Genomic DNA, 72,089 nt, shown 5'->3' with positions numbered 1-72,089 from the left:
GAGACCCTGCACACAGCACACACAGATAGTATAGACAGGCAGTGTGATGTTACATCTCATAGGATACACTGGAGACTCTGCACACAGCACACAGATAGTATAGACAGGCAGTGTGATGTTACATCTCATAGGATACACTGGAGGAGCTGCACACAGCACACAGATAGTATAGACAGGCAGTGTGATGTTACATCTCATAGGATACACTGGAGACCCTGCACACAGCACACACAGATAGTATAGACAGGCAGTGTGATGTCACATCTCATAGGATACACTGGAGACTCTGCACACAGCACACAGATAGTATAGACAGGCAGTGTGATGTCACATCTCATAGGATACACTGGAGACTCTGCACACAGCACACAGATAGTATAGACAGGCAGTGTGATGTCACATCTCATAGGATACACTGGAGACTCTGCACACAGCACACACAGATAGTATAGACAGGCAGTGTGATGTTACATCTCATAGGATACACTGGAGACCATGCACACAGCACACAGATAGTATAGACAGGCAGTGTGATGTCACATCTCATAGGATACACTGGAGGCTCTGCACACAGCACACAGATAGTATAGACAGGCAGTGTGATGTCACATCTCATAGGATACACTGGAGACTCTGCACACAGCACACAGATAGTATAGACAGGCAGTGTGATGTTACATCTCATAGGATACACTGGAGACCCTGCACACAGCACACAGATAGTATAGACAGGCAGTGTGATGTCACATCTCATAGGATACACTGGAGGCTCTGCACACAGCACACACATATAGTATAGACAGGCAGTGTGATGTCACATCTCATAGGATACACTGGAGACTCTGCACACAGCACACACAGATAGTATAGACAGGCAGTGTGATGTCAAATCTCATAGGATACACTGGAGACTCTGCACACAGCACACAGATAGTATATACAGGCAGTGTGATGTCACATCTCATAGGATACACTGGAGACCCTGCACACAGCACACAGATAGTATAGACAGGCAGTGTGATGTTACATGTCATAGGATACACTGGAGACCCTGCACACAGCACACACAGATAGTATAGACAGGCAGTGTGATGTCACATCTCATAGGATACACTGGAGACTCTGCACACAGCACACACAGATAGTATAGACAGGCAGTGTGATGTTACATCTCATAGGATACACTGGAGACCCTGCACACAGCACACAGATAGTATAGACAGGCAGTGTGATGTCACATCTCATAGGATACACTGGAGACTCTGCACACAGCACACAGATAGTATAGACAGGCAGTGTGATGTTACATCTCATAGGATACACTGGAGACTCTGCACACAGCACACAGATAGTATAGACAGGCAGTGTGATGTTACATCTCATAGGATACACTGGAGACTCTGCACACAGCACACAGATAGTATAGACAGGCAGTGTGATGTTACATCTCATAGGATACACTGGAGACTCTGCACACAGCACACAGATAGTATAGACAGGCAGTGTGATGTTACATCTCATAGGATACACTGGAGACCCTGCACACAGCACACAGATAGTATAGACAGGCAGTGTGATGTCACATCTCATAGGATACACTGGAGACTCTGCACACAGCACACAGATAGTATAGACAGGCAGTGTGATGTTACATCTCATAGGATACACTGGAGACCCTGCACACAGCACACAGATAGTATAGACAGGCAGTGTGATGTCACATCTCATAGGATACACTGGAGACTCTGCACACAGCACACAGATAGTATAGACAGGCAGTGTGATGTTACATCTCATAGGATACACTGGAGACTCTGCACACAGCACACAGATAGTATAGACAGGCAGTGTGATGTCACATCTCATAGGATACACTGGAGACTCTGCACACAGCACACACAGATAGTATAGACAGGCAGTGTGATGTCACATCTCATAGGATACACTGGAGACTCTGCACACAGCACACAGATAGTATATACAGGCAGTGTGATGTCACATCTCATAGGATACACTGGAGACTCTGCACACAGCACACAGATAGTATAGACAGGCAGTGTGATGTTACCTCTCATAGGATACACTGGAGGCTCTGCACACAGCACACAGATAGTATAGACAGGCAGTCTGATGTCACATCTCATAGGATACACTGGAGACCCTGCACACAGCACACAGATAGTATAGACAGGCAGTGTGATGTCACATCTCATAGGATACACTGGAGACCCTGCACACAGCACACAGATAGTATAGACAGGCAGTGTGATGTCACATCTCATAGGTTACACTGGAGACCCTGCACACAGCACACACAGATAGTATAGACAGGCAGTGTGATGTTACATCTCATAGGATACACTGGAGGAGCTGCACACAGCACACAGATAGTATAGACAGGCAGTGTGATGTTACATCTCATAGGATACACTGGAGACTCTGCACACAGCACACAGATAGTATAGACAGGCAGTGTGATGTCACATCTCATAGGATACACTGGAGACTCTGCACACAGCACACACAGATAGTATAGACAGGCCGTGTGATGTTACATCTCATAGGATACACTGGAGGCTCTGCACACAGCACACAGATAGTATAGACAGGCAGTGTGATGTTACATCTCATAGGATACACTGGAGACTCTGCACACAGCACACAGATAGTATAGACAGGCAGTGTGATGTTACATCTCATAGGATACACTGGAGACCCTGCACACAGCACACAGATAGTATAGACAGACAGTGTGATGTCACATCTCATAGGATACACTGGAGACTGCACACAGCACACAGATAGTATAGACAGGCAGTGTGATGTTACATCTCATAGGATACACTGGAGACTCTGCACACAGCACACAGATAGTATAGACAGGCAGTGTGATGTCACATCTCATAGGATACACTGGAGGCCCTGCACACAGCACACAGAGAGTATAGACAGGTAGTGTGATGTTACATCTCATAGGATACACTGGAGACCCTGCACACAGCACACAGATAGTATAGACAGACAGTGTGATGTCACATCTCATAGGATACACTGGAGACTGCACACAGCACACAGATAGTATAGACAGGCAGTGTGATGTTACATCTCATAGGATACACTGGAGACTCTGCACACAGCACACAGATAGTATAGACAGGCAGTGTGATGTCACATCTCATAGGATACACTGGAGACTCTGCACACAGCACACACAGATAGTATATACAGGCAGTGTGATGTTACATCTCATAGGATACACTGGAGACCCTGCACACAGCACACACAGATAGTATAGACAGGCAGTGTGATGTTACATCTCATAGGATACACTGGAGACTCTGCACACAGCACACAGATAGTATAGACAGGCAGTGTGATGTTACATCTCATAGGATACACTGGAGACTCTGCACACAGCACACAGATAGTATAGACAGGCAGTGTGATGTCACATCTCATAGGATACACTGGAGACTCTGCACACAGCACACAGATAGTATAGACAGGCAGTGTGATGTCACATCTCATAGGATACACTGGAGACTCTGCACACAGCACACAGATAGTATAGACAGGCAGTGTGATGTCACATCTCATAGGATACACTGGAGACTCTGCACACAGCACACAGATAGTATAGACAGGCAGTGTGATGTCACATCTCATAGGATACACTGGAGACCCTGCACACAGCACACAGATAGTATAGACAGGCAGTGTGATGTCACATCTCATAGGATACACTGGAGACCCTGCACACAGCACACAGATAGTATAGACAGGCAGTGTGATGTTACATCTCATAGGATACACTGGAGACCCTGCACACAGCACACAGATAGTATAGACAGGCAGTGTGATGTTACATCTCATAGGATACACTGGAGACTCTGCACACAGCACACAGATAGTATAGACAGGCAGTGTGATGTCACATCTCATAGGATACACTGGAGACTCTGCACACAGCACACAGATAGTATAGACAGGCAGTGTGATGTTACATCTCATAGGATACACTGGAGACCCTGCACACAGCACACACAGATAGTATAGACAGGCAGTGTGATGTTACATCTCATAGGATACACTGGAGACCCTGCACACAGCACACACAGATAGTATAGACAGGCAGTGTGATGTTACATCTCATAGGATACACTGGAGGCTCTGCACACAGCACACAGATAGTATAGACAGGCAGTGTGATGTCACATCTCATAGGATACACTGGAGGCTCTGCACACAGCACACACATATAGTATAGACAGGCAGTGTGATGTCACATCTCATAGGATACACTGGAGACTCTGCACACAGCACACACAGATAGTATAGACAGGCAGTGTGATGTCACATCTCATAGGATACACTGGAGACTCTGCACACAGCACACAGATAGTATAGACAGGCAGTGTGATGTCACATCTCATAGGATACACTGGAGACTCTGCACACAGCACACAGATAGTATAGACAGGCAGTGTGATGTCACATCTCATAGGATACACTGGAGACTCTGCACACAGCACACAGATAGTATATACAGGCAGTGTGATGTCACATCTCATAGAATACACTGGAGACTCTGCACACAGCACACAGATAGTATATACAGGCAGTGTGATGTCACATCTCATAGGATACACTGGAGACTCTGCACACAGCACACAGATAGTATAGACAGGCAGTGTGATGTCACATCTCATAGGATACACTGGAGACCCTGCACACAGATAGTATAGACAGGCAGTGTGATGTCACATCTCATAGGATACACTGGAGACTGTGCACACAGCACACAGATAGTATAGGCAGGCAGTGTGATGTTACATCTCATAGGATACACTGGAGACCCTGCACACAGCACACAGATAGTATAGACAGGCAGTGTGATGTTACATCTCATAGGATACACTGGAGACTCTGCACACAGCACACAGATAGTATAGACAGGCAGTGTGATGTTACATCTCATAGGATACACTGGAGACTCTGCACACAGCACACAGATAGTATAGACAGGCAGTGTGATGTCACATCTCATAGGATACACTGGAGACTCTGCACACAGCATACAGATAGTATAGACAGGCAGTGTGATGTCACATCTCATAGGATACACTGGAGACTCTGCACACAGCACACACAGATAGTATAGACAGGCAGTGTGATGTCACATCTCATAGGATATACTGGAGACCCTGCACACAGCACACACAGATAGTATAGACAGGCAGTGTGGTGTCACATCTCATAGGATACACTGGAGACTCTGCACACAGCACACACAGATAGTATAGACAGGCAGTGTGATGTTACATCTCATAGGATACACTGGAGACCCTGCACACAGCACACAGATAGTATAGACAGGCAGTGTGATGTCACATCTCATAGGATACACTGGAGACCCTGCACACAGCACACAGATAGTATAGACAGGCAGTGTGATGTTACATCTCATAGGATACACTGGAGTCTCTGCACACAGCACACAGATAGTATAGACAGGCAGTGTGATGTTACATCTCATAGGATACACTGGAGTCTCTGCACACAGCACACAGATAGTATAGACAGGCAGTGTGATGTTACATCTCATAGGATACACTGGAGACCCTGCACACAGCACACAGATAGTATAGACAGGCAGTGTGATGTCACATCTCATAGGATACACTGGAGACTCTGCACACAGCACACAGATAGTATAGACAGGCAGTGTGATGTTACATCTCATAGGATACACTGGAGACTCTGCACACAGCACACACAGATAGTATAGACAGGCAGTGTGATGTCACATCTCATAGGATACACTGGAGACTCTGCACACAGCACACAGATAGTATAGACAGGCAGTGTGATGTTACATCTCATAGGATACACTGGAGACCCTGCACACAGCACACAGATAGTATAGACAGGCAGTGTGATGTTACATCTCATAGGATACACTGGAGGCTCTGCACACAGCACACAGATAGTATATACAGGCAGTGTGATGTTACATCTCATAGGATACACTGGAGACTCTGCACACAGCACACAGATAGTATAGACAGGCAGTGTGATGTTACATCTCATAAGATACACTGGAGACTCTGCACACAGCACACACAGATAGTATAGAGAGGCAGTGTGATGTTACCTCTCATAGGATACACCGGAGACTCTGCACACAGCACACACAGATAGTATAGAGAGGCAGTGTGATGTTACATCTCATAGGATACACTGGAGACCCTGCACACAGCACACAGATAGTATAGACAGGCAGTGTGATGTCACATCTCATAGGATACACTGGAGACCCAGCACACAGCACACAGATAGTATAGACAGGCAGTGTGATGTTACATCTCATAGGATACACTGGAGACCCTGCACACAGCACACAGATAGTATAGACAGGCAGTGTGATGTTACATCTCATAGGATACACTGGAGACTCTGCACACAGCACACAGATAGTATAGACAGGCAGTGTGATGTTACATCTCATAGGATACACTGGAGGCCCTGCACACAGCACACAGATAGTATAGACAGGCAGTGTAATGTCACATCTCATAGGATACACTGGAGACTCTGCACACAGCACACAGATAGTATAGACAGGCAGTGTGATGTCACATCTCATAGGATACACTGGAGACTCTGCACACAGCACACACAGATAGTATAGACAGGCAGTGTGATGTCACATCTCATAGGATACACTGGAGACTCTGCACACAGCACACAGATAGTATATACAGGCAGTGTGATGTCACATCTCATAGGATACACTGGAGACTCTGCACACAGCACACAGATAGTATAGACAGGCAGTGTGATGTTACCTCTCATAGGATACACTGGAGGCTCTGCACACAGCACACAGATAGTATAGACAGGCAGTCTGATGTCACATCTCATAGGATACACTGGAGACCCTGCACACAGCACACAGATAGTATAGACAGGCAGTGTGATGTCACATCTCATAGGATACACTGGAGACCCTGCACACAGCACACAGATAGTATAGACAGGCAGTGTGATGTCACATCTCATAGGTTACACTGGAGACCCTGCACACAGCACACACAGATAGTATAGACAGGCAGTGTGATGTTACATCTCATAGGATACACTGGAGGAGCTGCACACAGCACACAGATAGTATAGACAGGCAGTGTGATGTTACATCTCATAGGATACACTGGAGACTCTGCACACAGCACACAGATAGTATAGACAGGCAGTGTGATGTCACATCTCATAGGATACACTGGAGACTCTGCACACAGCACACACAGATAGTATAGACAGGCCGTGTGATGTTACATCTCATAGGATACACTGGAGGCTCTGCACACAGCACACAGATAGTATAGACAGGCAGTGTGATGTTACATCTCATAGGATACACTGGAGACTCTGCACACAGCACACAGATAGTATAGACAGGCAGTGTGATGTTACATCTCATAGGATACACTGGAGACCCTGCACACAGCACACAGATAGTATAGACAGACAGTGTGATGTCACATCTCATAGGATACACTGGAGACTGCACACAGCACACAGATAGTATAGACAGGCAGTGTGATGTTACATCTCATAGGATACACTGGAGACTCTGCACACAGCACACAGATAGTATAGACAGGCAGTGTGATGTCACATCTCATAGGATACACTGGAGGCCCTGCACACAGCACACAGAGAGTATAGACAGGTAGTGTGATGTTACATCTCATAGGATACACTGGAGACCCTGCACACAGCACACAGATAGTATAGACAGACAGTGTGATGTCACATCTCATAGGATACACTGGAGACTGCACACAGCACACAGATAGTATAGACAGGCAGTGTGATGTTACATCTCATAGGATACACTGGAGACTCTGCACACAGCACACAGATAGTATAGACAGGCAGTGTGATGTCACATCTCATAGGATACACTGGAGACTCTGCACACAGCACACACAGATAGTATATACAGGCAGTGTGATGTTACATCTCATAGGATACACTGGAGACCCTGCACACAGCACACACAGATAGTATAGACAGGCAGTGTGATGTTACATCTCATAGGATACACTGGAGACTCTGCACACAGCACACAGATAGTATAGACAGGCAGTGTGATGTTACATCTCATAGGATACACTGGAGACTCTGCACACAGCACACAGATAGTATAGACAGGCAGTGTGATGTCACATCTCATAGGATACACTGGAGACTCTGCACACAGCACACAGATAGTATAGACAGGCAGTGTGATGTCACATCTCATAGGATACACTGGAGACTCTGCACACAGCACACAGATAGTATAGACAGGCAGTGTGATGTCACATCTCATAGGATACACTGGAGACTCTGCACACAGCACACAGATAGTATAGACAGGCAGTGTGATGTCACATCTCATAGGATACACTGGAGACCCTGCACACAGCACACAGATAGTATAGACAGGCAGTGTGATGTCACATCTCATAGGATACACTGGAGACCCTGCACACAGCACACAGATAGTATAGACAGGCAGTGTGATGTTACATCTCATAGGATACACTGGAGACCCTGCACACAGCACACAGATAGTATAGACAGGCAGTGTGATGTTACATCTCATAGGATACACTGGAGACTCTGCACACAGCACACAGATAGTATAGACAGGCAGTGTGATGTCACATCTCATAGGATACACTGGAGACTCTGCACACAGCACACAGATAGTATAGACAGGCAGTGTGATGTTACATCTCATAGGATACACTGGAGACCCTGCACACAGCACACACAGATAGTATAGACAGGCAGTGTGATGTTACATCTCATAGGATACACTGGAGACCCTGCACACAGCACACACAGATAGTATAGACAGGCAGTGTGATGTTACATCTCATAGGATACACTGGAGGCTCTGCACACAGCACACAGATAGTATAGACAGGCAGTGTGATGTCACATCTCATAGGATACACTGGAGGCTCTGCACACAGCACACACATATAGTATAGACAGGCAGTGTGATGTCACATCTCATAGGATACACTGGAGACTCTGCACACAGCACACACAGATAGTATAGACAGGCAGTGTGATGTCACATCTCATAGGATACACTGGAGACTCTGCACACAGCACACAGATAGTATAGACAGGCAGTGTGATGTCACATCTCATAGGATACACTGGAGACTCTGCACACAGCACACAGATAGTATAGACAGGCAGTGTGATGTCACATCTCATAGGATACACTGGAGACTCTGCACACAGCACACAGATAGTATATACAGGCAGTGTGATGTCACATCTCATAGAATACACTGGAGACTCTGCACACAGCACACAGATAGTATATACAGGCAGTGTGATGTCACATCTCATAGGATACACTGGAGACTCTGCACACAGCACACAGATAGTATAGACAGGCAGTGTGATGTCACATCTCATAGGATACACTGGAGACCCTGCACACAGATAGTATAGACAGGCAGTGTGATGTCACATCTCATAGGATACACTGGAGACTGTGCACACAGCACACAGATAGTATAGGCAGGCAGTGTGATGTTACATCTCATAGGATACACTGGAGACCCTGCACACAGCACACAGATAGTATAGACAGGCAGTGTGATGTTACATCTCATAGGATACACTGGAGACTCTGCACACAGCACACAGATAGTATAGACAGGCAGTGTGATGTTACATCTCATAGGATACACTGGAGACTCTGCACACAGCACACAGATAGTATAGACAGGCAGTGTGATGTCACATCTCATAGGATACACTGGAGACTCTGCACACAGCATACAGATAGTATAGACAGGCAGTGTGATGTCACATCTCATAGGATACACTGGAGACTCTGCACACAGCACACACAGATAGTATAGACAGGCAGTGTGATGTCACATCTCATAGGATATACTGGAGACCCTGCACACAGCACACACAGATAGTATAGACAGGCAGTGTGGTGTCACATCTCATAGGATACACTGGAGACTCTGCACACAGCACACACAGATAGTATAGACAGGCAGTGTGATGTTACATCTCATAGGATACACTGGAGACCCTGCACACAGCACACAGATAGTATAGACAGGCAGTGTGATGTCACATCTCATAGGATACACTGGAGACCCTGCACACAGCACACAGATAGTATAGACAGGCAGTGTGATGTTACATCTCATAGGATACACTGGAGTCTCTGCACACAGCACACAGATAGTATAGACAGGCAGTGTGATGTTACATCTCATAGGATACACTGGAGTCTCTGCACACAGCACACAGATAGTATAGACAGGCAGTGTGATGTTACATCTCATAGGATACACTGGAGACCCTGCACACAGCACACAGATAGTATAGACAGGCAGTGTGATGTCACATCTCATAGGATACACTGGAGACTCTGCACACAGCACACAGATAGTATAGACAGGCAGTGTGATGTTACATCTCATAGGATACACTGGAGACTCTGCACACAGCACACACAGATAGTATAGACAGGCAGTGTGATGTCACATCTCATAGGATACACTGGAGACTCTGCACACAGCACACAGATAGTATAGACAGGCAGTGTGATGTTACATCTCATAGGATACACTGGAGACCCTGCACACAGCACACAGATAGTATAGACAGGCAGTGTGATGTTACATCTCATAGGATACACTGGAGGCTCTGCACACAGCACACAGATAGTATATACAGGCAGTGTGATGTTACATCTCATAGGATACACTGGAGACTCTGCACACAGCACACAGATAGTATAGACAGGCAGTGTGATGTTACATCTCATAAGATACACTGGAGACTCTGCACACAGCACACACAGATAGTATAGAGAGGCAGTGTGATGTTACCTCTCATAGGATACACCGGAGACTCTGCACACAGCACACACAGATAGTATAGAGAGGCAGTGTGATGTTACATCTCATAGGATACACTGGAGACCCTGCACACAGCACACAGATAGTATAGACAGGCAGTGTGATGTCACATCTCATAGGATACACTGGAGACTCTGCACACAGCACACAGATAGTATAGACAGGCAGTGTGATGTCACATCTCATAGGATACACTGGAGACCCAGCACACAGCACACAGATAGTATAGACAGGCAGTGTGATGTTACATCTCATAGGATACACTGGAGACCCTGCACACAGCACACAGATAGTATAGACAGGCAGTGTGATGTTACATCTCATAGGATACACTGGAGACTCTGCACACAGCACACAGATAGTATAGACAGGCAGTGTGATGTTACATCTCATAGGATACACTGGAGGCTCTGCACACAGCACGCACAGATAGTATAGACAGGCAGTGTGATGTTACATCTCATAGGATACACTGGAGGCCCTGCACACAGCACACAGATAGTATAGACAGGCAGTGTAATGTCACATCTCATAGGATACACTGGAGGCCCTGCACACAGCACACAGATAGTATAGACAGGCAGTGTGATGTCACATCTCATAGGATACACTGGAGACTGTGCACACAGCACACAGATAGTATAGGCAGGCAGTGTGATGTCACATCTCATAGGATACACTGGAGACCCTGCACACAGCACACAGATAGTATAGACAGGCAGTGTGATGTCACATCTCATAGGATACACTGGAGGCTCTGCACACAGCACACACAGATAGTATATACAGGCAGTGTGATGTTACATGTCATAGGATACACTGGAGACCCTGCACACAGCACACAGATAGTATAGACAGGCAGTGTGATGTTACATCTCATAGGATACACTGGAGACCCTGCACACAGCACACACAGATAGTATAGACAGGCAGTGTGATGTCACATCTCATAGGATACACTGGAGACCCTGCACACAGCACACACAGATAGTATAGACAGGCAGTGTGATGTCACATCTCATAGGATACACTGGAGACTCTGCACACAGCACACACAGATAGTATAGACAGGCAGTGTGATGTTACATCTCATAGGATACACTGGAGACTTTGCACACAGCACACAGATAGTATAGACAGGCAGTGTGATGTTACATCTCATAGGATACACTGGAGACCCTGCACACAGCACACACAGATAGTATAGACAGGCAGTGTGATGTCACATCTCATAGGATACACTGGAGACCCTGCACACAGCACACAGATAGTAAAGACAGGCAGTGTGATGTCACATCTCATAGGATACACTGGAGACCCTGCACATAGCACACACAGATAGTATAGACAGACAGTGTGATGTCACATCTCATAGGATACACTGGAGACCCTGCACACAGCACACAGATAGTATAGACAGGCAGTGTGATGTCACATCTCATAGGATACACTGGAGACCCTGCACACAGCACACAGATAGTATATACAGGCAGTGTGATGTTACATCTCATAGGATACACTGGAGACTCTGCACACAGCACACAGATAGTATAGGCAGGCAGTGTGATGTCACATCTCATAGGATACACTGGAGACTGTGCACACAGCACACAGATAGTATATACAGGCAGTGTGATGTTACATCTCATAGGATACACTGGAGACTCTGCACACAGCACACACAGATAGTATAGACAGGCAGTGTGATGTTACATCTCATAGGATACACTGGAGACCCTGCACACAGCACACAGATAGTATAGACAGGCAGTGTGAGGTTACATCTCATAGGATACACTGGAGACTCTGCACACAGCACACAGATAGTATAGACAGGCAGTGTGATGTCACATCTCATAGGATACACTGGAGACCCTGCACACAGCACACAGATAGTATAGACAGGCGGTGTGATGTCACATCTCATAGTATACACTGGAGACCCTGCACACAGCACACACAGATAGTATAGACAGGCAGTGTGATGTCACATCTCATAGGATACACTGGAGACCCTGCATACAGCACACAGATAGTATAGACAGGCAGTGTGATGTCACATCTCATAGGATACACCGGAGACTCTGCACACAGCACACACAGATAGTATAGACAGGCAGTGTGATGTCACATCTCATAGGATACACTGGAGACCCTGCACACAGCACACAGATAGTATAGACAGGCAGTGTGATGTTACATCTCATAGGATACACTGGAGACCCTGCACACAGCACACAGATAGTATAGACAGGCAGTGTGATGTCACATCTCATAGGATACACCGGAGACTCTGCACACAGCACACAGATAGTATAGACAGGCAGTGTGATGTTACATCTCATAGGATACACTGGAGGCTCTGCACACAGCACACAGATAGTATAGACGGGCAGTGTGATGTTACATCTCATAGGATACACTGGAGACTCTGCACACAGCACACACATAGTATAGACAGGCAGTGTGATGTCACATCTCATAGGATACACTGGAGACCCTGCACACAGCACACAGATAGTATAGACAGGCAGTGTGATGTTACATCTCATAGGATACACTGGAGACTCTGCACACAGCACACACAGATAGTATAGACAGGCAGTGTGATGTTACATCTCATAGGATACACTGGAGACTCTGCACACAGCACACACAGATAGTATAGACAGGCAGTGTGATGTTACATCTCATAGGATACACTAGAGACCCTGCACACAGCACACAGATAGTATAGACAGGCAGTGTGATGTTACATCTCATAGGATACACCGGAGACTCTGCACACAGCACACAGATAGTATAGACAGGCAGTGTGATGTTACATCTCATAGGATACACTGGAGACCCTGCACACAGCACACAGATAGTATAGACAGGCAGTGTGATGTCATATCTCATAGGATACACTGGAGACCCTGCACACAGCACACACAAATAGTATAGACAGGCAGTGTGATGTCACATCTCATAGGATACACTGGAGACCCTGCACACAGCACACAGATAGTATATACAGGCAGTGTGATGTTACATCTCATAGGATACACTGGAGGCTCTGCACACAGCACACACAGATAGTATAGACAGGCAGTGTGATGTCACATCTCATAGGATACACTGGAGACCCTGCACACAGCACACACAGATAGTATAGACAGGCAGTGTGATGTCACATCTCATAGGATACACTGGAGACCCTGCACACAGCACACACAGATAGTATAGACAGGCAGTGTGATGTCACATCTCATAGGATACACTGGAGACCCTGCACACAGCACACAGATAGTATAGACAGGCAGTGTGATGTTACATCTCATAGGATACACTGGAGACTCTGCACACAGCACACAGATAGTATAGACAGGCAGTGTGATGTTACATCTCATAGGATACACTGGAGACCCTGCACACAGCACACAGATAGTATAGACAGGCAGTGTGATGTCACATCTCATAGTATACACTGGAGACCCTGCACACAGCACACAGATAGTATAGACAGGCAGTGTGATGTCACATCTCATAGGATACACTGGAGACTCTGCACACAGCACACAGATAGTATAGACAGGCAGTGTGATGTTACATCTCATAGGATACACTGGAGACCCTGCACACAGCACACAGATAGTATAGACAGGCAGTGTGATGTCACATCTCATAGTATACACTGGAGACCCTGCACACAGCACACAGATAGTATAGACAGGCAGTGTGATGTCACATCTCATAGGATACACTGGAGGCTCTGCACACAGCACACACAGATAGTATAGACAGGCATTGTGGTGTCACATCTCATAGGATACACTGGAGACCCTGCACACAGCACACAGATAGTATAGACAGGCAGTGTGATGTCACATCTCATAGGATACACTGGAGACCCTGCACACAGCACACAGATAGTATAGACAGGCAGTGTGATGTTACATCTCATAGGATACACTGGAGACCCTGCACACAGCACACAGATAGTATAGACAGGCAGTGTGATGTTACATCTCATAGTATACACTGATGACTCTGCACACAGCACACACAGATAGTATATACAGGCAGTGTGATGTCACATCTCATAGGATACACTGGAGACCCTGCACACAGCACACAGATAGTATATACAGGCAGTGTGATGTTACATCTCATAGGATACACTGGAGACCCTGCACACAGCACACAGATAGTATAGACAGGCAGTGTGATGTTACATCTCATAGGATACACTGGAGACTCTGCACACAGCACACAGATAGTATAGACAGGCAGTGTGATGTTACATCTCATAGGATACACTGGAGACCCTGCACACAGCACACAGATAGTATAGACAGGCAGTGTGATGTCACATCTCATAGGATACACTGGAGACTCTGCACACAGCACACACAGATAGTATAGACATGCAGTGTGATGTTACATCTCATAGGATACACTGGAGGCTCTGCACACAGCACACACAGATAGTATAGACAGGCAGTGTGATGTCACATCTCATAGGATACACTGGAGACCCTGCACACAGCACACACAGATAGTATAGACAGGCAGTGTGATGTCACATCTCATAGGATACACTGGAGACCCTGCACACAGCACACACAGATAGTATAGACAGGCAGTGTGATGTCACATCTCATAGGATACACTGGAGACCCTGCACACAGCACACAGATAGTATAGACAGGCAGTGTGATGTTACATCTCATAGGATACACTGGAGACTCTGCACACAGCACACAGATAGTATAGACAGGCAGTGTGATGTTACATCTCATAGGATACACTGGAGACCCTGCACACAGCACACAGATAGTATAGACAGGCAGTGTGATGTCACATCTCATAGGATACACTGGAGACTCTGCACACAGCACACACAGATAGTATAGACAGGCAGTGTGATATTACATCTCATAGTATACACTGGAGACCCTGCACACAGCACACAGATAGTATAGACAGGCAGTGTGATGTCACATCTCATAGGATACACTGGAGACCCTGCACACAGCACAGAGATAGTATAGACAGGCAGTGTGATATTACATCTCATAGGATACACTGGAGACCCTGCACACAGCACACAGATAGTATAGACAGGCAGTGTGGTGTCACATCTCATAGGATACACTGGAGACTCTGCACACAGCACACACAGATAGTATAGACAGGCAGTGTGATGTCACATCTCATAGGATACACTGGAGACTCTGCACACAGCACACAGATAGTATAGACAGGCAGTGTGATGTTACATCTCATAGGATACACTGGAGACCCTGCACACAGCACACAGATAGTATAGACAGGCAGTGTGATGTTACATCTCATAGGATACACTGGAGACTCTGCACACAGCACACACGGATAGTATAGACAGGCAGTGTGATGTTACATCTCATAGGATACACTGGAGACCCTGCACACAGCACACAGATAGTATAGACAGGCAGTGTGATGTTACATCTCATAGGATACACCGGAGACTCTGCACACAGCACACAGATAGTATAGACAGGCAGTGTGATGTCACATCTCATAGGATACACTGGAGACCCTGCACACAGCACAGAGATAGTATAGACAGGCAGTGTGATGTTACATCTCATAGGATACACTGGAGACTCTGCACACAGCACACAGATAGTATAGACAGGCAGTGTGATGTTACATCTCATAGGATACACTGGAGACTCTGCACACAGCACACAGATAGTATAGACAGGCAGTGTGATGTTACATCTCATAGGATACACTGGAGACCCTGCACACAGCACACAGATTGTATAGACAGGCAGTGTGATGTCACATCTCATAGGATACACTGGAGACCCTGCACACAGCACACAGATAGTATAGACAGGCAGTGTGATGTCACATCTCATAGGATACACTGGAGACCCTGCACACAGCACACAGATAGTATAGACAGGCAGTGTGATTTCACATCTCATAGGATACACTGGAGACCCTGCACACAGCACACACAGATAGTATAGACAGGCAGTGTGATGTCACATCTCATAGGATACACTGGAGACCCTGCACACAGCACACAGATAGTATAGACAGGCAGTGTGATGTTACATCTCATAGGATACACTGGAGACTCTGCACACAGATAGTATAGACAGGCAGTGTGATGTTACATCTCATAGGATACACTGGAGACTCTGCACACAGCACACAGATAGTATAGACAGGCAGTGTGATGTTACATCTCATAGGATACACTGGAGACTCTGCACACAGCACACAGATAGTATAGACAGGCAGTGTGATGTTACATGTCATAGGATACACTGGAGACCCTGCACACAGCACACAGATAGTATAGACAGGCAGTGTGATGTTACATCTCATAGGATACACTGGAGACCCTGCACACAGCACACAGATAGTATAGACAGGCAGTGTGATGTCACATCTCATAGGATACACTGGAGACCCTGCACACAGCACACAGATAGTATAGACAGGCAGTGTGATGTCACATCTCATAGGATACACTGGAGACCCTGCACACAGCACACACAGATAGTATAGACAGGCAGTGTGATGTCACATCTCATAGGATACACTGGAGACCCTGCACACAGCACACAGATAGTATAGACGGGCAGTGTGATGTCACATCTTATAGGATACACTGGAGACCCTGCACACAGCACACAGATAGTATAGACAGGCAGTGTGATGTTACATCTCATAGGATACACTGGAGACTCTGCACACAGCACACAGATAGTATAGACAGGCAGTGTGATGTTACATCTCATAGGATACACTGGAGGCTCTGCACACAGCACACACAGATAGTATAGACAGGCAGTGTGATGTCACATCTCATAGGATACACTGGAGACTCTGCACACAGCACACAGATAGTATAGACAGGCAGTGTGATGTTACATCTCATAGGATACACTGGAGACCCTGCACACAGCACACAGATAGTATAGACAGGCAGTGTGATGTCACATCTCATAGGATACACTGGAGACCCTGCACACAGCACACACAGATAGTATAGACAGGCAGTGTGATGTCACATCTCATAGGATACACTGGAGACCCTGCACACAGCACACAGATAGTATAGACAGGCAGTGTGATGTTACATCTCATAGGATACACTGGAGACTCTGCACACAGCACACAGATAGTATAGACAGGCAGTGTGATGTCACATCTCATAGGATACACTGGAGACTCTGCACACAGCACACAGATAGTATATACAGGCAGTGTGATGTTACATCTCATAGGATACACTGGAGACTCTGCACACAGCACACAGATAGTATAGACAGGCAGTGTGATGTCACATCTCATAGGATACACTGGAGACTCTGCACACAGCACACAGATAGTATAGACAGGCAGTGTGATGTTACATCTCATAGGATACACTGGAGACTCTGCACACAGCACACACAGATAGTATAGACAGGCAGTGTGATGTCACATCTCATAGGATACACTGGAGACTCTGCACACAGCACACAGATAGTATAGACAGGCAGTGTGATGTTACATCTCATAGGATACATTGGAGGCTCTGCACACAGCACACACAGATAGTATAGACAGGCAGCGTGATGTTACATCTCATAGGATACACTGGAGACCCTGCACACAGCACACAGATAGTATAGACAGGCAGTGTGATGCTACATCTCATAGGATACACTGGAGACCCTGCACACAGCACACAGATAGTATAGACAGGCAGTGTGATGTCACATCTCATAGGATACACTGGAGACTCTGCACACAGCACACAGATAGTATAGACAGGTAGTGTGATGTTACATCTCATAGGATACACTGGAGACCCTGCACACAGCACACAGATAGTATAGACAGGCAGTGTGATGTCACATCTTATAGGATACACTGGAGACTCTGCACACAGCACACAGATAGTATAGACAGGCAGTGTGATGTCACATCTCATAGGATACACTGGAGACTCTGCACACAGCACACAGATAGTATAGACAGGCAGTGTGATGTCACATCTCATAGGATACACTGGAGACCCTGCACACAGCACACAGATAGTATAGACAGGCAGTGTGATGTCACATCTCATAGGATACACTGGAGACTCTGCACACAGCACACAGATAGTATAGACAGGCAGTGTGATGTTACATCTCATAGTATACACTGGAGGCTCTGCACACAGCACACAGATAGTATAGACAGGCAGTGTGATGTTACATCTCATAGGATACACTGGAGACCCTGCACACAGCACACAGATAGTATAGACAGGCAGTGTGATGTTACATCTCATAGGATACACTGGAGACCCTGCACACAGCACACAGATAGTATAGACAGGCAGTGTGATGTTACATCTCATAGGATACACTGGAGACTCTGCACACAGCACACACAGATAGTATAGACAGGCAGTGTGATGTTACATCTCATAGGATACACTGGAGACTCTGCACACAGCACACAGATAGTATAGACAGGCAGTGTGATGTTACATCTCATAGGATACACTGGAGACCCTGCACACAGCACACAGATAGTATAGACAGGCAGTGTGATGTTACATCTCATAGGATACACTGGAGACTCTGCACACAGCACACAGATAGTATAGACAGGCAGTGTGATGTTACATCTCATAGGATACACTGGAGACCCTGCACACAGCACACACAGATAGTATAGACAGGCAGTGTGATGTTACATGTCATAGGATACACTGGAGACTCTGCACACAGCACACAGATAGTATAGACAGGCAGTGTGATGTCACATCTCATAGGATACACTGGAGACCCTGCACACAGCACACAGATAGTATAGACAGGCAGTGTGATGTTACATCTCATAGGATACACTGGAGACTGCACACAGCACACAGATAGTATAGACAGGCAGTGTGATGTCACATCTCATAGGATACACTGGAGACTCTGCACACAGCACACACAGATAGTATAGACAGGCAGTGTGATGTCACATCTCATAGGATACACTGGAGACTCTGCACACAGCACACATATAGTATAGACAGGCAGTGTGATGTTACATCTCATAGGATACACTGGAGACTCTGCACACAGCACACACAGATAGTATAGACAGGCAGTGTGATGTCACATCTCATAGGATACACTGGAGACTCTGCACACAGCACACAGATAGAATAGACAGGCAGTGTGATGTCACATCTCATAGGATACACTGGAGACTCTGCATACAGCACACAGATAGTATAGACAGGCAGTGTGATGTCACATCTCATAGGATACACTGGAGACCCTGCACACAGCACACAGATAGTATAGACAGGCAGTGTGATGTTACATCTCATAGGATACACTGGAGACCCTGCACACAGCACACAGATAGTATAGACAGGCAGTGTGATGTCACATCTCATAGGATACACTGGAGACTCTGCACACAGCACACAGATAGTATAGACAGGCAGTGTGATGTTACATCTCATAGGATACACTGGAGACTCTGCACACAGCACACAGATAGTATAGACAGGCAGTGTGATGTTACATCTCATAGGATACACTGGAGACTCTGCACACAGCACACACAGATAGTATAGACAGGCAGTGTGATGTTACATCTCATAGGATACACTGGAGACTCTGCACACAGCACACACAGATAGTATAGACAGGCAGTGTGATGTCACATCTCATAGGATACACTGGAGACTCTGCACACAGCACACAGATAGAATAGACAGGCAGTGTGATGTCACATCTCATAGGATACACTGGAGACCCTGCACACAGCACACAGATAGTATAGACAGGCAGTGTGATGTCACATCTCATAGGATACACTGGAGACCCTGCACACAGCACACAGATAGTATAGACAGGCAGTGTGATGTTACATCTCATAGGATACACTGGAGACTCTGCACACAGCACACACAGATAGTATAGACAGGCAGTGTGATGTTACATCTCATAGGATACACTGGAGACTCTGCACACAGCACACACAGATAGTATAGACAGGCAGTGTGATGTCACATCTCATAGGATACACTGGAGACTCTGCACACAGCACACAGATAGAATAGACAGGCAGTGTGATGTCACATCTCATAGGATACACTGGAGACCCTGCACACAGCACACACAGATAGTATAGACAGGCAGTGTGATGTCACATCTCATAGGATACACTGGAGACCCTGCACACAGCACACACAGATAGTATAGACAGGCAGTGTGATGTCACATCTCATAGGATACACTGGAGACTCTGCACACAGCACACAGATAGTATAGACAGGCAGTGTGATGTTACATCTCATAGGATACACTGGAGACTCTGCACACAGCACAAAGATAGTATAGACAGGCAGTGTGATGTCACATCTCATAGGATACACTGGAGGCTCTGCACACAGCACACAGATAGTATAGACAGGCAGTGTGATGTCACATCTCATAGGATACACTGGAGACTCTGCACACAGCACAAAGATAGTATAGACAGGCAGTGTGATGTCACATCTCATAGGATACACTGGAGGCTCTGCACACAGCACACAGATAGTATAGACAGGCAGTGTGATGTTACATCTCATAGGATACACTGGAGACTCTGCATACAGCACACAGATAGTATAGACAGGCAGTGTGATGTTACATCTCATAGGATACACTGGAGACCCTGCACACAGCACACAGATAGTATAGACAGGCAGTGTGATGTTACATCTCATAGGATACACTGGAGACTCTGCACACAGCACACAGATAGTGTAGACAGGCAGTGTGATGTTACATCTCATAGGATACACTGGAGGCTCTGCACACAGCACACAGATAGTATAGACAGGCAGTGTGATGTTACATCTCATAGGATACACTGGAGGCTCTGCACACAGCACACAGATAGTATAGACAGGCAGTGTGATGTTACATCTCATAGGATACACTGGAGACTCTGCACACAGCACACAGATAGTGTAGACAGGCAGTGTGATGTCACATCTCATAGGATACACTGGAGACCCTGCACACAGCACACACAGATAGTATAGACAGGCAGTGTGATGTCACATCTCATAGGATACACTGGAGACCCTGCACACAGCACACAGATAGTATAGACAGGCAGTGTGATGTTACATCTCATAGGATACACTGGAGACTCTGCACACAGCACACAGATAGTATAGACAGGCAGTGTGATGTTACATCTCATAGGATACACTGGAGACCCTGCACACAGCACACAGATAGTATAGACAGGCAGTGTGATGTTACATCTCATAGGATACACTGGAGACTCTGCACACAGCACACAGATAGTATAGACAGGCAGTGTGATGTTACATCTCATAGGATACACTGGAGGCTCTGCACACAGCACACAGATAGTATAGACAGGCAGTGTGATGTTACATCTCATAGGATACACTGGAGGCTCTGCACACAGCACACAGATAGTATAGACAGGCAGTGTGATGTTACATCTCATAGGATACACTGGAGACTCTGCACACAGCACACAGATAGTGTAGACAGGCAGTGTGATGTCACATCTCATAGGATACACTGGAGACCCTGCACACAGCACACACAGATAGTATAGACAGGCAGTGTGATGTCACATCTCATAGGATACACTGGAGACCCTGCACACAGCACACAGATAGTATAGACAGGCAGTGTGATGTTACATCTCATAGGATACACTGGAGACTCTGCACACAGCACACAGATAGTATAGACAGGCAGTGTGATGTTACATCTCATAGGATACACTGGAGACCCTGCACACAGCACACAGATAGTATAGACAGGCAGTGTGATGTTACATCTCATAGGATACACTGGAGACTCTGCACACAGCACACAGATAGTATAGACAGGCAGTGTGATGTCACATCTCATAGGATACACTGGAGACTCTGCACACAGCACACAGATAGTATAGACAGGCAGTGTGATGTCACATCTCATAGGATACACTGGAGACTCTGCACACAGCACACAGATAGTATAGACAGGCAGTGTGATGTCACATCTCATAGGATACACTGGAGACTCTGCACACAGCACACAGATAGTATAGACAGGCAGTGTGATGTCACATCTCATAGGATACACTGGAGACTCTGCACACAGCACACACAGATAGTATAGACAGGCAGTGTGATGTTACATCTCATAGGATACACTGGAGACCCTGCACACAGCACACACAGATAGTATAGACAGGCAGTGTGATGTCACATCTCATAGGATACACTGGAGACCCTGCACACAGCACACAGATAGTATAGACAGGCAGTGTGATGTCACATCTCATAGGATACACTGGAGACTCTGCACACAGCACACACAGATAGTATAGACAGGCAGTGTGATGTTACATCTCATAGGATACACTGGAGACCCTGCACACAGCACACACAGATAGTATATACAGGCAGTGTGATGTTACATCTCATAGGATACACTGGAGACCCTGCACACAGCACACAGATAGTATAGACAGGCAGTGTGATGTCACATCTCATAGGATACACTGGAGACTCTGCACACAGCACACAGATAGTATAGACAGGCAGTGTGATGTCACATCTCATAGGATACACTGGAGACTCTGCACACAGCACACAGATAGTATAGACAGGCAGTGTGATGTCACATCTCATAGGATACACTGGAGACTCTGCACACAGCACACAGATAGTATAGACAGGCAGTGTGATGTCACATCTCATAGGATACACTGGAGACTCTGCACACAGCACACAGATAGTATAGACAGGCAGTGTGATGTCACATCTCATAGGATACACTGGAGACCCTGCACACAGCACACAGATAGTATAGACAGGCAGTGTGATGTCACATCTCATAGGATACACTGGAGACTCTGCACACAGCACACAGATAGTATAGACAGGCAGTGTGATGTCACATCTCATAGGATACACTGGAGACCCTGCACACAGCACACAGATAGTATAGACAGGCAGTGTGATGTCACATCTCATAGGATACACTGGAGACTCTGCACACAGCACACAGATAGTATAGACAGGCAGTGTGATGTCACATCTCATAGGATACACTGGAGACTCTGCACACAGCACACAGATAGTATAGACAGGCAGTGTGATGTCACATCTCATAGGATACACTGGAGGCTCTGCACACAGCACACAGATAGTATAGACAGGCAGTGTAATGTCACATCTCATAGGATACACTGGAGACTCTGCACACAGCACACAGATAGTATAGACAGGCAGTGTGATGTTACATCTCATAGGATACACTGGAGACTCTGCACACAGCACACAGATAGTATAGACAGGCAGTGTGATGTCACATCTCATAGGATACACTGGAGACTCTGCACACAGCACACACAGATAGTATAGACAGGCAGTGTGATGTCACATCTCATAGGATACACTGGAGACTCTGCACACAGCACACACAGATAGTATAGACAGGCAGTGTGATGTTACATCTCATAGGATACACTGGAGACTCTGCACACAGCACACAGATAGTATAGACAGGCAGTGTGATGTTACATCTCATAGGATACACTGGAGACTCTGCACACAGCACACAGATAGTATAGACAGGCAGTGTGATGTCACATCTCATAGGATACACTGGAGACTCTGCACACAGCACACAGATAGTATAGACAGGCAGTGTGATGTTACATCTCATAGGATACACTGGAGACTCTGCACACAGCACACACAGATAGTATAGACAGGCAGTGTGATGTTACATCTCATAGGATACACTGGAGGCTCTGCACACAGCACACAGATAGTATAGACAGGCAGTGTGATGTCACATCTCATAGGATACACTGGAGACCCTGCACACAGCACACAGATAGTATAGACAGGCAGTGTGATGTCACATCTCATAGGATACACTGGAGACCCTGCACACAGCACACAGATGGTATAGGTGTAGGTCATGGTATGTACTGGAGATGTGGAATGATGATATATGACTCTCTTCTTACGACATTTCCACCTATAAATAATGACCGGACACAATATTAATAAATATATTTTAATACTTGGCCTCCTGTACAATCCTTCGCTTCATGTCTAGTATTAGGGATTTTCGGGACTGAGTCCTTGTCGCGGTGTATCAGTGTCTTAGGGCCAGTGGACAATAGAGTCTTCTAATGGAATGTGAGGTAGACGGAACGAGCGTCCGGAGCGTGAAATCCTGAAATCATGGACCAGACCAGGAGAACATGACAGTAACACCTGCACCTGTCTCCTGGTCATCGAGAAGGAAGACATTTTTATGGGTTGTGTCAATTTGTGAAGAACATGTGACCTGATTGGCTCAGTGGTCCCACACGTCTCGGGCAGGTATACATTCCATACAGTCATCCCTCGCTTTACACTTCCCTTCTTTGGGGCACCAGGACCTTCAGAAAGGTTTACATTGGTGGGAATTTGAAGGACCTCCAATTTTAGTGGCTTGTGGACAATCATAGAAGTGCTTGATGGTTCCCCAGCTCTACATTGGGCAGCTGAGGTACCACCAAGCATTTTTCGGATTGAGGAAGGTAACATTATTCATAGCTCGGCTTCGGAAGACCTTTCATAGAGGTAGAGTAGACCCTGGTGGGTTTGAGTGGAGGCATCCACCAAGGATCTTCTGCCTTCTTGGTGTCCATATAATAAATACACCTATGGAATGAAGGGTTAATATTGTAAAGTGAGGGATCACTGTATTGGGGTATCACCCCCCCCCCCCCTAAGGTTGTAGGTAACATTGTATCATTGGTGATTTGGTCCTGGAGTCACATTGGAAGGCAATGATGGGCACTGTCTAGTGCAATCTCAAGATGTCTATCAGATCGGCCAACGACCAGCAGCCGCTCCGCCAGGTTAGTAGAATAAATTATGTTCCATGAGCAGATCCATGGACCGTGTAGTCCTGGAGGTGAGGTAATCCAGTAGAGGCTCTACAAGCAGCTGCCCAGAGGTGAGGAGTTGAGAAGATCCATGTCCATAGGTCTGGAGGCCTCCTCCTTCTTGTGTCCTCAGTGCCCTCTCCTCCGCCTCCCGTTGTTCCTCTGTGATTTGGGAATGCTCTCCCTATGCTTAGCGCTCGTGTGGAATAACCTCACCGCCTCATGGTCCTTGTTGTCCAAAACTCGCGGGAGGAAAAGGGAGGATTTTTGGGTCCTCCTCGTCTTGAAGCCTCTTCTGGGTCGTCCTTTGCCATTGATGGACAAATACCAAAGTCTCTCAGCACTGGCCTTGCGTTTTGTCCCGGCTCCGCTTGGGGTCGTCCTGTGTAAGCGGGACGCGTATGTATTGTATCCCAACTCATGGATCCTCTCTACAAACTCACATTCGGGGTTGTAGGTCTCCTGGAAGAGAACATAAAGGAGTAAGAACATTGTCCACACCACAGAGATATCCTCACCAGGAGAACCAGACAGGAAGCATTCAATATCTGCACAGCTCCCCTACAGGCTACATGAGGTCCTACAATCAATGGTTCTCACCTTGAACATCCTACAGGCGCAGCTGATCTGATGGCAGAGGAGGGGGATGAGCGCGGATGGGGGGTCACGTTACACTGCTCCATAACCAGATAGAGTGACTAAGCAGCGGCCTGTCACCACCTGACTAATGGATCCTCTGACAATGGACCTCAGTCACTGCACTCTCTATAACAGCAGTCTGGCTGTGTAGTCTGGACCTCCCCCTATAACAGCAGTCTGGTTGTGTAGTCAGGACCTCCCCCTATAACAGCAGTCTGGCTGTGTAGTCTGGACCTCCCCCTATAACAGCAGTCTGGCTGTGTAGTCTGGACCTCCCCCTATAACAGCAGTCTGGCTGTGTAGTCTGGACCTCCCCCTATAACAGCAGTCTGGCTGTGTAGTCTGGACCTCCCCCTATAACAGCAGTCTGGCTGTGTAGTCTGGACCTCCCCCTATAACAGTAGTCTGGCTGTGTAGTCTGGACCTCCCCCTATAACAGCAGTCTGGCTGTGTAGTCTGGACCTCCCCTATAACAGCAGTCTGGCTGTGTAGTCTAGAGCTCCCCCTATAACAGCAGTCTGGCTGTGTAGTCTGGACCTCCTCCTATAACAGTAATCTGGCTGTGTGGTCTGGACCTCCTCCTATAGCAGCAGTCTGGCTGTGTATTCTGGACCTCCCCCTATAACAGCAGTCTGGCTGTGTAGTCTGGACCTCCCCCTATAACAGCAGTCTGGCTGTGTAGTCTGGACCTCCTCCTATAGCAGCAGTCTGGCTGTGTAGTCTGGACCTCCCCCTATAACAGCAATCTGGCTGTGTAGTCTGGACCTCCCCCTATAACAGCAGTCTGGCTGTGTAGTCTGGACCTCCCCCTATAACAGCAGTCTGGCTGTGTAGTCTGGACCTTCCCCTATAACAGCAGTCTGGTTGTGTAGTCTGGACCTCCCCCTATAACAGCAGTCTGGCTGTGTAGTCTGGACCTCCCCCTATAACAGCAGTCTGGCTGTGTAGTCTGGACCTCCCCCTATAACAGCAGTCTGGCTGTGTAGTCTGGACCTCCCCCTATAACAGCAGTCTGGCTGTGTAGTCTGGACCTCCCCCTATAACAGCAGTCTGGCTGTGTAGTCTGGACCTCCCCCTATAACAGTAGTCTGGCTGTGTAGTCTGGACCTCCCCCTATAACAGCAGTCTGGCTGTGTAGTCTGGACCTCCCCTATAACAGCAGTCTGGCTGTGTAGTCTAGAGCTCCCCCTATAACAGCAGTCTGGCTGTGTAGTCTGGACCTCCTCCTATAACAGTAATCTGGCTGTGTGGTCTGGACCTCCTCCTATAGCAGCAGTCTGGCTGTGTATTCTGGACCTCCCCCTATAACAGCAGTCTGGCTGTGTAGTCTGGACCTCCCCCTATAACAGCAGTCTGGCTGTGTAGTCTGGACCTCCTCCTATAGCAGCAGTCTGGCTGTGTAGTCTGGACCTCCCCCTATAACAGCAATCTGGCTGTGTAGTCTGGACCTCCCCCTATAACAGCAGTCTGGCTGTGTAGTCTGGACCTCCCCCTATAACAGCAGTCTGGCTGTGTAGTCTGGACCTTCCCCTATAACAGCAGTCTGGTTGTGTAGTCTGGACCTCCCCCTATAACAGCAGTCTGGCTGTGTAGTCTGGTCCTCCCCCTATAACAGCAGTCTGGCTGTGTAGTCTGGACCTCCCCCTATAACAGCAGTCTGGCTGTGTAGTCTGGACCTCCCCCTATAACAGCAGTCTGGCTGTGTAGTCAGGACCTCCCCCTATAACAGCAGTCTGGCTGTGTAGGCTGGACAGCCCCCTATAACAGCAGTCTGGCTGTGTAGTGTGGACCTCCCCCTATAACAGCAGTCTGGCTGTGTAGTCTGGACCTCCCCCTATAACAGCAGTCTGGCTGTGTAGTCTGGACCTCCCCCTATAACAGCAGTCTGGCTGTGTAGTCTGGACCTCCCCTATAACAGCAGTCTGGCTGTGTAGTCTGGACCTCCCCCTATAACAGTAGTCTGGCTGTGTAGTCTGGACCTCCCCCTATAACAGCAGTCTGGCTGTGTAGTCTGGACCTCCCCTATAACAGCAGTCTGGCTGTGTAGTCTAGAGCTCCCCCTATAACAGCAGTCTGGCTGTGTAGTCTGGACCTCCTCCTATAACAGTAATCTGGCTGTGTGGTCTGGACCTCCTCCTATAGCAGCAGTCTGGCTGTGTATTCTGGACCTCCCCCTATAACAGCAGTCTGGCTGTGTAGTCTGGACCTCCCCCTATAACAGCAGTCTGGCTGTGTAGTCTGGACCTCCTCCTATAACAGCAGTCTGGCTGTGTAGTCTGGACCTCCCCCTATAACAGCAGTCTGGCTGTGTAGTCTGGACCTCCTCCTATAGCAGCAGTCTGGCTGTGTAGTCTGGACCTCCCCCTATAACAGCAGTCTGGCTGTGTAGTCTGGACCTCCCCCTATAACAGCAGTCTGGTTGTGTAGTCTGGACCTCCCACTATAACAGCAGTCTGGTTGTGTAGTCTGGACCTCCCCTATAACAGCAGTCTGGTTGTGTAGTCTGGACCTCCTCCTATTACAGCAGTCTGGCTGTGTAGTCTGGACATCCCCCTTTAACAGCAGTCTGGCTGTGTAGTCTGGACCTCCTCCTATAACAGCAGTCTGGCTGTGTAGTCTGGACATCCCCCTATAACAGCAGTCTGGCTGTGTAGTCTGGACCTCCTCCTATAACAGCAGTCTGGCTGTGTAGTCTGGACATCCCCCTATAACAGCAGTCTGGCTGTGTAGTCTGGACCTCCTCCTATAACAGCAGTCTGGCTGTGTAGTCTGGACCTCCCCCTATAACAGCAGTCTGGCTGTGTAGTCTGGACCTCCCACTATAACAGCAGTCTGGCTGTGTAGTCTGGACCTCCCCCTATAACAGCAGTCTGGCTGTGTAGTCTGGACCTCCCCCTATAACAGCAGTCTGGCTGTGTAGTCTAGACCTCCCCCTATAACAGCAGTCTGGCTGTGTAGTCTGGACCTCCCCCTATAACAGCAGTCTGGCTGTGTAGTCTGGACCTCCCCCTATAACAGCAGTCTGGCTGTGTAGTCTGGACCTCCTCCTATAACAGCAGTCTGGCTGTGTAGTCTGGACCTCCCCCTATAACAGCAGTCTGGCTGTGTAGTCTGGACCTCCCCCTATAACAGCAGTCTGGCTGTGTAGTCTGGACCTCCCACTATAACAGCAGTCTGGCTGTGTAGTCTGGACCTCCCCCTATAACAGCAGTCTGGCTGTGTAGTCTGCACCTCCCACTATAACAGCAGTCTGGCTGTGTAGTCTGGACCTCCCCCTATAACAGCAGTCTGGCTGTGTAGTCTAGAGCTCCCCCTATAACAGCAGTCTGGCTGTGTAGTCTGGACCTCCTCCTATAACAGCAGTCTGGCTGTGTAGTCTGGACCTCCCCCTATAACAGCAGTCTGACTGTGTAGTCTGGACCTCCTCCTATAGCAGCAGTCTGGCTGTGTAGTCTGGACCTCCCCCTATAACAGCAGTCTGGCTGTGTAGTCTGGACCTCCTCCTATAACAGCAGTCTGGCTGTGTAGTCTGGACCTCCTCCTATAACAGCAGTCTGGCTGTGTAGTCTGGACCTCTCCCTATAACAGCAGTCTGGCTGTGTAGTCTGGACCTCCCCCTATAACAGCAGTCTGGCTGTGTAGTCTGGACCTCCCCCTATAACAGCAGTCTGGCTGTGTAGTCTGGACCTCCCCCTATAACAGCAGTCTGGCTGTGTAGTCTGGACCTCCCCCTATAACAGCAGTCTGGCTGTGTAGTCTGGACCTCCTCCTATAACAGTAATCTGGCTGTGTGGTCTGGACCTCCTCCTATAGCAGCAGTCTGGCTGTGTATTCTGGACCTCCCCCTATAACAGCAGTCTGGCTGTGTAGTCTGGACCTCCCCCTATAACAGCAGTCTGGCTGTGTAGTCTGGACCTCCCCCTATAACAGCAGTCTGGCTGTGTAGTCTGGACCTCCCCCTATAACAGCAGTCTGGCTGTGTAGTCTGGACCTCCTCCTATAGCAGCAGTCTGGCTGTGTAGTCTGGACCTCCCCCTATAACAGCAGTCTGGCTGTGTAGTCTGGACCTCCCCCTATAACAGCAGTCTGGTTGTGTAGTCTGGACCTCCCCCTATAACAGCAGTCTGGTTGTGTAGTCTGGACCTCCCCTATAACAGCAGTCTGGTTGTGTAGTCTGGACCTCCTCCTATTACAGCAGTCTGGCTGTGTAGTCTGGACATCCCCCTTTAACAGCAGTCTGGCTGTGTAGTCTGGACCTCCTCCTATAACAGCAGTCTGGCTGTGTAGTCTGGACATCCCCCTATAACAGCAGTCTGGCTGTGTAGTCTGGACCTCCTCCTATAACAGCAGTCTGGCTGTGTAGTCTGGACATCCCCCTATAACAGCAAACTGGCTGTGTAGTCTGGACCTCCTCCTATAACAGCAGTCTGGCTGTGTAGTCTGGACCTCCCCCTATAACAGCAGTCTGGCTGTGTAGTCTGGACCTCCCACTATAACAGCAGTCTGGCTGTGTAGTCTGGACCTCCCCCTATAACAGCAGTCTGGCTGTGTAGTCTGGACCTCCCCCTATAACAGCAGTCTGGCTGTGTAGTCTAGACCTCCCCCTATAACAGCAGTCTGGCTGTGTAGTCTGGACCTCCCCCTATAACAGCAGTCTGGCTGTGTAGTCTGGACCTCCCCCTATAACAGCAGTCTGGCTGTGTAGTCTGGACCTCCTCCTATAACAGCAGTCTGGCTGTGTAGTCTGGACCTCCCCCTATAACAGCAGTCTGGCTGTGTAGTCTGGACCTCCCCCTATAACAGCAGTCTGGCTGTGTAGTCTGGACCTCCCACTATAACAGCAGTCTGGCTGTGTAGTCTGGACCTCCCCCTATAACAGCAGTCTGGCTGTGTAGTCTGCACCTCCCACTATAACAGCAGTCTGGCTGTGTAGTCTGGACCTCCCCCTATAACAGCAGTCTGCCTGTGTAGTCTAGAGCTCCCCCTATAACAGCAGTCTGGCTGTGTAGTCTGGACCTCCTCCTATAACAGCAGTCTGGCTGTGTAGTCTGGACCTCCCCCTATAACAGCAGTCTGGCTGTGTAGTCTGGACCTCCTCCTATAGCAGCAGTCTGGCTGTGTAGTCTGGACCTCCCCCTATAACAGCAGTCTGGCTGTGTAGTCTGGACCTCCTCCTATAACAGCAGTCTGGCTGTGTAGTCTGGACCTCCTCCTATAACAGCAGTCTGGCTGTGTAGTCTGGACCTCTCCCTATAACAGCAGTCTGGCTGTGTAGTCTGGACCACCCCCTATAACAGCAGTCTGGCTGTGTAGTCTGGACCTCCCCCTATAACAGCAGTCTGGCTGTGTAGTCTGGACCTCCCCCTATAACAGCAGTCTGGCTGTGTAGTCTGGACCTCCCCCTATAACAGCAGTCTGGCTGTGTAGTCTGGACCTCCCCCTATAACAGCAGTCTGGCTGTGTAGTCTGGACCTCCCCCTATAACAGCAGTCTGGCTGTGTAGTCTGGACCTCCCCCTATAACAGCAGTCTGGCTGTGTAGTCTGGACCTCCCCCTATAACAGCAGTCTGGCTGTGTAGTCTGGACCTCCCCCTATAACAGCAGTCTGGCTGTGTAGTCTGGACCTCCCCCTATAACAGCAGTCTGGCTGTGTAGTCTGGACCTCCCCTATACCAGCAGTCTGGCTGTGTAGTCTGGACCTCCTCCTATAACAGCAGTCTGGCTGTGTAGTCTGGACCTCCCCCTATAACAGCAGTCTGGCTGTGTAGCCTGGACCTCCCCCTATAACAGCAGTCTGGCTGTGTAGTCTGGACCTCCCCCTATAACAGCAGTCTGGCTGTGTAGTCTGGACCTCCCTCTATAACAGTAGTCTGGCTGTGTAGTCTGGACCTCCCCCTATAACAGCAGTCTGGCTGTGTAGTCTAGAGCTCCCCCTATAACAGCAGTCTGGCTGTGTAGTCTGGACCTTCCCCTATAACAGCAGTCTGGTTGTGTAGTCTGGACCTCCCCCTATAACAGCAGTCTGGGTGTGTAGTCTGGACCTCCCCTATAACAGCAGTCTGGTTGTGTAGTCTGGACCTCCCCCTATAACAGCAGTCTGGCTGTGTAGTCTGGACCTCCCCTATACCAGCAGTCTGGCTGTGTAGTCTGGACCTCCCCCTATAACAGCAGTCTGGCTGTGTAGTCTGGACCTCCCCCTATAACAGCAGTCTGGCTGTGTAGTCTGGACCTCCCACTATAACAGCAGTCTGGCTGTGTAGTCTGGACAGCCCCCTATAACAGCAGTCTGGCTGTGTAGTCTGGACCTCCCCCTATAACAGCAGTCTGGCTGTGTAGTCTGGACCTCCCCCTATAACAGCAGTCTGGCTGTGTAGCCTGGACCTCCCCCTATAACAGCAGTCTGGCTGTGTAGTCAGGACCTCCCCCTATAACAGCAGTCTGGTTGTGTAGTCTGGACCTCCCACTATAACAGCAGTCTGGCTGTGTAGTCTGGACCTCCCCCTATAACAGCAGTCTGGCTGTGTAGTCTGGACCTCCCCCTATAACATCAGTCTGGCTGTGTAGTCGTGTAGTCTGGACCTCCCCCTATAACAGCAGTCTGGCTGTGTAGTCTGGTCCTCCCCCTATAACAGCAGTCTGGCTGTGTAGTCTGGACCTCCCCATTTAACAGCAGTCTGGCTGTGTAGTCTGGACCTCCCCCTATAACAGCAGTCTGGCTGTGTAGTCTGGACCTCCCCCTATAACAGCAGTCTGGCTGTGTAGTCTGGACCTCCCCCTATAACAGCAGTCTGGCTGTGTAGCCTGGACCTCCCTCTATAACAGCAGTCTGGCTGTGTAGCCTGGACCTCCCCCTATAACAGCAGTCTGGCTGTGTAGTCTGGACCTCCCACTATAACAGCAGTCTGGCTGTGTAGTCTGGACAGCCCCCTATAACAGCAGTCTGGCTGTGTAGTCTGGACCTCCCCCTATAACAGCAGTCTGGCTGTGTAGTCTGGACCTCCCCCTATAACAGCAGTCTGGCTGTGTAGCCTGGACCTCCCCCTATAACAGCAGTCTGGCTGTGTAGTCAGGACCTCCCCCTATAACAGCAGTCTGGTTGTGTAGTCTGGACCTCCCACTATAACAGCAGTCTGGCTGTGTAGTCTGGACCTCCCCCTATAACAGCAGTCTGGCTGTGTAGTCTGGACCTCCCCTATAACAGCAGTCAGGCTGTGTAGTCTGGACCTCCCCCTATAACAGCAGTCTGGCTGTGTAGTCTGGACCTCCCCTATAACAGCAGTCAGGCTGTGTAGTCTGGACCTCCCCCTATAACAGCAGTCTGGCTGTGTAGTCTGGACCTCCCCCTATAACAGCAGTCTGGCTGTGTAGTCTGGACCTCCCCTATAACAGCAGTCTGGCTGTGTAGTCTAGAGCTCCCCCTATAACAGCAGTCTGGCTGTGTAGTCTGGACCTCCCCCTATAACAGCAGTCTGGCTGTGTAGTCTGGACCTCCTCCTATAGCAGCAGTCTGGCTGTGTATTCTGCACCTCCCCCTATAACAGCGGTCTGGCTGTGTAGTCTGGACCTCCCCCTATAACAGCAGTCTGGCTGTGTAGTCTGGACCTCCCCCTATAACAGCAGTCTGGCTGTGTAGTCTGGACCTCCCCCTATAACAGCAGTCTGGCTGTGTAGTCTGGACCTCCCCCTATAACAGCAGTCTGGCTGTGTAGTCTGGACCTCCCCCTATAACAGCAGTCTGGCTGTGTAGTCTGGACCTCCCCCTATAACAGCAGTCTGGCTGTGTAGTCTGGACCTTCCCTTGGGCCACTTCTTAGCCATAGAGGGTAACCCAACAGCAAACTCCTTGTTTCCTGCCAGGACGGAGCCCCGCAGCAGCTGCCTGTATGTCCCTCGGCCCCTTTGGTGTCATCAGTTTGATGTCTTTGATGAGTTTTCCTCTTGAACCCTTTGTGTGGGGATTGTGCAGGTTGCGGGGTCCGTAACACAAACACGACACATTAGATCCTAAGGAAGTGCTGTCATGTGTAATGGGGCTGTGTGTTTATGGATTTCCCAGGATTACTTCCCCTCCTCCCGGCCAATCACAAGCCTCAGAGAGAAGTAAAACAAACACGGGGCCATGCAGGCGCAGCTACTGTTGCAAAAAGTAAAGATTTAGGTTCCTGGGATTTAAGCTTCCAGGAGGAGAAGGTGTTTGTGCATCTAAGGGAACTCACCGAGGCGTAAAGTCTCCCTCTTTTGTTCATGGCGAGGTATCTCCCGGAGAAGAGGCCTTTGATGGCGACAATTCCCACATCCACCGCCGTAATTTCTAGGATACCTGCGGATAAACCAAACACACGACTTAATCCCCGAGCAGAAGCTGCAAGTTCCCACGTACGAGGGGAGGGGGCGCAACGTGATACATACGTCCTACCGAAATATCGTATCGGGCGCGACCTTTACATCTTATTCACGTACATTAAAGATCCTCAAATATCGAAATTCTTTTGTTATTTCTTTCAATATTATTCTAAAATTTCAAAATTCTCTCCCAATTTTTGGTAACTGTAGTCTACAAAAATAACTTTTTAGTTTGGAAATGGGACGAGCCCCCCGGAGGTGTCACAGGGGATGAGAAGTGAAAGAAAGTGAAAAAACACCACCCCACAGGAACAAAACCTCACCCTGAGGACGGGCCCCATGCCGAGCCCCAGAAAAAACAGGTTTTAAACCTTGTGATTTGTTTTTTGTCCTGGGAGTCAATAGGTTAATGGAGCGGCCAACGAGGGGAACAATACGAGATCCGTCACGATCAAGTGCTCAATACGGTCTGTAATCCGTCTCCATTGTGTCTCCGCTCATCGTGACGGATCCGTTTTTTCCTCCTCATTGACTTTAAGGGGGGAAAAAAAACCCGTAACCTTTTATTTTTTCCAAGTGGATTAAAACACGAAGGTCGATAGACGCCAGAAACGCGTCATTTTTGTCGATTCTGGATCAGAAGATTTTCATTTTCAACAATCATTTTAATGCCGTTCAAAAATTCGCTTTTTCTGATTTGGGGAATTTTGGGGTAATTTTAGGTGGATTTAGAACGAAAAAAAAACTTGTCAAACTTTTGTTGATGGGAAAAGTCTGTGGAGGCTTCACCTTTTTTTTACGATTGTCGCTGGAAGTTTGTGAAGCCGTCTGTTCTGGTTTGCAGGGTGCAATTATCTTACGCTCCACATAACGAGTCTCCGCTCACATCTGCTCGGACACCGCGATCCGGGGACGGGAGAGATCCCTTTAGGGACAGTTTCCTTTTAGGAAATTGTGGTTTTCCTCTGGAGCCTTTGAGGTTTCCTAATCTCTATTTGCCATCGATAGAACCAGGACAAATGTTTGGAAAGTTTTGGGGGATTAGAAGGACAAATGACATATTTTACGGGAGAATAGGGGCAGAGGAGTCTGGGATAATCCCGAATATTGGGACAAGGCCTGACACACGTTACACAAGGGGGTGGGGGGGGCTTGTATATTTGGGGAAGGGATCACCTTGTAATTTGTTCCAGGGGGGGGGGGTTTTGGGCTTCATCGTGTTTCCGCCGCTATGTAAGATCCATGTCCAAATGTGGAGAATCGATTGGTGTGGGATATCAAACCCACCGGAGCTGAGCCGACGGATCAATGATGTCTCAGGATTCTCTTCCATTACTAGAATGTGTCACTTCTGGCCTCCGGGACGTCACTTTTTGTAATTTATAGGGGCAAAGATGAGAATTTTTTTTTCCCAGAAGTCTGTATTACTGGAATATTCCACAGCAGATCAATAATGCTACAATGTATCCATAGGAGTATACAAGAGGAGATACATGGATGATACATGATCTATGCAACTATTGATGTAGCAGAGCTGAGTGTGTTGTCACAGTGTTTGTGATTAGTAAATACATTGTATCTGTATAAGATAAACCATTATTCATAGAGAAAGCTTCGGTATATAGATGACATAATATCACCTTCTCAGCTCTGCTATGTCACTAGAATGGTATAGACTCATAGATCATCCTGCCTGGACTGTGACATGACTATGCAGATGTAGCAGGGCTGAGTTTGTTGTCACAGTGTTTGTGATTAGTAAATACATTGTATCTGTATAAGATAAACCAATAGAGCAGGATTCAGAGCAGAGATGATACGTGATCTATATAACTGTGTTGATGTAGCAGAGCTGAGTGTGTTGTCACATTGTTTGTGATTAGTAAATACATTGTATCTGTATAAGATAAACCATATTCATAGAGAAAGCTCCGGTATATAGATGACATAATATCACCTTCTCAGCTCTGCTATGTCACTAGATTAGTATCCTACCTGGACTGTGTAATAACACGACTATGCAGATGTAGCAGAGCTGAGTGTGTTGTCACAGTGTTTGTGATTACTAAATACATTGTATCTGTATAAGATAAACCAAGGCTGGAGCAGGATTCAGAGCAGAGATGATACGTGATCTATATAACTGTGTTGATGTAGCAGAGCTGAGTGTGTTGTCACATTGTTTGTGATTAGTAAATACATTGTATCTGTATAAGATAAACCATATTCATAGAGAAAGCTCCGGTATATAGATGACATAATATCACCTTCTCAGCTCTGCTATGTCACTAGATTAGTATCCTACCTGGACTGTGTAATAACACGACTATGCAGATGTAGCAGAGCTGAGTGTGTTGTCACAGTGTTTGTGATTAGTAAATACATTGTATCTGTATAAGATAAGCCAATAGAGCAGGATTCAGAACAGAGTTGATATCTTTATGGCCGTAATCATGTAGCAGTGATGAGTTTGTTATCACATTGTTATCTATGGGTTATTGGTAAATGATCAATATGATGTATCTGCAGAATTATACATATACATAGAGAAAGCTCCGGTATATAGATGACATAATATCACCTTCTCAGCTCTGCTATGTCACTAGAATGGTATAGACTCATAGATCATCCTGCCTGGACTGTGACATGACTATGCAGATGTAGCAGAGCTGAGTTTATCTCCATATTGTTTAGTGTATGTTGATGGATCAATACCTGAGTATTCCCTTACATCTCCATCCTGTGTCACTTCTGGCCGTCACTTGATAGGGAGATAGATAACAATTTTTTCCCAGAAGTCAGTATTACTGGACATGCAGTCACATGACTATTTAGATGTAGCAGTGCTGAGATGTGATGGATCAGTGCCTGGGGATTCTCTCACAATTTTAGTCATTTATGGGGAAATATGAGAACTTTTCCCAGAAGTTGAAATTATTGGTTAATTCCTTCACATATTAGTAATACTGCAATGTATCCATAGAAAGATACAAGACTCTGGAATATAGATGATATGTGATCACATGACTGCGCAGATGTAGCAGAGCTGAACGATACATAGATAAGACTGTGGAATATAGATGATATGTGATCACATGACTGTGCGGATGTAGCAGAGCTGAACGATACATAGATAAGACTGTGGAATATAGATGATATGTGATCACATGACTGTGCGGATGTAGCAGAGCTGAACGATACATAGATAAGACTGTGGAATATAGATGATATGTGATCACATGACTGCGCAGATGTAGCAGAGCTGAACGATACATAGATAAGACTGTGGAATATAGATGATATGTGATCACATGACTGCGCAGATGTAGCAGAGCTGAACGATACATAGATAAGACTCTGGAATATAGATGATATGTGATCACATGACTGTGCAGATGTAGCAGAGCTGAACGATACATAGATAAGACTGTGGAATATAGATGATTTGTGATCACATGACTGCGCAGATGTAGCAGAGCTGAACGATACATAGATAAGACTGTGGAATATAGATGATATGTGATCACATGACTGTGCAGATGTAGCAGAGCTGAACGATACATAGATAAGACTGTGGAATATAGATGATATGTGATCACATGACTGTGCAGATGTAGCAGAGCTGAACGATACATAGATAAGACTGTGGAATATGGATGATATGTGATCACATGACTGTGCAGATGTAGCAGAGCTGAACGATACATAGATAAGACTCTGGAATATAGATGATATGTGATCACATGACTGTGCGGATGTAGCAGAGCTGAACGATACATAGATAAGACTGTGGAATATAGATGATATGTGATCACATGACTGTGCAGATGTAGCAGAGAAGAACGATACATAGATAAGACTGTGGAATATAGATGATATGTGATCACATGACTGTGCGGATGTAGCAGAGCTGAACGATACATAGATAAGACTGTGGAATATAGATGATAAGTGATCACATGACTGTGCAGATGTAGCAGAGCTGAACGATACATAGATAAGACTCTGGAATATAGATGATTTGTGATCACATGACTGCGCAGATGTAGCAGAGCCGAGCGATACATAGATAAGACTGTGGAATATAGATGATAAGTGATCACATGACTGTGCAGATGTAGCAGAGCTGAACGATACATAGATAAGACTGTGGAATATAGATGATATGTGATCACATGACTGTGCGGATGTAGCAGAGCTGAACGATACATAGATAAGACTGTGGAATATAGATGATATGTGATCACATGACTGTGCAGATGTAGCAGAGCTGAACTATACATAGATAAGACTCTGGAATATAGATGATATGTGATCACATGACTGTGCGGATGTAGCAGAGCTGAACGATACATAGATAAGACTGTGGAATATAGATGATATGTGATCACATGACTGCGCAGATGTAGCAGAGCTGAACGATACATAGATAAGACTGTGGAATATAGATGATATGTGATCACATGACTGTGCAGATGTAGCAGAGCTGAACTATACATAGATAAGACTGTGGAATATAGATGATATGTGATCACATGACTGTGCGGATGTAGCAGAGCTGAACGATACATAGATAAGACTGTGGAATATAGATGATATGTGATCACATGACTGCGCAGATGTAGCAGAGCTGAACGATACATAGATAAGACTCTGGAATATAGATGATATGTGATCACATGACTGTGCAGATGTAGCAGAGCCGAGCGATACATAGATAAGACTCTGGAATATAGATGATATGTGATCACATGACTGTGCGGATGTAGCAGAGCTGAACGATACATAGATAAGACTCTGGAATATAGATGATATGTGATCACATGACTGCGCAGATGTAGCAGAGCTGAACGATACATAGATAAGACTGTGGAATATAGATGATATGTGATCACATGACTGTGCAGATGTAGCAGAGCTGAACGATACATAGATAAGACTGTGGAATATAGATGATATGTGATCACATGACTGTGCAGATGTAGCAGTGCTGAACGATACATAGATAAGACTGTGGAATATAGATGATATGTGATCACATGACTGTGCGGATGTAGCAGAGCTGAACGATACATAGATAAGACTGTGGAATATAGATGATATGTGATCACATGACTAGGCAGATGTAGCAGTGCCGAGCGATACATAGATAAGACTGTGGAATATAGATGATATGTGATCACATGACTGTGCGGATGTAGCAGAGCTGAACGATACATAGATAAGACTCTGGAATATAGATGATATGTGATCACATGACTAGGCAGATGTAGCAGAGCCGAGCGATACATAGATAAGACTCTGGAATATAGATGATATGTGATCACATGACTGTGCAGATGTAGCAGAGCTGAACGATACATAGATAAGACTCTGGAATATAGATGATATGTGATCACATGCCTGTGCGGATGTAGCAGAGCTGAACGATACATAGATAATACTGTGGAATATAGATGATAAGTGATCACATGACTGCGCAGATGTAGCAGAGCTGAACGATACATAGATAAGACTGTGGAATATAGATGATATGTGATCACATGACTGTGCGGATGTAGCAGAGCTGAACGATACATAGATAAGACTGTGGAATATAGATGATAAGTGATCACATGACTGCGCAGATGTAGCAGAGCTGAACGATACATAGATAAGACTGTGGAATATAGATGATATGTGATCACATGACTGTGCAGATGTAGCAGAGCTGAACGATACATAGATAAGACTGTGGAATATAGATGATATGTGATCACATTACTGCGCAGATGTAGCAGAGCCGAGCGATACATAGATAAGACTGTGGAATATAGATGATATGTGATCACATGACTGCGCAGATGTAGCAGAGCTGAACGATACATAGATAAGACTGTGGAATATAGATGATAAGTGATCACATGACTGTGCAGATGTAGCAGAGCTGAACGATACATAGATAAGACTCTGGAATATAGATGATATGTGATCACATGACTGTGCGGATGTAGCAGAGCTGAACGATACATAGATAAGACTGTGGAATATAGATGATATGTGATCACATGACTGTGCGGATGTAGCAGAGCTGAACGATACATAGATAAGACTGTGGAATATAGATGATATGTGATCACATGACTGCGCAGATGTAGCAGAGCTGAACGATACATAGATAAGACTGTGGAATATAGATGATATGTGATCACATGACTGCGCAGATGTAGCAGAGCTGAACGATACATAGATAAGACTCTGGAATATAGATGATATGTGATCACATGACTGTGCGGATGTAGCAGAGCTGAACGATACATAGATAAGACTGTGGAATATAGATGATATGTGATCACATGACTGCGCAGATGTAGCAGAGCTGAACGATACATAGATAAGACTCTGGAATATAGATGATATGTGATCACATGACTGTGCGGATGTAGCAGAGCTGAACGATACATAGATAAGACTGTGGAATATAGATGATAAGTGATCACATGACTGTGCAGATGTAGCAGAGCCGAGCGATACATAGATAAGACTGTGGAATATAGATGATATGTGATCACATGACTGTGCGGATGTAGCAGAGCTGAACGATACATAGATAAGACTGTGGAATATAGATGATATGTGATCACATGACTGCGCAGATGTAGCAGAGCTGAACGATACATAGATAAGACTGTGGAATATAGATGATATGTGATCACATGACTGTGCAGATGTAGCAGAGCTGAACGATACATAGATAAGACTGTGGAATATAGATGATATGTGATCACATGACTGTGCAGATGTAGCAGAGCTGAACGATACATAGATAAGACTGTGGAATATAGATGATATGTGATCACATGACTGCGCAGATGTAGCAGAGCTGAACGATACATAGATAAGACTGTGGAATATAGATGATATGTGATCACATGACTGTGCGGATGTAGCAGAGCTGAACGATACATAGATAAGACTGTGGAATATAGATGATATGTGATCACATGACTGTGCAGATGTAGCAGTGCTGAACGATACATAGATAAGACTGTGGAATATAGATGATATGTGATCACATGACTGTGCAGATGTAGCAGAGCTGAGCGATACATAGATAAGACTGTGGAATATAGATGATATGTGATCACATGACTGTGCAGATGTAGCAGAGCCGAGCGATACATAGATAAGACTGTGGAATATAGATGATATGTGATCACATGACTGTGCGGATGTAGCAGAGCTGAGCGATACATAGATAAGACTGTGGAATATAGATGATATGTGATCACATGACTGTGCTGATGTAGCAGAGCTGAACGATACATAGACCAGACTCTGGAATATAAATTATATGTGATCACACGACTGCGCAGATGTAGCAGAGCTGAACGATACATAGACAAGACTCTGGAATATAGATGATATGTGATCACATGACTGTGCGGATGTAGCAGAGCTGAGTTTGTCTGTCGCTTGGTCATTAGTAAATGATGATTACACTGTATCCGTAGCATTATACATAATATAATATTCAGAATACATAAAATTCAGATGCAGCTCACGTATGCAGAGGACATAATTTAACCTTTTCAGCTCTGGAGTGATATAATATAATACATATGATATAATTTGTACTTATTTACTTTATGAGCTACGAGTGTAATCCTATGACTGCGCAGATGTAGCAGAGCTGAGCTTGTCATCACATCGTTTGTCTAGTGCTCGGTCATTAGTGAATGAGTTTGGACAACACGGTGGGGTCTCTATGTCTTGTAATATGCCCTCGGGGGTGATCAAGTGACAAACTCAGCCCTGCTACATTGTATATAGCTGCCATGGATGTGACGGCTGCAGGGACTTATTCTGCCTTTTGAGGATTTTGACAAGGACAAAACTGTGTGAATGTAGTAACAGCATGCGGGACCCATCCATTGTTCCTGGCGGCTGCTTTATTTCCCAAAAAACACGGCTTATCCGTCCTTAAACAAATGACACGTTAGGAGCAGCGGCTGAGGGCGACGTCCCTTCCCTCCAGGTTTATTCAGAGAAAGGCTCAGTCAGAGGGAGATAATGCGAGAGAGCGCCCCATTCATTCCCACATCTTCGGGATGAAATAAGAGACAGCTTGAAAAGGAAAGAGACCGCGGCTGTCTCTCTGATAATCGGGGGAATGTCGCTTTCTGTGTCTAGACCTGGAAAATTCTCCAGCCCGGGACAGATCCATCGCTGGACATGTTTACAAATACACGGAACCAATTGTTACAATGTTGTAAATATTATTCTTAATTGTATCGGAATTAGAGGAAGCGACTGGGAACAAGTTCTATACAGTCCCAATAAACCCTATAGAAACGTATAACACGGGATATACACGGATTCTCCAGGATTCTCCGGGAAAGGACAGTGACACAACAAGTTATGGCTGAGCTGTCACTCACAGCCGCGCTCCTTCAGAAGTCAGTGAGATCACATCCCCCCAGGGCTTGGAGGATATTATATACGGTCTATCCTATAGGGTTAATTGTTATGTAATAGGAAGACAGAGAAGACTTTGATCCTATAGATAATGTTATATATATATCTACTATTTGTATACAGCATAACCCTGACAGTGCCTATAGGAAGCAGCGTGTCTGATACTGTAATGTATATGATATGATGTATCTGCTTTGTAAATGGTGTATATCATGTAAAAGGTTTGTGTTGCTGAATGATACTGTGATGTATAATGTATATGATATGTATCTGCTTTATATATGGTCTGTATACTGTATAAGGCTTATGTTGCAGTATAATGTATATGATATGTATCTGCTATATATATGGTCTGTATATGGTATATGTTGCAGTGTGATGTATATGATATGTATCTGCTATATATATGGTCTGTATATGGTATATGTTGCAGTATAATGTATATGATATGTATCTGCTATATATATGGTCTGTATATGGTATATGTTGCAGTGTGATGTATATGATATGTATCTGCTATATATATGGTCTGTATATGGTATATGTTGCAGTATATTGTAATGTATATGATATGTATCTTCTATATATAAGGTTTATGTTGCAGTGTGATGTATATGATATGTATGTGCTATATATATGGTCTGTATATGGTATATGTTGCAGTGTGATGTATATGATATGTATGTGCTATATATATGGTCTGTATATGGTATATGTTGCAGTATATTGTAATGTATATGATACGTATGTGCTATATATAAGGCATATGTTGCAGTGTGATGTGTTGGGGGGTTGTGCAGCCTTTGGGGTCCCCTGTCCATGTGTCAGTGATGATATGTAGATAATCTTTGAGCCATTCTGCGCTGCGGCTATACATGATCACCTATAGGCGATGGCACTTACTGTAGATGCTGTTCTTCTCCAGGGTCCCGTTGATCTTCCCGTTCAGATGGATCTGTAGGTGATACTTAGTCGCACAGTATAGCTTCCTATGTCGAGGGGCTCCTCCGAGGTGTTCGTAAACCCCCCCGCGCCCCCCCGCATCTCTCCGTAGCCTGGGGTCGCACAGTTTGCCTCTGGCACAGGGCGCTCTAGTCCCGGACGAGCCCTTAGCCCCGGAGACCTGCCGACCCAGATCCAAACAACTCAGCAACAAGATCCAGATTACAAGCATTGTGGCATGGCCGAAACACCGGAGGCGAATGTCACCAGGGGTCCCATCAAAGAGGAGCAGCGGGTCCCAGCGATGCCCCAGACATCGGGAGGGTCACTCGAGAGATGTCACAGGTTCATGGATCAGGAGCAGCACCCGGGGGGTTGATGCCTCCTGAATTTTATGAGTTTACAAGAAATAGTGGTGCTGGACCTGCCCTGAAATAAAAGCCCCCCCCCCCCCCCCCTCCCCTGCAACAATAGACACATCCCGACCAATTGATACAAAGGAGGCAGGAAAGGTATCAGTCCTGTGCGAGCGAAAAGTGCAGGCGGATAAAATTACAGCCGGCAAAGGAGGGGACAAGCACAAAGAGGCAGCACCCACAATGTCCCCCCAATCCGTCACAGCCCGGGTGACACCTCCAACCTGGGGAGAGGCGCATATCAAAGGGGCGCAGCCGCCGGATGTTCCTCTATTTTTACCCAAATTCATTCCCATTGTGCGGGGGGGGGGGGCTTTCCTTTAGGTCAATTTGTCAGTATCAATGAGACTAGTGAGCTTTCACTGGACAGGAGGAAGCCCACCCGTCACGTGGAGGGACCCCCGAAATTTATGTCCCCGACGCTCCGTCACTATGTCATATAAGTTCCACTAAAACACAGCTCCGAACCCTCAGCGAGGCCGCAGAGTTAATGGAGTAGTCCGGATAACCTGGGGGGCCGCACATGTGTAGCCTCCAAACATGGGGAGGGGGACAAGATGGGAAGTTATGGGCTCCTCCAAATCCGGTTCTATAAGTTTATCCTCAGTGTATGGGACGGGGGATATGATGCAGGGATCCCCTCGTACCCACCATCACTGGAGCATTTACATATAATACAGCCCATGTCAGGGGTCCCCGCGGTGATGTCACAGGACACCCATCCAGTCTATTTGTGGGGTCCTCATCAGGCGATCACTAATCCTGCATATAGGGGATCACTACAGCCATGCAGAGGGTTTGGAGCTGTGTTTCAGGGAGATTTATTAGAACAAAGTTTTCCATCTTGTCCCCCCCCCCCCATATGTATAGAGGGGCCCCACATGTGCACCCACTGTACTTACCTCACCAATCAGCAGGTTATCCCTGATCACATGGATATGTTACTATAATAAAATAAGAATATCCCTTTAAAGGTTAAAAATTTGGATTTCTGAGCAGAGAGCAGGGCAATTCAGAGGCAAAGAGCACAGCAGTGTGAGGACACACCCCCAGTGCACATGTAGAAGTTACAATCCTGAAATATAAATCCATATATCACAGTCCTGCTGCTACTAACAATATACACAAAGGTATGATCACACATATCTCCAGGGACAGTACATAACACTGGCTGCAGAGAGCACAGAGCACAGCAGTGTGAGGTCTGATTACACATCTCTCCAGGGACAGTACATAACACTGGCTGCAGAGAGCACAGAGCACAGCAGTGTGAGGTCTGATTACACATCTCTCCAGTGACAATACATAACACTGGGGGCAGAGAGCACAGAGCACAGCAGTGTGAGGTCTGATTACACATCTCTCCAGGGACAATACATAACACTGGCTGCAGAGAGCACAGAGCACAGCAGTGTGAGGTCTAATTACACATCTCTCCAGGACAATACATAACACTGGCTGCAGAGAGCACAGAGCACAGCAGTGTGAGGTCTGATTACACATCTCTCCAGGGACAATACATAACACTGACTGCAGGGAGCACAGAGCACAGCAGTGTGAGGTCTGATTACACATCTCTCCAGGGACAATACATAACACTGGCTGCAGAAAGCACAGAGCACAGCAGTGTGAGGTCTGATTACACATCTCTCCAGGGACAATACATAACACTGGCTGCAGAAAGCACAGAGCACAGCAGTGTGAGTTCTGATTACACATCTCTCCAGGGACAATACATAACACTGGCTGCAGAGAGCACAGAGCACAGCAGTGTGAGGTCTGATTACACATCTCTCCAGGGACAATACATAACACTGGCTGCAGAGAGCACAGAGCACAGCAGTGTGAGGTCTGATTACACATCACTCCAGGGACAATACATAACGCTGGCTGCAGAGAGCACAGAGCACAGCAGTGTGAGGTCTGATTACACATCTCTCCAGGGACAGTACATTACACCGGCTGCAGAGAGCACAGAGCACAGCAGTGTGAGGGCTGATTACACATCTCTCCAGGGACAATACATAACACTGGCTGCAGAGAGCACAGAGCACAGCAGTGTGAGGTCTGATTACACATCTCTCCAGGGACAATACATAACACTGGCTGCAGAGAGCACAGAGCACAGCAGTGTGAGGACAATACATAACACTGGCTGCAGAGATCACAGAGCACAGCAGTGTGAGGTCTGATTACACATCTCTCCGGGGACAATACATAACACTGGCTGCAGAGAGCACAAAGCACAGCAGTGTGAGGTCTGATTACACATCTCTCCAGGGACAATACATAACACTGGCTGCAGAGAGCACAGAGCACAGAGCACAGCAGTGTGAGGTCTGATTACACATCTCTCCAGGGACAATACATAGCACTGGCTGCAGAGAGCACAGAGCACAGCAGTGTGAGGTCTGATTACACATCTCTCCAGGGACAATACATAACACTGGCTGCAGAGAGCACAGAGCACAGCAGTGGGAGGTCTGATTACACATCTCTCCAGGGACAATACATAACACTGGCTGCAGAGAGCACTGAGCACAGCAGTGTGAGGTCTGATTACACATCTCTCCAGGGACAATACATAACACTGGCTGCAGAGAGCACAGAGCACAGCAGTGTGAGGTCTGATTACACATCTCTCCAGGGACAATGCATAACACTGGCTGCAGAGAGCACAGAGCACAGCAGTGTGAGGTCTGATTACACATCTCTCCAGGGACTATACATAACACTGGCTACAGAGAGCACAGAGCACAGCAGTGTGAGGTCTGATTACACATCTCTTAAGGGACCATATATAAAAATGGCTGCAGTCCGTATTATCATCGCTGCTGACAGGTTCCCTTCAACATGTCTGAAAACCTCAGAGCAAAACATATTATCCTTCCACTAGGGGGAGCCTGGGAGCTGGCTGCAGACTATGCATTATAATGTATGGACAGTCTGCAGTCAGCTCCTGAGCTCCCCCTAGTGGTGATGGGTAACTAGAATACTGTTATGGGAGAAATTTATCAGGCGATTGATTTTTGAAAGTCACCCATCAAACTGAAATAATGTAACAATTATATAAGATCCAAAAAAGTTATAATTCATAAATGTATCAAAATTGTATCCGAGCAGCAGGCCACGCCCACAGGAGCACCAATGGCGCAGAATTCTGGTGTAAATGGTTAATAAATGTGGAAATCCAGGAATAAATGAAGGTTTTAGTTACGTGTGCAGTGTGGGCCCTCGCCCGAGTCGCCCCATCTCCCCCGGGTTTCCTCGGGATCCCTGCTTCCCGCCAGGTCAGTGACCCCCAGCTGCGGGGAAGACTCTCGCCCCGTCATGAATCCGCTCATCACAAGGCGGGAACCTCGGGGACACCCTGAACCTGATTATAGGAGCCGTCACTCAAAGACCCAAAAAACAAAAACATCAGAACTTTCCGCCCCACCGGATAGTAATGACCCAGTCTAATGATATCGGGGGGGGGGGGGACTCCCGGGGGCTCATGGGTAATACTAATGCAGGGGGGGACTCCCGGGGGCTCATGGGTAATACTAATGCAGGGGGGGGGGTTTCACACCTGATTAGAGCCGAATAATGACACTGGGATACGGAAGGAAGGGTCCAACTGGTACCAGGGGTCCGAGGAAGACCCCGGCTATGGCTTCTTCATACTACACTATACTAGCGCCCCCTAGGGTAGGATACACTGACTGTATGGAGGCTACGGGACATGAAGCTATAGGTTCCCATGTGATGTGTCCTATAGGGGCTCCGACCCCTCACCCTATCGCACAGATCTGGAGGACTTCCTGCCAGTGATGAATAACATCCTCGTCCTTATCAGCTCCGATCACCACCGGGAACAATCAGAGCCCATTAGGGGCTGGGATAGCGGAGTAACGTTCCCAGTAACACAGGGGGGTCCGGCCTGCGCCCCCTATTACCCCATTATATGGTCACATGACCCCGCGGTCATAGTGCAGGAGGTGAGGCTACAACCACTGTATACAAATCCATATATCACAGTCCTGCTGCTACTAATAATACACATCTGATTACACATCTCTCCAGGGACAATACATAACACTGGCTGCAGAGAGCACAGAGAACAGCAGTGTGAGGTCTGATTACACATCTCTCCAGGTACAATACATAACACTGGCTGCAGAGAGCACAGAGCACAGCAGTGTGAGGTCTGATTACACATCTCTCCAGGGACAGTACATAACACTGGCTGCAGAGAGCACAGAGCACAGCAGTGTGAGGTCTGATTACACATCTCTCCAGGGACAATACATAACACTGGCTGCAGAGAGCACAGAGCACAGCAGTGTGAGGTCTGATTACACATCTCTCCAGGGACAATACATAACACTGGCTGCAGAGAGCACAGAGCACAGCAGTGTGAGGTCTGATTACGCATCTCTCCAGGGACAATACATAACACTGGCTGCAGGGAGCACAGAGCACAGCAGTGTGAGGTCTGATTACGCATCTCTCCAGGGACAATACATAACACTGGCTGCAGAGAGCACAGAGCACAGCAGTGTGAGGTCTGATTACACATCTCTCCAGGGACAGTACATAACACTGGCTGCAGAGAGCACAGAGCACAGCAGTGTGAGGTCTGATTACACATCTCTCCAGGGACAATACATAACACTGGCTGCAGAGAGCACAGAGCACAGCAGTGTGAGGTCTAATTACACATCTCTCCAGGACAATACATAACACTGGCTGCAGGGAGCACAGAGCACAGCAGTGTGAGGTCTGATTACACATCTCTCCAGGGACAATACATAACACTGGCTGCAGAGAGCACAGAGCACAGCAGTGTGAGGTCTAATTACACATCTCTCCAGGACAATACATAACACTGTCTGCAGAGAGCACAGAGCACAGCAGTGTGAGGTCTGATTACACATCTCTCCAGGGACAATACATAACACTGGCTGCAGAGAGCACAGAGTACAGCAGTGTGAGGTCTGATTACACATCTCTCCAGAGACAATACATAACACTGGCTGCAGAGAGCACAGAGCACAGCAGTGTGAGGTCTGATTACACATCTCTCCAGGGACAATACATAACACTAGCTGCAGAGAGCACAGAGCACAGCAGTGTGAGGACTGATTACACATCTCTCCAGGGACAATACATAACACTGGCTGCAGAGAGCACAGAGTACAGCAGTGTGAGGTCTGATTACACATCTCTCCAGGGACAATACATAACACTGGCTGCAGAGAGTACAGAGCACAGCAGTGTGAGGTCTGATTACACATCTCTCCAGGGACAATACATAACACTGGCTGCAGAGAGCACAGAGCACAGCAGTGTGAGGTCTGATTACACATCTCTCCAGGGACAATACATAACACTGGCTGCAGAGAGTACAGAGCACAGCAGTGTGAGGTCTGATTACACATCTCTCCAGGGACAATACATAACACTGGCTGCAGAGAGCACAGAGCACAGCAGTGTGAGGTCTGATTACACATCTCTCCAGGGACAATACATAACACTGGCTGCAGAGAGCACAGAGCACAGCAGTGTGAGGTCTAATTACACATCTCTCCAGGGATAATACATAACACTGGCTGCAGAGAGCACAGAGCACAGCAGTGTGAGGTCTGATCACACATCTCTCCAGGGACAATACATAACACTGGCTGCAGAGAGCACAGAGCACAGCAGTGTGAGGTCTGATTACACATCCCTCCAGGAACAATACATAACACTGGCTGCAGAGAGCACAGAGCACAGCAGTGTGAGGTCTGATTACACATCTCTCCAGGGACAATACATAACACTGGCTGCAGAGAGCACAGAGCACAGCAGTGTGAGGTCTGATCACACATCTCTCCAGGGACAATACATAACACTGGCTGCAGAGAGCACAGAGCACAGCAGTGTGAGGTCTGATTACACATCTCTCCAGGGACAATACATAACACTGGCTGCAGAGAGCACAGAGCACAGCAGTGTGAGGTCTGATTACACATCTCTCCAGGGACAATACATAACACTGGCTGCAGAGAGCACAGAGCACAGCAGTGTGAGGTCTGATTACACATCTCTCCAGGGACAATACCTAACACTGGCTGCAGAGAGCACAGAGCACAGCAGTGTTAGGGGTGATTACACATCTCTCCAGGGACAGTACATAACACTGGCTGCAGAGAGCACAGAGCACAGCAGTGTGAGATCTGATTACACATCTCTCCAGGGACATTACATAACACTGGCTGCAGAGAGCACAGAGCACAGCAGTGTGAGGTCTGATCACACATCTCTCCAGGGACAATACATAACACTGGCTGCAGAGAGCACAGAGCACAGCAGTGTGAGGTCTGATTACACATCTCTCCAGGGACAATACATAACACTGGCTGCAGAGAGCACAGAGCACAGCAGTGTGAGGTCTGATTACACATCTCTCCGGGGACAATCCATAACACTGGCTGCAGAGAGCACAGAGCACAGCAGTGTGAGGTCTGATTACACATCTCTCCAGGGACAATACATAACACTGGCTGCAGAGAGCACAGAGCACAGCAGTGTGAGGACTGATTACACATCTCCCCAGGGACAATACATAACACTGGCTGCAGAGTGCACAGAGCACAGCAGTGTGAGGTCTGATTACACATCTCTCCAGGGACAATACATAACACTGGCTGCAGAGAGCACAGAGCACAGCAGTGTGAGGTCTGATTACACATCTCTCCAGGGACAATACATAACACTGGCTGCAGAGAGTACAGAGCACAGCAGTGTGAGGTCTGATTACACATCTCTCCAGGAACAATACATAACACTGGCTGCAGAGAGCACAGAGCACAGCAGTGTGAGGTCTGATTACACATCTCTCCAGGGATAATACATAACACTGACTGCAGAGAGCACAGAGCACAGCAGTGTGAGGTCTGATTAAACATCTCTCCAGGGACAATACATAACACTGGCTGCAGAGAGCACAGAGCACAGCAGTGTGAGGTCTGATTACACATCTCTCCAGGGACAATACATAACACTGGCTGCAGAGAGCACAGAGCACAGCAGTGTGAGGTCTGATTACACATCTCTCCAGAGACAATACATAACACTGGCTGCAGAGAGCACAGAGCACAGCAGTGTGAGGTCTGATTACACTTCTCTCCAGGGACAATACATAACTCTGGCTGCACAGAGCACAGCAGTGTGAGGTCTGATTACACATCTCTCCAGGGACAATACATAACACTGGCTGCAGAGAGTACAGAGCACAGCAGTGTGAGGTCTGATTACACATCTCTCCAGGGACAATACATAACACTGGCTGCAGAGAGCGCAGAGCACAGCAGTGTGAGGTCTGATTACACATCTCTCCAGGGACAGTACATAACACTGGCTGCAGAGAGCACAGAATACAGCAGTGTGAGGTCTGATTACACATCTCTCCAGGTATAATACATAACACTGGCTGCAGAGAGTACAGAGCACAGCAGTGTGAGGTCTGATTACACGTCTCTCCAGGGACAATACATAACACTGGCTGCAGAGAGCACAGAGCACAGCAGTGTGAGGTCTGATAACACATCTCTCCAGGGACAATACATAACACTGGCTGCAGAGAGCACAGAGCACAGCAGTGTGAGGTCTGATTACACATCTCTCCAGGGACATTACATAACACTGGCTGCAGAGAGCACAGAGCACAGCAGTGTGAGGTCTGATTACACATCTCTCCAGGGACAATACATAACACTGGCTGCAGAGAGCACAGAGCACAGCAGTGTGAGGTCTGATTACACATCTCTCCAGGGACAATACATAACACTGGCTGCAGAGAGCACAGAGCACAGCAGTGTGAGGTCTGATTACACATCTCTCCAGGGACAATACATAACACTGGCTGCAGAGAGCACAGAGCTCAGCAGTGTGAGGTCTGATTACACATCTCTCCAGGGACAATACCTAACACTGGCTGCAGAGAGCACAGAGCACAGCAGTGTGAGGTCTGATTACACATCTCTCCAGGGACAATACATAACACTGGCTGCAGAGAGCACAGAGCACAGCAGTGTGAGGTCTGATTACACATCTCTCCAGGGACAATACATAACACTGGCTGCCGATTCCATTAACCATTTCGTTGCTGTGGTGAAGATGTTCCCTTTGTCCCCCTATCTGTGCCCTTGACCCCTGGGGATTGGCATCACTTGGACTCTTCCCAGTCACTCTGTACTTCTGGAACCACATCTCCCAGCATGCCCTGCTATAGTAATATTCCCAGTAAATGTTCCGCCCTATTAGGGGTTAATGTCTTGGCACCCAGTACATTCAGTACAACAGGACCCTCCTGGGGGTACACGCCTGCACAAATGACTTCTTCCAAAATTGCTTCCATCTTGGTGACATTACGTCTCGCCGTCATCTTGAAGTCTTTCTGCCTTTAGCTTTAAGACATTCAGTCATCAAAGTCCGGAGACCCCCGCAAGCCCCCGATCCCGCCGAGCTATTAATTGTTTCCCTCTAAATAGAGGGACATGTGACCTTCTCCGAAATATCAAAGGACCCCCCAGTCCTGCGCTCCCTCAATGGGGACCTCCGGCCGTCCCTCGCTCTGCCACACGGGAAAAAACACAACAAAAACTGCAAAAACTTCCCTTTGATGTGGAATCTTTGTGGCCGTGTCCTAATTACCCTCCGTGCCAGCCCCGCAGAGCGCCCATTGTGCCCCAAGAGCGGGGGCTGCAGGAGCGGGCGGGGGGCTGCGGGCATCAACACTATGTGCTACATGAATAATGCCGCCACAAGGTGATAATAAGGGAAGGAGCGGATGACAGCCCCATCATATATACTGCTCCCTGATTATACCGCCATATAGTGCCTAATATCATCCGGATACAATGTGCCGTAATACTGACATATGGTGCCAAAAGTGCCGCCATATGGTGCCAAAAGTGCTGCCATGTAGTGCCTGATATCACCCAGATACAAGGTGCCATAATACTGACATGTGCTGCAAAAGTGCTGCCATATAGTGCCTAATATCACACGGATACATTGTACAATAATACTGACATACGCTTCAAAAAGTGCTGCAATATGGTGCCAAAAATGCTGCCATATAGTTCTTAACATCACCTGGTTATAATGTAACATAATACTGCCATAAGCTGCCAAAAGTGCTGCCATATAGTGCTTACTATCACCTGGATACAATGTGCAATAATACTGACATATGCTGCCAAAAATGCTGCCATATGGTGCCAAAAGTGCTGCTATATAGTGCCTAACATCACCTGGATATAATGTGACATAATACTGCCATACGTTGCCAAAAGTACTGCCATATAGTGCCTAATAATACTTGGATATAATGTGAAATAATACTGACATATGCTGCCAAAAGTTCTGCCATATGGGAAAAGTGCTGCCATATAGTGCCTAGTATTACCTGGATATAATGTGACATAATACTGACATACACTTCTGAAAGTGCTGCAATACAGTGACAAATAATACCTATATACCAGCCACAATGTATACGATCCTAAATAATTCTCCAATTCAGTGCAAAACATGACTGCCGTACAATATAACACAATGGGGGTCATTTACTAAGGGCCCGAATCGCGTTTTCCCGAGGTGTTACCCGAATATTTCAGATTTGTACCTGAATTGCCCCGGGATTTTGGCGCACGCGATCAGATTGTGGCGCATCGCGACGGAAATCGGGGGGCGTGGCCAAACGAAAACCAGACGGATTTGCAAAAAAACGCCGCATTTAAAAAAAAAATTGGGGCAGATTTACTTACCCGGTCCATTCGCGATCCAGCGGCGCGTTCTCTGCGCTGGATTCGGGTCCGGCCGGGATTTATTAAGGTAGTTCCCTGGAGTTCACCGGCTCGGGCTGAGTGAAGGTAAGTGCAAGCTCCGCGACAGATTTTTTGTTTTAAATGCGGCGGTTTTTCCGAATCCATCAGGTTTTCGTTCGGCCACGCCCCCCCATTTCCGTTGCGTGCATGCCAGCACCGATGCGCCACAATCCGATCGCATGCGCCAAAATCCCGGGGCAATTCAGGGAGAATCGGCGCAAATCAGAAATATTCGGGTAACACGTCGGGAAAAAGCGAATCGGACCCTTAGTAAATGACCCCCAATGTGTTGCGAAAATTTCACTCACCTTCATCCAGGATAGGTCGGTGTATTTCGAGGCATTCCAGCGGACTTCAGCGCAGCAGCGCCACCTGGTGGACGGCGGAGGAACTACCTTAATAAATCCCGGCCGGACCCAAATCCAGCGCAGAGAACGCGCCGCTGGATCAGGAACGGACCGGACCCCAATGCCACCATACAGTGCAAAATAAGAAGGCAACGCTGTGCCGATCAGTACTGCCATAGACTGCCAAATATTACTAATCCAGTACTACATAATGCCGCCATACTGGATCTGGAAGTGATGGAGGCTGGGATGTGGTGGTCCTGGATCTGGAAGTGATGGGGGCTGGGATGTGGTGGTCCTGGATCTGGTACTGATGGGGGCTGGGATGTGGTGGTCCTGGATCTGGTAGTGATGGAGGCTGGGATGTGGTGGTCCTGGATCTGGTAGTGATGGGGCTGGGATGTGGTTGTCCTAGATCTGGTACTGATGGGGGCTGGGATGTGGTGGTCCTGGATCTGGTAGTGATGGAGGCTGGGATGTGCTGGTCCTGGATCTGGTAGTGATGGAGGCTGGGATGTGGTGGTCCTAGATCTGGTAGTGATGGGGGCTGGGATGTGGTGGTCCTGGATCAGGTAGTGATGGAGGCTGGGATGTGGTGGTCCTGGATCTGGTAGTGATGGGGGCTGGGATGTGGTGGTCCTGGATCTGGTACTGATGGGGGCTGGGATGTGGTGGTCCTGGATCTGGTAGTGAAGGGGGCTGGGATGTGGTGGTCCTGGATCTGGTAGTGATGGAGGCTGGGATGTGGTGGTCCTGGATCTGGAAGTGATGGGGGCTGGGATGTGGTGGTCCTGGATCAGGTAGTGATGGAGGCTGGGATGTGGTGGTCCTGGATCTGGTAGTGATGGGGGCTGGGATGTGGTGGTCCGGGATCTGGTACTGATGGAGGCTGGGATGTGGTGGACCTGGATCTGGTGGTGATGGGGCTGGGATGTGGTGGTCCTGGATCAGGTAGTGAGAGGGGCTGGGATGTGGTGGTCCTGGATCAGGTAGTGAGAGGGGTTGGGATGTGATGGTCCTGGATCTGGTAGTGATGGGGGCTGGGATGTGGTGGTCCGGGATCTGGTAGTGATGGGGGCTGGGATGTGGTGGTCCTGGATCTGGTAGTGATGGGGGCTGGGATGTGGTGGTCCTGGATCTGGTGGTGATGGAGGCTGGGATATGGTGGACCTGGATCTGGTGGTGATGGGGCTGGGATGTGGTGGTCCTGGGTCTGGTAGTGATGGGGGCTGGGATGTGGTGGTCCTGGATCTGGTAGTGATGGGGGCTGGGATGTGGTGGTCCTGGATCTGGTAGTGATGGGGGCTGGGATGTGGTGGTCCTGGATCAGGTAGTGATGGGGGCTGGGATGTGGTGGTCCTGGATCTGGTAGTGATGGGGGCTGGGATGTGGTGGTCCGGGATCTGGTAGTGATGGGGGCTGGAATGTGGTGGTCCTGAATCTGGTAGTGACGGGGGCTGGGATGTGGTGGTCCTGGATCTGGTAGTGATGGAGGCTGGGATATGGTGGTGGTCCTGGATCTGGTAGTGATGGGGGCTGGGATGTGGTGGTCCTGGATCAGGTAGTGAGAGGGGCTGGGATGTGGTGGTCCGGGATCTGGTAGTGATGGGGGCTGGGATGTGATGGTCCTGGATCTGGTAGTGATGGGGGCTGGGATGTGGTGGTCCGGGATCTGGTAGTGATGGGGGCTGGGATGTGGTGGTCCTGGATCAGGTAGTGAGAGGGGCTGGGATGTGGTGGTCCGGGATCTGGTAGTGATGGGGGCTGGGATGTGGTGGTCCTTGATCTGGTAGTGATGGGGGCTGGGATGTGGAGGTCCTGGATCTGGTACTGATGGAGGCTGGGATGTGGTGGTCCTGGATCTGGTAGTGATGGAGGCTGGGATGTGGTGGTCCGGGATCTGGTACTGATGGAGGCTGGGATGTGGTGGACCTGGATCTGGTGGTGATGGGGCTGGGATGTGGTGGTCCTGGATCAGGTAGTGATGGGGGCTGGGATGTGGTGGTCCTGGATCTGGTAGTGATGGGGGCTGGGATGTGGTGGTCCTGGATCTGGTAGTGATGGGGTCTGCGATGTGGTGGTCCGGGATCTGGTACTGATGGAGGCTGGGATATGGTGGACCTGGATCTGGTGGTGATGGGGCTGGGATGTGGTGGTCCTGGATCTGGTAGTGATGGGGGCTGGGATGTGGTGGTCCTGGATCTGGTAGTGATGGAGGCTGGGATGTGGTGGTCCTGGGTCTGGTAGTGATGGAGGCTGGGATGTGGTGGTCCTGGGTCTGGTAGTGATGGGGGCTGGGATGTGCTGGTCCTGGATCTGGTGCTGATAGGGCTGGGATGTGGTGGACCTGGATCTGGTGGTGATGGGGCTGGGATGTGGTGGTCCTGGGTCTGGTAGTGATGGGGTCTGGGATGTGGAGGTCCTGGATCTGGTAGTGATGGGGGCTGGGATGTGGTGGTCCTGAATCTGGTAGTGATGGGGGCTGGGATGTGGTGGTCCTAGATCTGGTAGTGATGGGGGCTGGGATGTGGTGGTCCTGGATCTGGTAGTGATGGGGGCTGGAATGTGGTGGTCCTGGATCTGGTAGTGATGGGGGCTGGGATGTAGTGGTCCTGGATGTGGTAATGATGGGGGCCTGGATGTGGTGGTACGGGATCTGGTAGTGATGGGGGCTGGGATGTGGTGGTCCTGGATCTGGTACTGATGGGGGCTGGGATGTGGTGGTTCTGGATCTGGTAGTGATGGGGGCTGGGATGTGGTGGTCCTGGATCTGGTAGTGATGGGGGCTGGGATGTGGTGGTCCTGGATCTGGTAGTGATGGGGGCTGGGATGTGGTGGTCTTGGATCTGGTACTGATGGGGGCTGGGATGTGGTGGACCCAGATCTGGTAGTGATGGAGGCTGGAATGTGGTGGTCCTGAATCTGGTAGTGATGGGGGCTGGGATGTGGTGGTCCTAGATCTGGTAGTGATGGGGGCTGGGATGTGGTGGTCCTGGATCTGGTACTGATGGGGGCTGGGATGTGGTGGTTCTGGATCTGGTAGTGATGGGGGCTGGGATGTGGTGGTCCTGGATCTGGTAGTGATGGGGGCTGGGATGTGGTGGTCCTGGATCTGGTAGTGATGGGGGCTGGGATGTGGTGGTCTTGGATCTGGTACTGATGGGGGCTGGGATGTGGTGGACCCAGATCTGGTAGTGATGGAGGCTGGAATGTGGTGGTCCTGAATCTGGTAGTGATGGGGGCTGGGATATGGTGGTCCTAGATCTGGTAGTGATGGGGGCTGGGATGTGGTGGTCCTGGATCTGGTAGTGATGGGGGCTGGGATGTGGTGGTCCTGGATCTGGTAGTGATGGGGGCTGGGATGTGGTGGTCCTGGATCTGGAAGTGATGGGGGCTGGGATGTGGTGGTCCTGGATGTGGTAATGATGGGGGCCTGGATGTGGTGGTACGGGATCTGGTAGTGATGGGGGCTGGGATGTGGTGGTCCTGGATCTGGTACTGATGGGGGCTGGGATGTGGTGGTCCTGGATCTGGTAGTGATGGGGGCTGGGATGTGGTGGTCCTGGATCTGGTAGTGATGGGGGCTGGGATGTGGTGGTCCTGGATCTGGTAGTGATGGGGGCTGGGATGTGGTGGTCTTGGATCTGGTACTGATGGGGACTGGGATGTGGTGGACCCAGATCTGGTAGTGATGGAGGCTGGAATGTGGTGGTCCTGAATCTGGTAGTGATGGGGGCTGGGATGTGGTGGTCCTAGATCTGGTAGTGATGGGGGCTGGGATGTGGTGGTCCTGGATCTGGTAGTGATGGGGGCTGGGATGTGGTGGTCCTGGATCTGGTAGTGATGGGGGCTGGGATGTAGTGGTCCTGGATCTGGAAGTGATGGGGGCTGGGATGTGGTGGTCCTGGATCTGGAAGTGATGGGGGCTGGGATGTGGTGGTTCTGGATCTGGTAGTGATGGAGGCCGGGATGTGGTGGTCCTGGATCTGGTAGTGATGGGGGCTGGGATGTGGTGGTCCTGGATCTGGTAGTGATGGGGGCTGGGATGTGGTGGTCCTGGATCTGGTAGTGATGGGGGCTGGGATGTGGTGGTCCTGGATCAGGTAGTGATGGAGGCTGGGATGTGGTGGTCCTGGATCTGGTAGTGATGGGGGCTGGGATGTGGTGGTCCAGGATCTGGTACTGATGGAGGCTGGGATGTGGTGGACCTGGATCTGGTGGTGATGGGGCTGGGATGTGGTGGTCCTGGATCTGGTAGTGATGGAGGCTGGGATGTGGTGGTCCTGGATCTGGTAGTGATGGGGGCTGGGATGTGGTGGTCCTGGATCAGGTAGTGAGAGGGGCTGGGATGTGGTGGTCCGGGATCTGGTAGTGATGGGGGCTGGGATGTGGTGGTCCTGGATCTGGTAGTGATGGAGGCTGGGATGTGGTGGACCTGGATCTGGTGGTGATGGGGCTGGGATGTGGTGGTCCTGGATCTGGTAGTGATGGAGGCTGGGATGTGGTGGTCCTGGATCTGGTAGTGATGGGGGCTGGGATGTTGTGGTCCTGGATCAGGTAGTGAGAGGGGCTGGGATGTGGTGGTCCGGGATCTGGTAGTGATGGGGGCTGGGATGTGGTGGTCCTGGATCTGGTAGTGATGGAGGCTGGGATGTGGTGGACCTGGATCTGGTGGTGATGCGGCTGGGATGTGGTGGTCCTGGATCTGGTAGTGATGGAGGCTGGGATGTGGTGGTCCTGGATCTGGTGGTGATGCGGCTGGGATGTGGTGGTCCTGGATCTGGTAGTGATGGGGGCTGGGATGTGGTGGTCCGGGATCTGGTACTGATGGAGGCTGGGATGTGGTGGACCTGGATCTGGTGGTGATGGGGCTGGGATGTGGTGGTCCTGGATCAGGTAGTGATGGGGGCTGGGATGTGGTGGTCCTGGATCTGGTAGTGATGGGGGCTGGGATGTGGTGGTCCTGGATCTGGTAGTGATGGGGTCTGCGATGTGGTGGTCCGGGATCTGGTACTGATGGAGGCTGGGATATGGTGGACCTGGATCTGGTGGTGATGGGGCTGGGATGTGGTGGTCCTGGATCTGGTAGTGATGGGGGCTGGGATGTGGTGGTCCTGGATCTGGTAGTGATGGAGGCTGGGATGTGGTGGTCCTGGATCTAGTAGTGACGGGGGCTGGGATGTGGTGGTCCTGGATCTGGTGGTGATGGGGCTGGGATGTGGTGGTCCTGGATCTGGTAGTGATGGGGGCTGGGATGTGGTGGTCCTGGATCTGGTAGTGATGGAGGCTGGGATGTGGTGGTCCTGGATCTAGTAGTGATGGGGGCTGGGATGTGGTGGTCCTGGATCTGGTAGTGACGGGGGCTGGGATGTGGTGGTCCTGGATCTGGTAGTGATGGAGGCTGGGATGTGGTGGTCCTGGGTCTGGTAGTGATGGAGGCTGGGATGTGGTGGTCCTGGGTCTGGTAGTGATGGGGGCTGGGATGTGCTGGTCCTGGATCTGGTGGTGATGGGGGCTGGGATGTGGTGGTCCGGGATCTGGTACTGATGGAGGCTGGGATGTGGTGGACCTGGATCTGGTGGTGATGGGGCTGGGATGTGGTGGTCCTGGATCTGGTAGTGATGGGGGCTGGGATGTGGTGGTCCTGGATCTGGTAGTGATGGAGGCTGGGATGTGGTGGTCCTGGATCTAGTAGTGATGGGGGCTGGGATGTGTTGGTCCTGGATCTGGTAGTGATGGGGGCTGGGATGTGGTGGTCCTGGATCTGGTAGTGATGGGGTCTGGGATGTGGAGGTCCTGGATCTGGTAGTGATGGGGGCTGGGATGTGATGGTACTGGGTCTGGTAGTGATGGAGGCTGGGATGTGGTGGTCCTGGGTCTGGTAGTGATGGGGGCTGGGATGTGGTGGTCCTGGATCTGGTGGTGATGGGGCTGGGATGTGATGGACCTGGATCTGGTGGTGATGGGGCTGGGATGTGGTGGTCCTGGATCTGGTAGTGATGGGGTCTGCGATGTGGTGGTTCTGGTAGTGATGGGGGCTGGGATGTGGAGGTCCTGGATCTGGTAGTGATGGGGGCTGGGATGTGGTGGTCCTGGAACTGGTAGTGATGGAGGCTGGGATGTGGTGGTCCTGGATCTGGTAGTGATGGGGGCTGGGATGTGGAGGTCCTGGATCTGGTAGTGATGGGGGCTGGGATGTGGTGGTCCTGGATCTGGTAGTGATGGGGGCTGGGATGTGGAGGTCCTGGATCTGGTAGTGATGGGGTCTGGGATGTGGAGGTCCTGGATCTGGTAGTGATGGGGGCTGGGATGTGGTGGTCCTGGATCTGGTAGTGATGGGGGCTGGGATGTGGTGGTCCTGGATCTGGTAGTGATGGGGGCTGGGATGTGGTGAACCTGGATCTGGTGGTGATGGGGGCTGGGATGTGGTGGTCCTGGATCTGGTGGTGATGGAGGCTGGGATGTGGTGGTCCTGGGTCTGGTAGTGATGGGGGCTGGGATGTGGTGGTCCTGGGTCTGGTAGTGATGGAGGCTGGGATGTGGTGGTCCTGGGTCTGGTAGTGATGGGGCTGGGATGTGGTGGTCCTGGGTCTGGTAGTGATGGAGGCTGGGATGTGGTGGTCCTGGGTCTGGTAGTGATGGAGGCTGGGATGTGGTGGACCTGGATCTGGTGGTGATGGAGGCTGGGATGTGGTGGTCCTGGGTCTGGTAGTGATGGAGGCTGGGATGTGGTGGTCCTGGGTCTGGTAGTGATGGGGGCTCGGATGTAGTGGTCCTGGGTCTGGTAGTGATGGGGACTGGGATGTGGTGGTCCTGGACTTCTGGGTCTGAATCACTGATTGGTTGCTGCACCAGTCTGAACGCGCACCCTCTGCCCAGAACATTGTCCCGTGCACTCTCAGGTGTCTATGGTGCAGGATTAACCCTTACCAGAGGTTGTAATGATGGGCAGGTAGCGATACATCCCCTATAGAGAGCGGTTCTGTAGGTGGTGACCACAGACCATTTCTCTGTTGTTGTGGTGACTTTTGCATTTTGGCATTCCTCTCACCCCGAGAGGTAGCAGGAGGTGGTGTCTACAACCCACACAAGTCGCTCATCCAGGATGTCACAGGGTTGTGGAGTTAATAAGCCCAACTTCCAACTCCCACTCCTCAATTTTCCAAAGTTAAATCTGACTGTAGCTCCACCAATATGGTCAACGACTCCGACTTCAGGACTCCACAGCCCTGACAATGTGAGCTGTGGCAAGAAGGCTAGAGGCTCCTCAGTGGTTAGCGCTCTTGGTGGTTCGGTGGACAGCACTCTTGGTGGCTCAGTGGTCAGCACTCTTGATGGCTCGGTGGTCAGCACTCTTGGTGGCTCGGTGGTCAGCACTCTTGGTGGCTCGGTGGTCAGCACTCTTGGTGGCTCAGTGGTCAGCACTCTTGGTGGCTCAGTGGTCAGCACTCTTGGTGGCTCAGTGGACAGCACTCTTGGTGGCTCAGTGGACAGCACTCTTGGTGGCTCAGTGGACAGCACTCTTCGTGGTTCAGTGGTCAGCACTCTTCATGGTTCAGTGGTCAGCACTCTTGGTGGCTCGGTGGTCAGCACTCTTGGTGGCTTGGTGGTCAGAACTCTTGGTGGCTCAGTGGTCAGAACTCTTGGTGGCTCAGTGGTCAGCACTATGGTTGGCTCAGTGGTCAGCACTCTTGGTGGCTCAGTGGACAGCACTCTTGGTGGCTCAGTGGACAGCACTCTTCGTGGTTCAGTGGACAGCACTCTTCGTGGTTCAGTGGTCAGCACTCTTCATGGTTCAGTGGTCAGCACTCTTGGTTGCTCAGTGGTCAGCACTCTTTGTGGCTCAGTGGTCAGCACTCTTGGTGGCTCAGTGGTCAGCACTCTTGGTGGCTCAGTGGTCAGCACTCTTGGTTGCTCAGTGGTCAGCACTCTTTGTGGCTCAGTTGTCAGCACTCTTGGTTGTTCAGTGGTCAGCACTCTTGGTGGCTCAGTGGTCAACACTCTTGATGGCTCAGTGGTCAGCACTCTTTGTGGCTCAGTGGTCAGCACTCTTGGTTGCTCAGTGGTCAGCCCTCTTGGTTGCTCAGCGGTCAGCACTCTTTGTGGCTCAGTGGTCAGCACTCTTGGTGGCTCAGTGGTCAACACTCTTGGTGGCTTAGTGGTCAGCACTCTTTGTGGCTCAGTGGTCAGCACTCTTGGAGGCTCAGTGGTCAGCACTCTTGGTGGCTCAGTGGTCAGCACTCTTGGAGGCTCAGTGGTCAGCACTTTTGGTGGCTCAGTGGTCAGCACTCTTTGTGGCTCAGTGGTCAGCACTCTTGGTGGCTCAGTGGTCAGCACTCTTGGTGGCTCAGTGGTCAGCCCTCTTGGTGGCTCAGTGGTCAGCACTCTTGGAGGCTCAGTGGTCAGCACTCTTTGTGGCTCAGTTGTCAGCACTCTTGGTTGTTCAGTGGTCAGCACTCTTGGTGGCTCAGTGGTCAACACTCTTGATGGCTCAGTGGTCAACACTCTTGATGGCTCAGTGGTCAACACTCTTGGTGGCTCAGTGGTCAGCACTCTTGGTGGCTCAGTGGTCAGCACTCTTTGTGGCTCAGTGGTCAGCACTCTTAGTTGCTCAGTGGTCAGCCCTCTTGGTTGCTCAGCGGTCAGCACTCTTTGTGGCTCAGTGGTCAGCACTCTTGGTGGCTCAGCGGTCAGCACTCTTGGTGGCTCAGTGGTCAACACTCTTGGTGGCTTAGTGGTCAGCACTCTTTGTGGCTCAGTGGTCAGCACTCTTGGAGGCTCAGTGGTCAGCACTCTTGGTGGCTCAGTGGTCAGCACTCTTGGAGGCTCAGTGGTCAGCACTTTTGGTGGCTCAGTGGTCAGCACTCTTTGTGGCTCAGTGGTCAGCACTCTTGGTGGCTCAGTGGTCAGCACTCTTGGTGGCTCAGTGGTCAGCCCTCTTGGTGGCTCAGTGGTCAGCACTCTTGGAGGCTCAGTGGTCAGCACTGTTGGTGGCTCAGTGGTCAGCACTCTTGGTGGCTCAGTGGTTGGTGCCGTTTTGCATGGTTATAGACCTTTTGTAATTGTATGTTCTGCGGATATTAATGTGCACAGGGAGAGGTGAGAGCTGGTGGTCTCTGTACATCGCTGCAGATTATGTTGGAGATATATAATGTCCAGCAGACTGTTGCCTGATGTCCACCATTGACCTGCATGTAGCTCTCAGCAGGGGGTGATGTGCCCGGGGGCGAGGACCTCAGACACCTCTGGAGCTGGACACAAAGGCCCCGCGGAGTCCTGCCGGGAACCTGTTCTGTCCTATTGTGGCCCTGGACTGGGGGCCCTTAGGCCATGGACAATGTGGGACGTTCCGGTGGTTCCTCCTTTATGGCGATTTGCTACATTTTGGAGGCACAAGGGGTTAAAGCGTCCGAGACCTTCTCCGTCCAGAATTGGCCTCACAAGGACATTTTAATTGCAGGCAATCCCCGCGCCATTGTGCACAAAGGAGATTTTTCCCTTTTTTTAATTCCCCTCCCCCGGACATTCACAAAGGTTATTATCCTGTTCATTCTCAGGTTTTAAAGGAGGCTCCGTAATCCCGACCCGATGGACGTGACCTCTGAACCTTTTCTGCTGTACTTTTTCTCATGGTGCGCTGTGTTTGGGCCCATTCCTGGGCTGCGGCTGCTTTCCCAGACATCGCTGCCTCCCGTCCCCTGACAAATCGCTGTGGAGCCCCTTTTGTCCTGCGGGGCTTTGATCTCACCTGCCTGTCAGGGGAAGAAGAGAGCCCGCTACAGGCAAACAAATTGCCAACAGGGGGAGGAGGGGGCTCCGGGGTGCAGCACACCGGGGCGGGCTCTGGTCTGTGCTACACAAGAGCACCATATGGCGGCATTACATGAGGCTACGGAAGGGATTCCAAGTTCTGAAACTTTTCCATAAACTTTGCATGATCTCTGCTTGCTGGATGTGTATGGAAAGTTGTTTACCCCCAGCAGATGATGGCTGGGATGGGGGCCACCAGGCGGGGGAGCAGGGGGAGGTTTGGTCCCTACAGCTTATTTTTATGGATAATTAAGGCAGTAATTATGGAGACTGTAAAGTGGCGACATTCATGAGCTGGATGGAGGCCGACAGCTTCTAACATCCCTGTATATACATCCATTCTACGATTTACCGAGTGTGCATGTGTTCTCAAGACAGAGAGGGTTATAGACTGCTGCTAGACTCCTCTGTCCTCCTCCTCCAGACTCCTCTGTCCTCCTCCTCCTCCAGACTCCTCTGTCCTCCTCCTCCAGACTCCTCTGTCCTCCTCCTCCTCCAGACTCCTCTGTCCTCCTCCTCCTCCAGACTCCTCTGTCCTTCTCCTCCAGACCCCTCTGTCCTCCTCCTCCTCCAGACTCCTCTGTCCTCCTACTCCTCCAGACTCCTCTGTCCTCCTCCTCCTCCAGACTCCTCTGTCCTCCTCCTCCTACAGACTCCTCTGTCCTCCTCCAGACTCCTCTGTCCTCCTTCTCCAGACTCCTCTGTCCTCCTCCTCCTCCCCCAGACTCCTCTGTCCTCCTCCTCCTCCAGACTCCTCTGTCCTCCTCCTCCTCCCCCAGACTCCTCTGTCCTCCTCCTCCTCCAGACTCCTCTGTCCTCCTCCTCCTCCAGACTCCTCTGTCCTCCTCCTCCTCCCCCAGACTCCTCTGTCCTCCTCCTCCTCCCCCAGACTCCTCTGTCCTCCTCCTCCTCCAGACTCCTCTGTCCTCCTCCTCCTCCCCCAGACTCCTCTGTCCTCCTCCTCCTCCAGACTCCTCTGTCCTCCTCCTCCTCCAGACTCCTCTGTCCTCCTCCTCCTCCAGACCCCTCTGTCCTCCTCCTCCTCCAGACCCCTCTGTCCTCCTCCTCCTCCAGACTCCTCTGTCCTCCTCCTCCAGACTCCTCTGTCCTCCTCCTCCAGACTCCTCTGTCCTCCTCCTCCTCCAGACTCCTCTGTCCTCCTCCTCCTCCAGACTCCTCTGTCCTCCTCCTCCTCCCCCAGACTCCTCTGTCCTCCTCCTCCTCCCCCAGACTCCTCTGTCCTCCTCCTCCTCCAGACTCCTCTGTCCTCCTCCTCCTCCCCCAGACTCCTCTGTCCTCCTCCTCCTCCAGACTCCTCTGTCCTCCTCCTCCTCCAGACTCCTCTGTCCTCCTCCTCCTCCAGACCCCTCTGTCCTCCTCCTCCTCCAGACCCCTCTGTCCTCCTCCTCCTCCAGACTCCTCTGTCCTCCTCCTCCAGACTCCTCTGTCCTCCTCCTCCAGACTCCTCTGTCCTCCTCCTCCTCCAGAATCCTCTCTCCTCCTCCTCCTCCAGACTCCTCTCTCCTCCTCCAGACCCCTCTGTCCTCCTCCTCCAGACTCCTCTGTCCTCCTCCTCCAGACTCCTCTGTCCTCCTCCTCCTTCAGAATCCTCTCTCCTCCTCCTCCTCCAGACTCCTCTCTCCTCCTCCAGACCCCTCTGTCCTCCTCCTCCAGACTCCTCTGTCCTCCTCCTCCTCCAGACCCCTCTGTCCTCCTCCTCCAGACTCCTCTGTCCTCCTCCTCAAGAATCCTCTCTCCTCCTCCTCCTCCAGACTCCTCTCTCCTCCTCCAGACTCCTCTATCCTCCTCCTCCAGACTCCTCTGTCCTCCTCCTCCAGACTCCTCTGTCCTCCTCCTCCAGACTCCTCTGTCCTCCTCCTCCTCCAGAATCCTCTCTCCTCCTCCTCCTCCAGACTCCTCTCTCCTCCTCCAGACCCCTCTGTCCTCCTCCTCCAGACTCCTCTGTCCTCCTCCTCCAGACTCCTCTGTCCTCCTCCTCCTCCAGAATCCTCTCTCCTCCTCCTCCTCCAGACTCCTCTCTCCTCCTCCAGACCCCTCTGTCCTCCTCCTCCAGACTCCTCTGTCCTCCTCCTCCTCCAGAATCCTCTCTCCTCCTCCTCCTCCAGACTCCTCTCTCCTCCTCCAGACCCCTCTGTCCTCCTCCTCCAGGCCCCTCTGTCCTCCTCCTCCTCCAGACTCCTCTGTCCTCCTCCTCCGCCAGACTCCTCTGTCCTCCTCCGCCAGACTCCTCTGTCCTCCTCCTCCTCCAGACCCCTCTGTCCTCCTCCTCCTCCAGACTCCTCTGTCCTCCTCCTCCTCCAGACTCCTCTGTCCTCCTCCTCCTCCAGACTCCTCTGTCCTCCTCCTCCTCCAGACTCCTCTGTCCTCCTCCTCCTCCAGACTCCTCTGTCCTCCTTCTCCTCCAGACTCCTCTGTCCTCCTTCTCCTCCAGACTCCTCTGTCCTCCTCCAGACTCCTCTGTCCTCCTCCTCCTCCAGACTCCTCTGTCCTCCTCCTCCTCCTCCAGACTCCTCTGTCCTCCTCCTCCTCCTCCAGACTCCTCTGTCCTCCTCCTCCTCCTCCTGACTCCTCTGTCCCCCTCCTCCTCCAGACCCCTCTGTCCTCCTCCTCCTCCAGACTCCTCTGTCCTCCTCCTCCTCCAGACTCCTCTGTCCTCCTCCTCCCCCAGACTCCTCTGTCCTCCTCCTCCCCCAGACTCCTCTGTCCTCCTCCTCCTCCAGAATCCTCTCTCCTCCTCCTCCTCCAGACTCCTCTCTCCTCCTCCAGACCCCTCTGTCCTCCTCCTCCAGACCCCTCTGTCCTCCTCCTCCAGACTCCTCTGTCCTCCTCCTCCTCCAGAATCCTCTCTCCTCCTCCTCCTCCAGACTCCTCTCTCCTCCTCCAGACCCCTCTGTCCTCCTCCTCCAGACTCCTCTGTCCTCCTCCTCCTCCAGACCCCTCTGTCCTCCTCCTCCAGGCCCCTCTGTCCTCCTCCTCCTCCAGACTCCTCTGTCCTCCTCCTCCGCCAGACTCCTCTGTCCTCCTCCTCCTCCAGACTCCTCTGTCCTCCTCCTCCTCCAGACTCCTCTGTCCTCCTCCTCCTCCAGACTCCTCTGTCCTCCTCCTCCTCCAGACTCCTCTGTCCTCCTTCTCCTCCAGACTCCTCTGTCCTCCTTCTCCTCCAGACTCCTCTGTCCTCCTCCTCCTCCAGACTCCTCTGTCCTCCTCCTCCTCCAGACTCCTCTGTCCTCCTCCTCCTCCTCCAGACTCCTCTGTCCTCCTCCTCCTCCTCCAGACTCCTCTGTCCTCCTCCTGACTCCTCTGTCCCCCTCCTCCTCCAGACCCCTCTGTCCTCCTCCTCCAGACTCCTCTGTCCTCCTCCTCCTCCAGACCCCTCTGTCCTCCTCCTCCAGACTCCTCTCTCCTCCTCCAGACTCCTCTCTCCTCCTCCAGACCCCTCTGTCCTCCTCCAGACTCCTCTCTCCTCCTCCAGACTCCTCTCTCCTCCTCCAGACTCCTCTGTCCTCCTCCTCCTCCAGACTCCTCTGTCCTCCTCCTCCTCCAGACTCCTCTCTCCTCCTCCTCCAGACTCCTCTCTCCTCCTCCAGACTCCTCTCTCCTCCTCCAGACTCCTCTCTCCTCCTCCAGACCCCTCTGTCCTCCTCCTCCTCCAGACTCCTCTCTCCTCCTCCTCCTCCAGACTCCTCTCTCCTCCTCCAGACTCCTCTGTCCTCCTCCTCCTCCAGACTCCTCTGTCCTCCTCCTCCTCCAGACTCCTCTCTCCTCCTCCTCCTCCAGACTCCTCTCTCCTCCTCCAGACTCCTCTCTCCTCCTCCAGACCCCTCTGTCCTCCTCCTCCTCCAGACTCCTCTGTCCTCCTCCTCCTCCAGACTCCTCTCTCCTCCTCCAGACTCCTCTCTCCTCCTCCAGACCCCTCTGTCCTCCTCCAGACTCCTCTGTCCTCCTCCAGTCTCCTCTGTCCTCCTCCAGTCTCCTCTGTCCTCCTCCAGACTCCTCTGTCCTCCTCCTCCAGACTCCTCTGTCCTCCTCCTCCTCCAGAATCCTCTCTCCTCCTCCTCCTCCAGACTCCTCTGTCCTCCTCCAGACTCCTCTGTCCTCCTCCTCCAGACTCCTCTGTCCTCCTCCTCCTCCAGACTCCTCTGTCCTCCTCCTCCTCCAGACCCCTCTGTCCTCCTCCTCCAGACTCCTCTGTCCTCCTCCTCCTCCAGACCCCTCTGTCCTCCTCCTCCAGGCCCCTCTGTCCTCCTCCTCCAGACTCCTGTGTCCTCCTCCTCCGCCAGACTCCTCTGTCCTCCTCCTCCTCCAGACTCCTCTGTCCTCCTCCTCCTCCAGACTCCTCTGTCCTCCTCCTCCTCCAGACTCCTCTGTCCTCCTCCTCCTCCAGACTCCTCTGTCCTCCTCCTCCTCCAGACTCCTCTGTCCTCCTCCTCCTCCAGACTCTTCTGTCCTCCTCCTCCTCCAGACTCCTCTGTCCTCCTCCTCCTCCTCCAGACTCCTCTGTCCTCCTCCTCCAGACTCCTCTGTCCTCCTCCTCCTCCAGACTCTTCTGTCCTCCTCCTCCTCCAGACTCCTCTGTCCTCCTCCTCCTCCTCCAGACTCCTCTGTCCTCCTCCTCCAGACTCCTCTGTCCTCCTCCTCCAGACTCCTCTGTCCTCCTCCTCCTCCAGACTCCTCTGTCCCCCTCCTCCTCCAGACCCCTCTGTCCTCCTCCTCCTCCAGACTCCTCTGTCCTCCTCCAGACTCCTCTCTCCTCCTCCAGACTCCTCTGTCCCCCTCCTCCTCCAGACCCCTCTGTCCTCCTCCTCCTCCAGACTCCTCTGTCCTCCTCCAGACTCCTCTCTCCTCCTCCAGACCCCTCTCTCCTCCTCCAGACCCCTCTCTCCTCCTCCAGACTCCTCTCTCCTCCTCCAGACTCCTCTCTCCTCCTCCAGTCTCCTCTGTCCTCCTCCAGTCTCCTCTGTCCTCCTCCAGACTCCTCTGTCCTCCTCCAGACTCCTCTGTCCTCCTCCAGACTCCTCTGTCCTCCTCCAGTCTCCTCTGTCCTCCTCCAGTCTCCTCTGTCCTCCTCCAGACTCCTCTGTCCTCCTCCAGACTCCTCTGTCCTCCTCCTCTAGACTCCTCTGTCCTCCTCCTGACTCCTCTGTCCTCCTCCTCCTCCAGACTCCTCTGTCCTCCTCCTCTAGACTCCTCTGTCCTCCTCCTGACTCCTCTGTCCTCCTCCTGACTCCTCTGTCCTCCTCCTCCTCCAGACTCCTCTGTCCTCCTCCTCCTCCAGACTCCTCTGTCCTCCTCCTGACTCCTCTGTCCTCCTCCTGACTCCTCTGTCCTCCTCCTCCTCTAGACTCCTCTGTCCTCCTCCTGACTCCTCTGTCCTCCTCCTCCTCCAGACTCCTCTGTTCTCCTCCAGTCTCCTCTGTCCTCCTCCAGACTCCTCTGTCCTCCTCCAGACTCCTCTGTCCTCCTCCAGACTCCTCTGTCCTCCTCCAGACTCCTCTGTCCTCCTCCAGACTCCTCTGTTCTCCTCCAGTCTCCTCTGTCCTCCTCCAGTCTCCTCTGTCCTCCTCCTCCAGTCTCCTCTGTCCTCCTCCTGACTCCTCTGTCCTCCTCCTCCAGACTCCTCTGTCCTCCTCCTCCTCCAGTCTCCTCTGTCCTCCTCCTCCTCCTGACTGTGCTTCTCTAGGGTCAGAGAACTTTGACTACTTATGACTTTCTTCTGTTTCCCACCATTGCCCCCCCCTGTCCAGACCCCATCTCTCTGTAGAGCCGGTTCCCTATTGAATTCTATGATTTAGAAGGATTTGTTGTCCGGCATTAGGGCAAATCTATATAATTATAGGATTTTGACATTTTTGTGGGGCCACTCGGCATCTCTCGCATTCTATCCGATCTTTTTTCCCGCAGTCAAGGAGTTGGGTAGAAAGGGACACAATGACTTCAGCAGACAAGCGCTCAGGTCGCCTTTGTGATGGAAGTCGTGGATGAAATAGTTGGTCAGAAATGTTCCCTTTTAAAGTCCCCTGTGAAAAGCCGAGCGCTCCCTGACATGTAACCGGAGAGGTGTTCTTACACATTCACTTCTCTTTGATTTGCAACTTCAATTTCAAATACCTTTTCGGGAGGCAGTGCCTACAGTGAGATCTTTGTGCTGCTGGTAACACTATCGGAGGATGGAGACCTCGTGGTATCACAGGTCGGAGCAGCTAGATAAGCACTTTGTTAGTTCCTACCTGTGCACCATGGAGCCGATGGGGCGAGGCTGGTCCCCCATGTGTCCATCTTCTTCTTACACCTCCATGTATGAAGTATCCAAATATCTCCACAGACTAGGGAACCGCACCATGAATCTATATAGGCTGGGAAATGGAAGACCACATGTAGATCGGCCCCATTGACCTTGGATATGCTGCCACTGAACACGGACTACAGTGGAAAAGAAAGATCTCCAGTCACATTTTTATGGAAGGTCCCAACAGTCAGTTCCAAAATGTTCAGGCAGTTACCAGATTTCCCCAAAATTTCAGATCAGTCTAAAAACTTTTGGGATCTCTTCTCCGTGAATCCCTAAAGTTAGATGCCCACGATGGGGAAAAGAGTTTCAGAAACCTGGATATTTGGAGGGGGCCTTGGCAGCTCTGACCATTCCTGGGGACTCCAGAGAAGAACATGGCCCGGTCCATTATTAGGGCTCCTAAAACTCGATCCATGAAATTTCCAGGCTTCCCATAACTCCAGAAAAGAGTCACCTTCCCCTTTTGGATCTCAAGGCTACAACCAAAAATACCCAACCCCCAATCTGCTTTCAGTTTTCCTAGATTTAGGATCTGGAAAGATGTGGATTTAGTACCAGGACAGGAAACTGTACACAAATTTTCTGGGAAATTAGGGAACGTTCGCCTCAGTCCCAATTTGGTTTCATTAAATTGAGTCTCACAGTTAACTTCTGCTATCTCTGAACCTAAGTTTTGAGTTTGGGGAAACTTGATGTACTATACCATAGATGATAACCTGGACCAGCCTGGAGACTACGGGGAAAGTCCTTATGGACTGTACACTTGGTGCTTCCACCCCAATCAGAGGTTTACATAGAAGACATAGCAAGGATCAAAACAAACCCAACCATTCGTTATCCAATCTAACCTACTACTAATCTACTCCAGGCCCATGGTCTTCGTCAATAGTATGCAAGTACAAGTTTCATGTCGTTCAGTCTTGGCCGACACTTGGCAGGTACAAAGGAGGCAGCTACAGATTTCCAGTTATGGATGGGAAGTGTCATGTAGGCCACGTGATTTTTGGTTATTGGATGATTGACCACTAGTTTCTTACTGATCTGAAGAG

At 49.7% G+C, this 72,089-nt stretch overlaps 1 protein-coding gene across 1 annotated transcript; it reads right to left on the bottom strand.

Annotated features, from left to right (window-relative positions):
- Nucleotides 1-25,072: 25,072 nt before the first annotated feature.
- Nucleotides 25,073-44,721, bottom strand: FGF3 (fibroblast growth factor 3). The gene is made up of 3 exons (XM_072114404.1): nt 44,259-44,721; nt 34,772-34,875; nt 25,073-26,378 (listed from the first exon to the last, which is right to left on the bottom strand). The coding sequence occupies exons 1-3, from the start codon at nt 44,527-44,529 to the stop codon at nt 26,046-26,048; spliced, it is 708 nt and encodes a 235-aa protein (XP_071970505.1). The 5' UTR covers nt 44,530-44,721; the 3' UTR covers nt 25,073-26,045.
- Nucleotides 44,722-72,089: the final 27,368 nt, after the last annotated feature.

The sequence above is a fragment of the Engystomops pustulosus genome, chromosome 7, assembly GCF_040894005.1.
Source record: "Engystomops pustulosus chromosome 7, aEngPut4.maternal, whole genome shotgun sequence".
Taxonomy (NCBI): Eukaryota; Metazoa; Chordata; class Amphibia; order Anura; family Leptodactylidae; genus Engystomops; species Engystomops pustulosus.
The sequence above is the reverse complement of the archived record's forward strand: the minus strand, read 5'-3'. Positions and strand labels throughout refer to the sequence as shown.

Coding starts and splice junctions, on each gene's coding strand:
- FGF3 (XM_072114404.1), bottom strand. CDS start 44,529: ATGCTTGTAATCTGGATCTTGTTGCTGAGTTGTTTGGATCTGGGTCGG. Junction 34,876..44,258: donor GGAGAAGAACAGCATCTACA/GTAAGTGCCATC, acceptor GTTTATCCGCAG/GTATCCTAGAAATTACGGCG. Junction 26,379..34,771: donor GAGGGAGACTTTACGCCTCG/GTGAGTTCCCTT, acceptor GTTCTCTTCCAG/GAGACCTACAACCCCGAATG.